A 72,089-nucleotide genomic window follows, 5' to 3' on the forward strand; every position below is an offset into this window, starting at 1 on the left:
CTGTGCAGTGAGAATGGGGCTGAAAGGACACTTTCCACTCCTGTACCCACCAAATGTTCAATTTTTTGTTTGTGGTCATGAATTCTCACCCAGGCATTAAGCAGCCCTTGCAAATACCAGGCAAAGTTAGGCATCTTCAGACTGCTATCATTACGATTATAAAAAGACCAAACCAAAATGCAGCAGGGCTTCTTGTTTTCACTTGGACGGTTACATCTGGGTGTTTACTAAGCCAAAATAACTACCTTTGAAAATGTAGCATTGATATGAATCTTGAGTTCAGACTGTGTGCCTGCACGGGTTGAAGGGAAGGCCATATAAGAGGTATTCATCCAAGTAGACAACCAAGGAAAGGGAAAGAGTTGAACATCTACACAAAATTGATCCAGATCTATGATTTTTTACTGGGAACTACCAGGATGACCTTGACAGAGAGAAGAGAAAACAAACTTCAACAACAAAGAGATTTCTACTGTTTGCAAAGGCAAGAGTAAAAACACTATTTTGTGACAGAAGATTGTTCTTTATATCCAATGATACCACAACATATACCTATATGTGATTGTGTATTATTTGTATGCACACTTGCAGTGGCAAATGCATGAACAGGGAAAATATGCCCTTGAACCTTAGCCATATGGCAAGTTTGAAGCAACTATAACTCAGAAATATTACAGAAATTATCAAGGAAAGAGAAGTACGACATTACTAAATTTCTTAAAGGATGAATATTTTAGTTTAATTCCCATACTGAATAACAGATTTACTTGTAAATGCTCAGACTTTCATTCTGTGCTCAGGGTAAGCACTGTAGATTTAGGGGAAAACACTGTATTTTCTTTTATACACAACGGTAGGTTTGAGACAACCCTTCAACTGTAAATCTCAATTCCCTTCATTTATTAGGTCATCACTGATGCCTCCATAACAGCAGAAGGCAGAGATTTGAGAATCTTATAAAGGGTTTAGATACATGAGTCCCATTAGATGGGAACTGTTCATGTAAATCTTTTAGGCAGTTCTAAAAAATAAATTCTTAGTCCAAATTCCTTCCCCCTCCCTTTGCATATTAAAAAAAAAGGAAAAGATCAGCCTTGGAGAGCACAATCGGACATCAGGCAACTATATTATTATAAAAGGTAAAACACGAGGAGGCTTTCTTGGAAATGCCATCACATTTATCCTGCACACATGGCTGTCACCCATGATATCAAGCAAGTGACGTTACAACGTCATGTGTTATAAGGAAAAGTTAGCTACATGTAGAGATTGGCCAGAGATGAAAATCCTTCTGAAAGATTGCAAGTTACTGAATATACCAGGACAGATAACTTCAAAAAACTGAAGAAAGGAAAGAAACTCACCCCATTCAATTAACTGGGAAAGCTGAATGGAAATATTTACTCCAAAATAGCACTATCGGCTTCAACTCTGATTCTCCTTTAGGGGACAGAAAGTTTGATAAAAATGCAACACCCCAGTGCTGATTATGATAAATGCTCATTGAAAACGTATTTTGGTGGCGATAAGGAGCTGCGTGACCTTGTGGAGACCCAGTGCTCCAAGGCACACACTTACTCCATGCAGGAGCAGCCCTTCTGCAGGGAAAGCAAAGACAGAAATGAGCTCAGTGCTGACACAAAACATCTTTTAACTCAATTACTGTTTTCACACAAAGCCGTGCTCCTGTCTGAGGAAGCAGAGCCCAGATACTGTCAAACTATGTAATGAAATGGGAAAGGAAAAGAAATGGAAAGAAAAAAGAAGAAAAAAAACAACAACAAAAAAAAATACCCTTTGCCCTAGTACCCCTCCTATTCCTAGCCCAGGTCATTGAGAGAAATAAATTCACTTGCACCCAAAGATGCAGGCAGGATTGGCCTCCCACGAGGAGCAGGCAACATAAAAGTCTGGAATGCACCCAGTTCTGCACCCACCACGGCAAAGCATTTGAATATTGGATTTAGTGTTGTGCTTCCATAGATATAAAATTAGGCCGACAGAAGTCTGGATGCAGGCCCTTGCTCCATACTGCTAACTTGTAGAGTGCTGGTAGCCAAAAGCATTTGGAACGGTTGTCTCTCTCCAGATGCTGCCATTCATTTCTGTGGGAACAAGACCACTTACATCTAATTACAGTTTCTGCTCAAATTAACAGGACAGAAATGACAGCAAAAAAAAAAAAACTTCTCTGGACTAACTGGGAGACCTTTTGCCGACACGGCTTATGAAGGAATTGATTTTCAAACACACCGACTTTAAAGTGATTTAAAGTTCACATATTTCAGCTGCTCAGTTTGTGTCATCAGCATTTTAAAACATTAGCAAAAGTAGCAAAAAGACAATTTTAGTTAGAAAATCTCTTGCTTATGGAAGATTTGTTAGATGACTGTACAGTCAGCTAGGAACTTGGGACCATCATGGCATAAACCACTGTTTTCATTATCAAAACGAATGCCAATCACACATTATGTTGTATAGCTTGTCGTCTGCATCATAAAAAGAGACATGCTTTCAGCAACTATTACATAGGCACCAAAATGTACCTATGGAGTCTTAAAAACACATATTTGTAGAAATCAGGTCTAACAGCACTGAAGAGCAAGAAAGTTACTACCTGGCCTGCAGGTTTCAGACAAGAATCAAGCCACTCACATACACCTTCCTTCTCGCATTGCACTTACCATCAGGACGAACTAGCAGTTCTTCAGATTTAGATTATTTCTGTCCACTTAAGCCCATGGGAAGAGGAAAGGGTAAGGATATAAAATTCCCTCTGTCTTAAGCAAAAACCTATGGCTTCTATCAGTGCTCTCTACATTCTGCTGGTGAACCGACATCTTATCTGGTGAACCACTATCTTATTCAGGTCTCTTTCCAGCGAAACACGTGATCTGCTCAGTATCTCTACACGTGAAAATCGTTCTGTGCTATTAATCACTATTGACTTATTCTTCTGGCTCAACCTTGAATATTAGCTGTATCTCTGAATCTTAATCGATGCAGCTAAAATCATTCATAGTATTCCAAAAAAGGGGTTACATCAACAAAGTTTAGAGCTTAATACACTCAATGGAAATTTTTGTCCCTTTTTTTGACACAAATTTATTGGCAAATAGGTTTTTTCACAGTTCCTTACCAGCAGTGCTACTGCATTTGTACATTATATGGAGGAGCAGGTAGTCTAAGTAGGAAAGAGGGACACTAAGCAGTGGACAACAGTCAGACAGTGTAGGAACATACATTGACCCACTTATTAGTCTTTCTTTAAACTATAAGAGTGCATTTACATCTGATACATGCAGAAATATGCAAACGAACAATTGCATATAAATAAAATAAAATGTAACACATCAACTCGTGTATTTTGAAAAGCTATTTCTCCTCCAGACTTCACAACTGGTCAAAATTTTACAGGATTTCATAGCCAAGTCTAGCTCCTGACTCATTCCAGGGAGAGAAGTGAAATCTTAGCAGCAGATATACATTTTATACGTGCAGTTGTGAAGATAGTTGATTATATAACAAGACTGTAGAGATGATTACAATACACGGAATTTGACTTTTATTTCTGCTTTAGCAACACAGCTCTTAGGACACAGCAATCCAAGCAAGAATCCTTAACTAGAAATAGGGACTTAAAAAAAAATCTGCTCAGTAAAAGGTAAAGACATATTTAAAATATAAGATGAAAAAAAAAATCAAACAAACAAACAGTATTATACCATGTGGGTCTAGACCAAATTCACAGGAAACATATGAATTAGCTTTAACTGTTAATTCAACTTTTCTTCCCTGTCCCACATTTCCTTTAGACAACCAAAAACTCTCCATTTGCTTCCACTTAATTATTCTAAACACATAGACATGGCGTTTCGGCACATTATGCCTGTTTAAAAGTAATTTTCAAATGAACACTGTAAAATCTATTGGACATGCATACAATTTCTTGCTAAGAGTCCAGTCCAGCTTCCACTGAAGTCAGTGCTTTGAGTTCAATGGCAGATGTATTGGACATTTAAGGTGAGATTTCACCTTAATTTTCAAAAGCTTCCCAGTGACTCACAGTGTGTCTACACAGTTAAGCTTGGGTCTGAACTGGTCCTTAACTCATTAATAATTTGTGTAGTTGACATAATTTGTGTAGTTGACCCTCAACGCACCTGGTCTGATGCTTGAAGGTCTTCAGGAAGCATAGGGTAGAGGAACTAGCCCTTCTGGAGAGTTGGGAGAGAACAGAACTTGAACTCCTCTCATGGATGGCACAGTCCGAACTAGTCCTGTAGTCCTCTGAGGAACCCAGAGTGAAGCAGCAGTTCCTCAAGATGCTTCTCAGCTACTTCACTGGTCACACAAACCATGCTGCCGTTGCACTGAGAGGGACCATGGGTTTTCACATAGTCGGTAACTACATAGTAGAAACTTTGAATTTTTTGAGGAGCTTTGCAATGGAAACACTATTGACCAAGAGCACATGAATATTGTCACTAGTGCTAACAGGCAATCCACGTATTTAAAGTTTAGATTCTGTAGAGCAGTTGAATAATTTCTATAATCTTTCCAAAACATGGCTACTTTCAGCAAACTATATAATCAACTCTTCAAGGAGACTCCATGGATTAGGAGAACTTTAACAGCACATTTCCACATTTTTTTCATTTTTTCCCTCTTCTAACAAGGTAATAAAGTTTTGATTTTCAGAAATTAAAATCCCACTCATGGTTACCAAAACAAAGAAGTATGAACCACATAAAACGAAACCTTTTATCATCAGTCTCCCAATTACTCCATTCAAGCTTATTTGCAAGAGACTAACTAAATGTTGATTTTTTTTCTCTTGTAGAAAAATCATAGAGCACTGAATTGTATAATAAAGAAAAAGGCAACTATCAGTTTGTGACCAGCTTGCACCATCCTAGTCTTAACTCAGAAGAGATTTCTTTCTAGCCAAATATTAGGGATATTGTCAGTTGGTTCCAAGCATTCATTCTTGGAATAACAGCCATGAAGCTGACAGCATGCTTTATCTAGAGGGAAGAAGATATGGAATGTGTTATAGAGCAGATTTTTCATTTGAGATGCATTCCAAGAGCTGCAAAACTACAAGATACCAAAATGTAGGGCAGACTTCCTCAGGTTATTGCCTTACACACAACATGTCTGCACAGCCAATGATTAAAAATTCACAAGAACATCTTTTCACCCTGCTCAACATCCAACTCGCTTTCCAGTCATTGAATCTAATCTTACCTTGAGCATTCCTTGTCTCGAGAGGAAGCGAGTCTTGCAGTTATGACAAGACCAGGCAGTAAAGGTGCAAGAGCTCCAATCCCACCGCTGCTTCTGAATTTGGAAGAACTTGCTTAATCTCTCCAAGACGCAGCTTTCCATCTGTAACAGGAGGACAGTACCACTTGCTTTTGGTTGTTTCTTCAATTTCTCTGGAGCCTAAGTTATTTGGGAAATAGCCTCTTACCATATTTTGCTTTGTGCAGTGGGACACAAAGTACAGTTGGGGTCCTTGAATAATGTAGTAATATTAGAAAAGGTACCTAAGTAAAGAAATAAATTGCCTGGAGTTGGAACAGAGCATATAGCTTTTAAAGCCAGATTAGACTAATATCTCTGTGGTTTAAACAGAATTGGACTCGTGTAGAAGCAGGCAGCTCAGCTGCATTGGTACTTCTCAATATTGATAGCCTCAGCAATGGCATCCAGGTCAAAACTAGGAGGGAGGCTTGAGCTATCAACCAAGACCTGCCCAGATAACCGAGCAGGATGCAGAATGCAGCACTTGGTTTTCTCTTTGCATCCGTTTTAACCATACGGGCACCGAACAACAGGAGATGTTACTGAAGAAGGAAGTCAGTTTTGTGGCACCAACCCCAACAAAAGCTAATCTGTCGTCCAAACTAAAGCTGATGGGTCTGCTGCAGCAACTGCAGGGGGAAATTCTGGCTCATGCAGGCTAGAGCTCAGGGCAGGTGATTATAACAGACCCTACTAGTCTTACAAAAAAATTGGTTAATCTGCTGTGACCAACATTTAGCCAGGGCTCACGAGCAAAAATTTCTTACTGCACCAGCACGCAAGCCACACAAGGAGCAGTTATAGGGAAACTTTAGCACAGTTCTGAAGAGCAAATATCTTTCCAAATATTGCAGGTCATTCAGTGACTTTTTGCATATCAGAAGGAGGGATATAGTTTGAAGAATAAAGTCTGCAAATTGTTCACCCCGTTCCACTAAGCCTACTAAATCATCTGGAGGTGTCCCAGTTAAGCAGAACTGCAATCCCTATTAAGTGGCACTCATTGCCACTAAGCATCGTTGGACTTACATGATTTCCCTTGTAGATGTCCGGATTAAGTGGTTTTGCCAACTAAGCACCTCCTTTTTCTGATTCAGCGGAGCGTACTGAATTGTACGTATTTTACTGCTTTATATATTTCAAATGGCATGAAAACTGGCTGGTTTTGTGGAAATTAAAATACAGTTTATCTGTTGCACAAATTCTCAATACACGTGAGCTTCCAATGCATGTGGAATACATTTCATCCCATCTATACATACAGGCCTGCATTATGTATATAGCAGTTTTCACAGAGCAGCGAACAGCCTTCCCACGCACTAACCCTGGTCTGATAACATTCTTATGAAACAGAAATCGGATGCTGAGTGTTGGAATAATGTCAGCCAATAAAGAAAAGGGAACTAAATAAATAAATAAACCCCAAAGCCAGGCACCTTGATGCAAAGCTCTGAGAAACCGTCCGTCTCAATGGAAAATCCTAAAGGCTGGGGAATTTGGCCGCTTTCAGAGCATAGTTCAGCAAGTAACGTGTCTTTCATTGGACACTCAAAGCTCTGGAGTCACATCTGTTTGTGCTGGCATGAGATTGGCACGCTGCTCCCGCGGATGAAAGCTGAAGGGATGGTGCCAACCTGCAGGGAAAAGCGTGGCTTTCGGGATTTTCCTTTCTTTCCTTTTGCTGCAAGTATTCTAATGCAGTGCCAAGGCAGCAAAAGAGGCAAGTGGGCACCAGTTTTCTTTGGAGGACAAGGGGAATGGAAAGAGGAGGGAGTGAAGAGGGGGAAAAAGCATCTCGCCTGAAAGCTGAACCTCGTAGATTTCCTTCTTTTGGGGGATAACAGAACGGGTCAACAATGATCTAGACCAGGGCAGGAAACAGAGGGGTTCCCGTTGCTTTCTGTAGAAGCAGCCCCTGTGTCTCTGTGTTGCAAACACACCTATCCCTGGTCGGGCCTAGCCTGCATTGTGCAAGTGCCTGGTTCTCAGAAAATAGCTGCTTTTTCAGTAAGTTCTCAGACTTGCACATTAGAGTCACCGAAGCATTGAGGCACTGCTGAGTGAGCGGCCGCAAAGGCAGCTCATCCCCAGAGACCCTGAAGCTAGGTTCTGTGGCAGTGCTAGATGCCTCTGAATTTGGCCGACAAATCTTTTGCAGCTCAGTAACTTTGCCACCTTTATCCAGCACCGTTCAAATAACTCACATTTCCATTTATTCTCCGTCCTTTCCCCAGGGTACCCAAGGAACAACATCCGTCTAGGCTAGTGCAGAGCCTCAGAGATGCAGATACGGTTCCAGCTGCTGCCTCCACCCAGCACAGCAAGGATGGGTCGAGGAACACGCTTTTTCTTCTGGAGTAGGCTTGGGTGTACAGGGAATAGTGCTATAGCCCACAAGCAGAACCCCAAAACAGGTAACATCCAGGAAGAAGAGGGTAGAACAGAGACTACAGACTGTTTCCAATCCAGGTCTCTGATATGGTTGCCTCAACATCAAGTAGAAAGTAAGCCAGGAAAACATCCCTCTGGAAACAGTCACCAAAAGGAAAACAGAACGTGATTCATGAAGCCAGATCTCAGAGGGTCTCTCAGCTCCTTTGTAGGAAAAGACAGGAGCAAATAAAGAATTTGGACTTACAGCAGGACTGAGATTTCAGCTAGCCTCATTCTCATGCCTTGTAAAACATCTGAGAATAATTAAATCTATTCCTTTTCTTTAATTAGCCTTGTGTCTCATTAGAGCAGTTCACTGCCATGTCTTTATTTACTTGATAATATCTCCCCCCACACCTTTGCTTCCCTTGTTCACCTAATCTTAACATCTCTTTTCCTTCCCTTAAAGCTCTTTATTTTAATGCTTTGATGTTATATTGGCTTTTCCCCCCTGTCTTTATTTAAAAGAAAAACAAAGAAAGAAAATCTATACACAAAACAGTGGAGTCAACTACATCTTGACAAATCAAGCTTTTAAAAAGTCAGGAAAAGCAGATTTAAAGATGAAAGCTCATCCTTAACCCATCTTCATTCTTCAGAGACCTTAATATGATCTCTTTATGTAACTGTTTGCCAATTAATTCAAACTATAATGCAAGCTGAAATTTCTCATAGAGACATGCATTCATTAGGTTTGCGGAGAATATATAGCTTTCAGACTTTGACTGATTTTTAAATCTTGTTGAGATTTACAGAACCAGACATCTTTTAAAGACATCAGTTATCCAAATAACCCCCATTTAAAGCTACAAATTTACAAGAAGTATGTGTTTCTCACATGGGTGGAAAAAGCGAGTTTACCTAGAAGACTGCGAATATTAACATTTAATCTTTGAGTAGTGACAAGCCCTGTTCAAGTCATGACCTACATATAGAGAAAATAACAGCTCTTAATCATCACAGATTTCACTTTTCTCAACACATTACCAAGGCTTATACAAGTACCATGTCCCAGGCTAAGAGAGATCAAATTCCTGAACATGTAGGTTTATAATTTGTAGACAGTTGCTCTGGGCATTTCTGGAGGTTACTTATCGTTCCTTGAAGACGGCTTGCATTACACTCCTGGTATAAAGACACTTAGTTTTTAGGCAGGCACACACCTCAAAGCAGCCTTAATAAACATGAGAATATGAATATTACTTCTTAAACAGAATTTGAGAGAAATGTGCAGCTTAAACTAAAGACACAATAATTGCAAGGACAAGGGTCCCATGGGCACCATTTGAAAGGCCTTTCACATTTCACTCTTAAATAGTGGTGCGATCTCAAAGTTGCTCAGCTCATCCTTCACACCATACCTCACTGGCACGCTGAAGCACAAGGAAAGAGAAATAATAAGCCATAAGCTGTGGAATATGGTATTAAGGTCTACTGGCATGTGTTTGGGGTGCCCGGAGTATTCATTAAAAAGAAAGGGTTTAATTGAGCTCAAATTCAATTTTCAAGGATTCCTGAGTGGAATCAGTAGTCCAAACCCCGCTGCCTTTCAGATCTTTTCAATCCTGCCTCATTTGAGTGCTTCCAGAAGCCCTTGCCCGGCTTCGCCTCCAGCTGCAATGCTGCTATTAAACAGTGATACTGCAGCAACATGTTGCAGATTCAGGCTGATCAAGATCATAGAGTCATAGAATGCTCAAGGTTGGAAGGGACCTCTCGAGGTCACCTAGTCCAACCCCTGCACACGCAGGGTCACCTAGAGCACGTGGCACAGGGCTGCGTCCAAGCGGGTTTGGAAGATCTCCAGAGAAGGAGACTCCACAACCTCTCTGGGCAGCCTGTTCCAGCCTGATCCCATATAAAATGGAGGCACTGCCTGAAAAATATGCCAGACATCCCAGTCTCGATATAAACCGAACGATACCCTGCTTTTTTCATGGGTACATGGCCTGAAGCATCACACAGTGTCATAGTATCCTCTCCAGCAGGACTGGGCAGGACCTTTCAGATACATACATTGCAGTATACATCAATCAGCTTCCAGTGACCTCTCTGCAAGCTTCAAGTTCATCTCCCCAGTTTGGTATTCTAGGAATTCCTACCCCAATATGTTTGGTTACATCTTTTAAATGCCCAAGTGCTAACTAGCAGGCATGCACGCAGAGAAGAGCGAAGCCAAAATAAACTGCGAGCGGAGCATTATCACTGCTAGGACGTGGCTGAGATGTCACCAGCTGTGCAAGCACAGAGGCAGCCCACACACCCGACTCTGCCTTTCCGATACAGCGAAAACCCCCTTAACCTTCCTGATACTTTGGGATCTGATACTTGCAGGATCCCATGTCCAAGATAAGTATTGTTTTCTGTTCCAGCAGATGAGGACAATAAATAAATAAATAAATAAATAAATAAATAAATAAATAAATAAATGAAAATAGAACAAAGCCAGGGCTGATTAACCTTTTGGAGTAAACAAGTTGGAAACACAACATTTAGGTGAATGTAGCGTAGGCACTGTGCACACACAAACACCAGGATATGGAATGGCTACATTATATGGTGGCATTTCTAACTGGTGACAGCTTACTGATAGTTTTAGGACAACAGAGGTTTTGGAGGGCAGAGTCCAGAGGAGAATAGGAAATGTAGAATAAGATTAGAAAAGGCACAATAATATATCTGCAAGTGGTGAGCAAACAGCTCTGACTATAGCAGGACTCGAGCTTCCCATGCCATTAGTCCTTAGGTGATACACAAGCCAGGTGGAAAATGAAAAATAAGCTGACAAGCAGCTTGTTGACAGTGATAGAGGGGAGCACCATACAAATAAAGAGCAGAAAAATGAAAACATGCTGCTGTTGAGTGAAATGGTCAACTGGGCTAGACCAGTAGGAGAGGAGCAGAAGAGAAAAGCTGTTACTAGAGTCATGGGAGCAAGGTGCAAGACAAAAACACTTGGATTTTGGCCCAAACCCTCTCTCTGGAGCCCAGAAATGTCCAGAAGGACTCACACATCCTCGCTGTCCTCCCCTGCATGAGGGGATGGAGCTGTAATAGCAAGCGTAGCAAAGCCACAGCTGGGTATGCTCTGATGAAGCCCCCTGGCTCCTGCGACCACCAGGTTCTTATCCCAGGACCTCAGCTCTTCCAGGCATTCACCCCCGGGTCGTTCTTCCTAGGGACTTTTTTTCCTGGTATGTGACACGTCATGACATGAGGCAGAGGACCAGGAAAGTGCAAATGTTCAGCTGACAGGACGGAGCAGTGATAAAAAGGTGCTTTTTGCAGACTGCAAATAACGAGGTGGATTTTGCAGGGTAACGGATGGAGGCCAGAATACAGCTTTCAAACTGGGTCAAAGAGGGCCCAACAGTGGCTGAAAACCTGATGCAAGTAGAGGTTGTGGTCAAAACACCAAAACCCTACAGCAAGATTGCAATATGGATGGGTCCCTCGATAAACAGCATCCTGGCCCTGTGCTCTTTGCTCGAAGAAAACTCCTGAAGAGAGGAAATTCCTCTGCGAGAGCGCGTGCTGGAAGAATGCCCAGGCCCACCATGGCTCCATCGCAGTCGTTCAGCATGGAGCCCCCGGTACTATTCACCATCAAGAGCCTGAATTCTATAGCCCCCTGCTTTCCCTGCCCCGCTGGCTGCCAGATTCCTATACGGGCCTTATGCAAATCCACGCCAGCCTCCCTGCCCTCCCGAGCTCCCCGCAACGATTTCTTGAGCTGTTGCTCTCGAGAACAGCACTGCCAGCATCACGCGTCGTCCCCTGCTGACCGTCCCGAGCCACGAAAGAAAACAGCCCTCAGCGGCTGCGTTCTGCAAGCGCAAAACCCGTGCGCGCGCCGTGCTCGCAAGCACACGTTGCGGGAAGCGAGCAGGACGCACGTGCCCATCACCGTGCCATCGGCGGACACCCCCTGCCAACCCAACCAGCTTGTGCCATGTCCAAGGTGCCAAACGATGCAGACAACCTCCTCTGCTCGTGGGCCCGCAGCAGCCCGGGCACGGTGGCATTGCTCCCACGTGGGGCTATGGGGCCTACAAACGTTCATCCTAGCGCGGCGGGCTCCGCTGGGCTCCTCGGTCGCGTCCCGGCCACTCGCCGGTGGAGCCTTTTATTCCTCCCACCTGACAAAATAAAAAGCGGGAGAGAATTATTTGTCAGCTCAGCCCCTGCGTTAATCTAGTCGCAAGCATAATGTGATTTCTCTCCTGCCCCACTAGTAGGTATTGCAACACCTTACATATGGATCATTTTAATCTAATATAATCTGGCTGGCTGGAAAGAAGGTTTCCCTCCACTGCAGCTGCTTGTGATTAATGCTAAATATACATGCCAAGCTTCAATCAGCAAGAGTGTGCATCTTAGCCAGCCTGTATTTGGTAAATCAACAGTAAAACCTATAAAATGCAGAAGATACTGCAAAGCTTTGCATGTATAAGTCATAGCAGCTTTTCTCAAATGCTCCCTCTCTTTGCCATTTCCAGTGTATCATGATCTATTACTTCTTTTTTCCTGTAAAGAAAATTGATTTAATGGCTGCTGATCACAGAAGATAAGAAGTGTCACCTCACCTTTATAAATAACAAATGTCAGCCAATACTCATTAACTGTTTTGTCCTTTCAGTTTGCATCCATTCACTGCAAACTTAAGCAAGAAGAAAGGAAGCATTTCAGTGGAAGCTAGGATCAAGCACATATGTTATAATAATAAAAAACCCAAAGCCAATAAATGATAGCTTTTTAATCATTATTAAATGCAAAGATACATTCTTATTTTACTATAATTATCAAACTAGGATTATAATAATCTTGTATATTGCTTTCCTTCATGGTGATTTAAATTATATAAAAAGTCTCCTACTAGTATTCTTACCCAGCAAGAAACATTTTAATTGTAAATTTGCCTTTAGAGTCTTTAAATTACACGCACACACACATTTAAAAAGGCGAGTACTATGGATACCGTGTATCCACTAATCTGTAAATAGACTCCCAGTGCAGGACTCGTCTCTGAAATGTGGCATCAATTGCACAGGCTCCCATTTAGTTTTAGTTGAATAAAGCCATACTAGATTACGCAAATAACATCAAACTTGCCGGATTAGAACGGGCACCTCATACTCTAAATCATGATTGTCAATCATCACCCAGGATTAAGGGATATAGTTTAAAAACCTAAAAGCAAGCACTTCCTTTTAACTTCTGCCTACTGTGCATTTTGGATTATCGCCCAGAAATAGTATTACTTGAAACAAGACTGCCTCCCTTCTACCATCTAAGGGAAGTGCATTGCTGCCATCTGCTAAACTCTGCTTGGAAAAAGCCTCAGCAGAGCATACAATTTAGATTTGAGATCTACTGCTGGCCGTGATTATATTTATAACTCGCTTTTCACAGAAAAATGGGGGGTTATTTTTGGCTTAATAAGTGCTTGCTGCACACAGTCACCATTCTGATGGCAGAGATGTAAGGCAGTTAAAAACCAAAGCAGCTACCCTATTCTTACACAAAACTGGCAACCTTCCTGGACCGCCGCATTGCCCAAGAAGGGTTTGGAGAGAATTGCTTGGAATGTGTTTCCTTGCACTCCTAAAATCCGCGGAGCAGCCCCTGGGCAGCTCCACCTGCTCTGCTGCACACGCGACACGAAGCCCACAGCCTTCTCGGGGTCCTCCTTGCTACACACCGACGTTCCCTACCCTGGCCTGGATGAGCTACCAGGTGCTTTTACAAACCTAGAGCCTCCACTTGGATCAAAGTCTCTTCTCCTCTATCAAAAATGCCACCAAAGAGGGAGGTCGGTCAGCAAATGTTAATGGTACATGTGTATGACAGCCCACTGGGTCGTTAACTGGAAACAGGGACTTGCTACTCTTTTAAGTCATCACTTAACACCTGATTTTCCAGGCAAACACATGTATGGTTAACCGTATTTGGGCGAAAAGTGGGATCATTCCTGGGCATTGCACCGGGAAGGTGCCCGGATCCTAGGGCAGGGCAGGCAGGTAGCTGCAGAAACCATGACCCATCTGCTCTGTTTGAGGGTGTTTCCTGCTACGGCTGCGAGTCACCTGCAGCACTTGGAGAAATGGAAGCAGCCACACGCACCGAATCCTTGGCAGCCTTTCTGGAAGGCCTCCCTAGTCCTTGCACAGCTCTAAGATGTGCCACACTAGGGCAGGGACCCACCGAGTTAATCAAGTGAGTTAACCCCCTTCTGCTGTGGACTTTCGACACTTCAGAAGGGAATAAACACCCACATCCATGGCTCTGTGGATCTGATTTTCTAATCTGGATGCAGCTCTGTTGAGTCTACTCCATTTTCCATCGCAGGTACTCAGGTCTCCTAGGCCGTGATCCTCCAGAAGTGCAAAAGATGCCTTTACATCTGTGCATACATGTGTGTATTTATTTACAGTATATACACACATACATTTATGACTAAGTACATGGGGTGTAATAGCATCAAGCTAAGGAAGAAGAGACAAACTGAAAGAGACCAAACATCACCCCTGCAAACCTATTCTACAAAAACAGGATCAAGTCAATTTCTCTAGCTAATCAAAAAATTGCATTTTTGGAATCTCTTTATATTAAGATCCTCACCAGAAACTGGGGACAAGAGTCATATCCTCAGCTGGCGTAAACTGTCACAGCTCCAACATCTCCATTTGCACTTCCACAATCTAAATGGGTCAGTGATCTTGCCCCTAAGGTACAGTTTATGAGTGCATACAGATTAAAGAAAATATACACTGGTTCTTTAAGCAAGAAGGGGAAAAAACTTAGCTAAGGCTAATCTTATCAACATATAACCTTTTAATCAGATTATTGAAACAACATGTTAATTTATGAAAAGTTCAGCATTCTATTAAATTGCAAACTACGTACTGAATTGCAACCCAACAGGCTGCTTCATTGAATTCATGCAGCCACTCCTGGCAAAGGCATTCCAAATTTGAACTTAATTAATATTCCTACTCCTGGTTTCCATAGTTTCTTTTTAGACATGAGTACCAGCAGAAACTGGCAGTAACTTTACCCATATTCTCAATAATAACCCCCCTCTGACTGTCAATAAGTATGAAAGGGAAAATTTTTTGCATACCCCAAACAGCCTGTCATTTTCTTGTCTTTTGTCAAAAATATCTTGGCAACTTTTTTCTTTTTTTTTTTTTATTTTTATTTTGCTTACACAGCTTAAGATGCTTAACTATTTCTCTGCTCAGGTTACAAAGCAAGGCACTATCCCCACTTTGTGCATTGGAAAGGAAGATCACCAGCCGTGTTCCTCAGCCTCAGATGACAGCCACGTTGCATTAGTTTAATCTTGTAATAAATTCCATGCAAGTAAAATAATAATCAAAACAATAATAAAAAATAAAAACAACATTTCTCACTAGAGAATCAGGAAGTTAAATAGCTAAAATGCTTGGGGAGGTAGTTAATATTTTTGACCCTCGCTTAAAAACTTCCAAAATGCCTGGCCTCCCTTTTAGACCAAGGGAGCACTTACTCTAAACATGCTTTAAAGCTACTGTTCTATTACTATGTCCCTCATATGAGCAATCCCTGAGCTAGCCTGAATACCTGTAATAAAGACGAGCTGATGCTATCACTCATGTAGCATTTGGACAGAAAGCAGGAAAAAAGCATGGCACAGGGAAGGAGACAGGGAAAGGAGACCTGCCATCAAGGTCTCAGTCTTGTGATAGCCTTGCTACTACACATCTGCTCTTCAGGAGGCCACGCAGACAGCAGTGGGCTCCAAGAAGAATCTCCTGTAAAGGTCTGCATGACAAATCCACGCTGAGCTCTGTGCTGCTGCAGAACACCCTCGATTGAGCCCTCGACATCAAGAACCACTTAGTTCAGATGTATCTTAAGTCTTTGGACTACTTGTAGGAATAACTATCACTATCCATGGGGATTTTGTGCCTCTGTTTCACTTAGTCCAGCAAAAAACAAACAAACAAAACAAAAAAAATACCCAGCTATTTCAGCTTGTGTCTGGTTGACTGCAGCTTGCAAGTGGAGCTGATGGGCTAAGCATTAAACCAGGTGATACTGAGGTCGTGCTGGTTGGCAGCTGGAGAACCATGATGAGAACTGGAGCTGGGTTCTTGCCTGAGGACTTGGGGTTTGCTCCAGCTCACAGTTCTATAGATCTATACATGATGCTTCTTCTATAAGATCCAGTACCTGCAACACTTAAGTCACTTTTCAGAAATTATCAAATACAGGCCTAGTTGTTACTTTAATATACAGATCTTGTGATGCCTTGTGTGTTGTTTCCATTATACACCCTGCAATTTCTCCCTGGGACTATACTCAAAACTCTTCCAAACACTGAAACCAGCACATAAGCTCAAGGCCTCTACATGAATATAACCAGATTGATTTTTCTCTCTGAGTTGTTAATTGTTTTTTAACCCATTAGGCCATCATAACCAGGTAAGACAGAGGGACAAAAGCCAATGATATTTTATGTCCCCATAGATTTTGCACAGAACTTCCAACAGAAACACATTAGTGCCTCACTGGAGCAAATGCTGCAGGGTGAGCTCAGCAGTAGCTTGCTGCCAGCCTGCCCACCAGCTGCTCAGCACAAATGAACTGCTGGTTGAGTTTGCACACATGCATCTCCCAAGCAACCACAACGCTGACTGCCACTCATCCAACCACAAGCTGGGAGAACAAGAGGGTACAGAGTGAAGCGACCTAAATGTCATGGAAATAAAGTTGGGTGCATTGCAACCCAGGGATGCTTGGAGTCATCAGGGAAAGGAGGCTGTTGGACATGATTCCCTGGGAAATCAGGCTTCAATGACTCCACGGTTCAAAGAGCAACTTTACAAAAATGATAACCAGAAAAAGGACTTCGTTACACAGTCAGCAAAACAGCCCGCACCTTCTTGCCAGTGCAGTTGGACTCATTTCCCCTTTATGGTTTGAACTCAATATTGACCCTGCTTTAAAAGGAGAAGGTTGGAACAGATGAATTTCTGAGGGCCCCGAATTATTCTGTATCTGTGATGTATCTACACCTACAAGCCATGAGATCTCATCTTGCAGCTGAGTACAGACATAGTTGAACTGACCAGTTAGAGGTTAGACCACAGAATATTCCAAGCTGATAAAGCTTAAGCTCTCACCTATGAAAAACAAGCACAGCGAGTCTCTGGCATCCCCTCAGCAAGCACAGGAAACAGACAGTGATCCCATGAACCAATTATCAAGCATTAAGTACAACAAGGCAACCTTGGTTTGAATGGGAGCCCAATTTCATTCCATCAAGGCTCATATCGCCCACAGTTTCCAAGATTTTGCAGAATAAGAAAGCTTCAAAGTACTATAGTGTAAAATGGTCTTTCACCCTGTCGCTCACAATCCTTCTGTTTTATTGAGCAGAATCAAAATCAACTAGGCTCTGTTAGCAGTTGTCTCTTGCACTGCCAGACGGGGAAAGCTCAAAGCCACCTGTGTATCAGGAGGGGACAAGATGACAAGCAACTGTTTGAATGGTGAAGATCCTATTCTTGGAATAGTTCCTGTCTATCCTGCCAAATATGCCTTGGATGAAGAGTGTATAGTGTCTTGGGAGGAGGGCAAAGAGAGTGCTCAGGATCAAAACTATCTCCAGGTAAGGTAGGTCCAAGGCAGTGTCAAAAGAGGATAAAGAGTCAGATGGAAGCACCCTAGGAAAGACCATGCTTTGAACCATTGAAGTCTGGGCACCTGAGAGGATACTCAACCAAACCCAGAATTTTCTTCAGAGAAAACTTGGAAAGTTCTGCTTGATGGGGGTTGGTATCCTTCAGATTTCAGGACTCTGAGCCACCAAATCTTAACCCGAGGGCAGCTAGGAGTGGGGGAGAAACAGCTCAACTACAACTACATCATCTGATGGGGCAAAGAGATGTTTGAAGGTCGGCTATTCACAATATGGACAGAGAGGAACAAATACAATGGCTAAAAATCAAATTCCTTATTGCATAGGAAAAGATTTCTCTAATTACTCATATGCCTTGGGAAGCACAGTAGATATAATTATTATAACCTGAACATTGGCTGGAAGGTGAATCCAGGAAAACACGACAGTAAAGGCAAGAGAGGACACATGAGGGCAACTCATAGCCAGAGCTCTGGAGAAAGCAGGTGCACCCTGATGGACTGCCAGAGTAATTCTCAGAGATCAAAAAGTTGAACAAGTCACTCAGGTTAACACTGCAGAGCTCTAACTGTGAAGAAGTGTTCACTATCCTCTGTGCAGAAGAAAAGATCCATAAAAGAAACTTTCAGTGGCAACAGAAGTCGTTTTCTGAGGGATGACAGTGATGGAATAGATGGCTGGCATCTGTATATTGTCTAACATGTACAGTACCTCGTTGTGCAGTTAGAGAAATGCTCAATCATCAGTCGACCAAATGGTCAGACAGCAGCTGTCACTCATGCAGGCAGAGCTGGAATCCAAGAGGGAGCAAAACGAGAGGGCCTGTTCTTCTGTGCCAAGGAGCAGCAGGGGTGGGAGCAGAGAGACGCCAAGCAGAAGGCGACCGAGCTAGAAGAAAACTCATTTTGTTTGAAGTTAGCCAATGTCAGATTAAACAAATCAAAGACTCGTTCAGAGTAAAGCAAAACCAAATAAAGGAAACATATTTCAGATTTTGGTCCAAGCCTTTAGTCCACTTTTACCCTTCCTCTTGTTCCTATGTTTGCTTGTTTCCTTCATCAGTCGCAACAGAAGGGCCACTCCAGAAAAGTCTCATCCCTTGGCCTTCAAATCACCATGGAGAACAAGACCAGAGCAACCTGGAAAGGGTTTCAACGCCTGCATCGCTGTGTACACTAACACGCCTCTTCACACAGCAGTGCTTTTAGAGATAAATCCTTAAGCAGCATCGTTCCATAGCGGCCAGAGGTACTGAGCAGCCTTCATGAAGATAACTGCTGTTATCTAACTAACAAGCAGTCTTTGCCTCCTACCAAATCCGCTCTAAAGCCTTCCATTTGCAGGGGAACACTGACTTCCAATGGGCCAAGCAGGCCAACTGAAAGGTTGACTCCATCACAGAGAGACTCCAGGAGTCAAAATAACAAAATATCAGTAGGCTTTCTCGGCCTTCCCTACTACTGTGGCCTAAGAACTCATTTTCCTCTCTTAGGAACTCCAGTTCTGTTGCACACACTAGTTTCTACACTTGTTTCATCACAGAAATGGTTCTGTCCCATTTTCCTCTTGGAATTCTCATAGTTCTATGTCCAAAATCAACATTACACTAAACTGAAAAAAAAAAGCTGTTATGTCACTCACCTCTGATTTCCTCTGCAAATACACTTCTATGTCTATTTTATAAACAGTAAGTTTTGTGCAAGCATGAGAGCCCTTTCTTGTGTTTTATGGCATGAAGCAACTTGTTGGCACTTAAAAATAAAAAAGAAAGAAAAGAAAATACACTTTGAATTGAAAGTTCACCTCAAGCCTAAGACTGAATCTTAAACCACTCTGTGTAACTAACATTTAAGACAAGCTGACACTTCTACAAATACAACAGACAACAGTTGAACAATAAGCATTGATAGTGAATTATTTTTTGCCTTCTTTTTAAGGTAGGCCCCCTAACATTTCTAAAAGTACTTTTTTATATATTTACATACACATACACAAAAAAAAAAAAACACAGAAGTGCCCACTTCCCTGTTTACCTCAATGGTGAATCTGAATTGGAAACTCCAACATGGATTGAATTAAGAGCTGCTCAAAGAATAGCTTGGGGTTTCATGTGGCATCTTAAGTGGGAAAGAAACTGTGTTTTGGATCATATCACCACTGTCAAGGCAATCTCCCCCTGCAGTCTGATCGGAGGATACCTTAGGAAATAATTTCCTAGTGGACCAGAACTCTTTGACACCTCTCTCCAGTCACACATATGCTGCAACATCACACTTACAGGATTGTTATTCAATTTATCAAGACCAAATACAGTAATTTCTTTTAGAGCGAGTGTCTCCACAGTGTAAGAACTTCAAAGGGATCTTTGCCCTTCTTTGCAGCGACACCATAGACTGTCCCTGAGCTTTATTACTCCTTCTATTCCCCACGAAAGGCACTTTAACCAGCACTTCAGTTTGCAGAAAGGTAAATCTGTTGCTAAAAAAACGCCACCTAACTCGCCAGCAAATTAAGGACCGTCAGCTAAACACATTCCACTGTTTGTGTTGAGTTACACCTTACTCATAGTATGTTTTAATTTGATCAATGATTGTAATAAAAACAGCTGAATAAAACTTAGAATGCCCAAGAGCCACTTAGGCTTCTTCAGACACCTTAAATAACAAATCCCTTTGGCAATAAAACATTATCTTATAGATTGCTACTTTTAAACTCAGTTTTGTCTAATTGATTGAAAGTGCTTTGGAAGTGCTGTGTTTAGGCACTGGATTGTGTAGTACAGAAAGCCTCATGCTATGCAAGCAACAAAACTACTTGTAAAGAGACAAAGGTATGTGTCTAACATGCTTATGGATTTTTAAAAAATCGTACTTTCATTGAAGCTGGCTAAGTTAGAGCTGCTCATGCCAGCTTTGAATTTGGCAGTGTTTTATATTCTTGAGTGAACACTTGCCAGCCATTTCTGGTCTCTTTGAGAAGATCCAGACTTCAAGTTGTGCCTTAAAATTGCTATTTAAGGCTCACTGCTGCAGGTAAAAAATAAGAAATTAGGAAAAAAAAAAGAAAGGAAGAAGTTAGGAAGAGCCAGGTGACTCTCAACAGCTAGGCAAGACTTTCTTTTCTTTACTCTTAACTAGGTGCTCCGATTGTGCAGGCAACTATAGCAGGTGCTCACACACTTCATAAGGACCCCATCATACTTTTAAGCTTTGCAAGAGTAACACTATTTCAGAATAAACAAGTTACAGAGACAAAAGGAAGGAGTGATCCATGCCTTCAGCCAAATTAGAGATTAACACATAAATCAGCGTATACTAAAAAAAAAAGATACGAAGAGGGAGAGTTTGACTAGTCTGGTTGAACATCAACTTGTGTCTGACTCCACGGCAAAGTCATTTTGAAATTCTTCAGGCGGATGCACGAAGATGCCATGAACTCTGCTGTCCTGCATGTGAAGGAGCAAGAAGCCTATTTTTTCCTGAAGGTCATCCCTACTGCAGGCCTATGTGCCACAAGAATGTGTTTCTAAACACAGTAAATGGCAGAAGATGCTCACAGATATGACAATATGAGGTGTCCCTGCAAAGCTTAGTGGTTCACTCCATGGTTTGTTTTCTACTTTACTTGAAATTTTCCAGTGACACCAAAGACCAGTTACAATTTCTCCTGCTCCTCCGTCCTACAAGGAGGGATGTTCCCAGTCTGTCATGTTACCTTTACCCTCTGAGGCTTCTGGAAAAATGCATTAAGAGGGAAAAACTACAGCCAGCATAGAGCAAGACAGAATAAGACTTATAACAGGTAATTCAGAAAAATGCCATTTTTTAAATTGCCATTTAATTAGAAAATAATATTGAGGGAGAGAGAGGTTAACTTGTTCACAAAACAAAACAAAAACCACAAAAAGTTAAATCTAGCCCAGCTTTGCACATTTTAACAATTCACTCTCCTCTGCAGAACACAGCAATATAAATATTACCATCTCTGCTAGAACGAATTATTGACGATTTTAATACATGTTGCACAGTACATATTAATATAGAAAAATACATGTTATCAGCAGTGTAATGTTGACCATGTACTAATCCATTCCACCTGCTCAAATATTAGTGCAAATAATTATATATTTGTAATGCATCATTGCTGTCTAGTTTGAATCTATGCTTCCAGAATAAATGTCTCTTCTCTGAAGTTGTTTGCTATTACGAGTAAAATGTTATATATTCATACTCAAATTGACTTTGGGTGGATAAGTAAAATGAGCAACCTTCAAAAATTCACTTGTCTGAGACTTAGCAAGTTATTTTAATGAATTGTTTACAGTAAAATGAATGTTATAAAAATGTTTCAAACAAAAGCTCATGTTAGTTGGCTTCTCTACAGCAGCCAAATACCACATGCCAATGCAGTTGGGGTGAACTGCATCCTTCTCTTCCAAAGGGAGTTACCTACCTTGATTTTGCCTAATATTGTGCAGTTTGCTTACTTGTGAACTGGTTCTGGGAAGACCTGGTCTCCGTAGTCTGGCCTCGCTTTTCAGGTGTCATTCACCTTCTCCAGAAGCTGAAACAACTCGCACCGCCAAAGGACTGTTTTTTCCAGACCTCAGGAAAAACATACTGTTTTTTGACAATATTAGTTCTTTTTTCAACTGCACAATTGGTCAGGGAGATGACTGGGAACACGTGTGAAATTGCAGGGATAAGGAAATGCTGTCTAAGAATATAGGGATCATGAATGAGCTCACCCACTGATAGCCAGCGAAGATGTCACCTTAACGAGACTGGACATTTGGTAGGACAACAATTTCTGTCCCCAAAGGACTGATGATCAAAATGGGCAGAGTAGACATGCAACCAAGCCAGGACAAAATAGACTTCAAGTATTTGTTAATACCAGGATTTTCCTTGGCTAGAAATGAAGTTGGGATAGGGTTGGGAAGAACAAGGGCAGACCTGTGACTTAGCCAGTTTTGCAGAATCAGTTCCACGGTCCCCTCCCTTCACAGAAGAGAAATAACAGTAAAGAGGAGCAGGATTTGGGATAGTTATCAGGAAGTCTATAGCTTATTTGCATCCTAAATGTACTGATACAGAACAAGAGATCTCCAGTAGTGCCTCACACAACTGAAAAAAAGACAAGCAAACACAGCTCTTCCTCCACTCAAAGATAAGCAGAAGACATAGTATTAAAAATGCTGCTTTTCCTTCCTACAAAAATAAAAGGGAAGGAAAAGATAAGCAAAGCTGTGAAAACAAGGGAGGAGATAGAGCTCCCTCCTATCGTTAAAACAAATGTAGAAACAACCAACAAAACAAAAGGAAAACAGAATATGCCAACCTGCCAACTTCCCTCCTGTGATGTCTATAGAACAACACAGATAGCAAAGCACAAGTCTGTCCCTACTTACAGAGAGGTGAGGCTGCGTATCAGAGCTTGGGGATGGGGGGGAAGTTGCCTTGAGGCCAATATCCAGCAGGAAAAGAGGACAGCAGAAACCTCTACCTTCCTACTGCTCCTGAGATAGGCAGTGCAAGAGCAATTATTCAATATCAGTAACCTTCCTATAGGAAGACTCTCACCTCAGCCTTGACTGCTCTCCTTGTTCTTGACTGTTCAACTTCAAACCCAATCCAAGTAAAGATACTTATTGCCATGAAAAAAAGCAAAGAACTCCTCTCTTTCAAAACATCTAAAACATCTAAAACAGTGTCCCTTCGGTTTGGCTTGAGAGATCTAGAAGTAGATTTATGAAGAACAGGCCAATGGTTATTACACAGGGTTCCAAGTGAACTGAAAAACCTCTCCACCCTCAGGGCACTTTGAAAGAAGCATCTATTTGACACGTTTCCTACAGAATTGGAGGGATCCGTCCACACAAAACTCGCACAGCGCCCCAGCACCAACTACGAGTACAGGATTGCTCCTTCAGGCAGCTGAAATTCCAGTTAAACACTGCAGCAAACAGTGATTTAAACAATTCAGCGGAAGCTGAGAGAAAGGGAAGACAACCCAATTTCTCTTACAGATCACAAGATAAACTGACAAATCTCAAGTTAAGCAATCACTTACCATCAGCCAGATCTTTGTAGTCTTGAGAATAAAATAAGCTCAGCTCTGGCAAATTCTTATTGCTTCTGATGAGACTACATATTGCTGCTGCATTTTCACTCCTCCCAGTAGGAATAAGCAGAGCTCACGTTCCCGGCGGGGCTACCTGTACTTCAGAGCAGACTCACACATCACTATGGAAAGCCTCTTCCTGATGAATCCAGGGGTTTAAAGATGAACAGACAGCTCCAAGACAGGTTATTTAAGCCAGTCTCCCTTCTCCAAAGCTCACTTCGTTGAAGGATGGAAATATAGCTGCAAAGAGATATTAATTCAGACCTTGCTTATTTGCCTATGCCACGTGTATTGCAGGTTTCTGCTAATCATATTTTAAACTTCTCCTACTGTGTGCTAAGCTACTTCGTTTAAACCACTTGTTCTTTGGATGATTTTAAGCTCAAGTCTTCCTCACTTTTTACCTGCTAATTCTAAATATCTAGATGTGCTCTTTTTCCAAGCACTTCAATTTCCAAAATTTTATTTGTGCTGAGAAATGATCTTACAGAACACCAGCTCCTTCCTGCTCTCTCTGCCAACACAAACAAAATACAACACAAAATCACATAAATAAGACTTGTGAAAATATAGCTTTTTTTCCAGCCTCCAACATTTTCTGGCAAAGCCATTTTCACCAATTGTAGACAGCATAATTACACACACGGGCACACACCTCCCCTAAAGCACTCCTTTGGCTGCCAACCTGTTAAATGCCAATGTTCAAGAAGTGAATATTAGAAAGGTTATACTTTAAATCATTACATGAACATTAAAAACCATATTTGTATTTTGGATAGCACTTTATTGTATTCAGAAGCTACTGGAAATATTTTCCTAAATTATATGCTATAATAGCTGTATGCTTAATGTGTAACGATTACAGTCCCATCCCAATCCAAACTGTAAAGTGAATTTACCAACCTGTTTTTTTTCTGGAAATAGAAACCCTTGCAGTGAATGCATAGGCGCATTTTTCAATGTGAAAGCAGAAGGGAAAGCTCACACCAATGATAAATTTGGTCAGTAAAATTCCTTTTATTGTTTGTTTTTTAATAGAGGGTTTATACATTTGAATATAAAGGTATTTGAAGACTGAGGAAATGAAAAGAAAAAAGTATCTGGAGGGATTTTTGTTTAACTGAGGAAGAGTTTACGTTTCTAAGAATTCACCTACTTTTTGCTGTCTCTTTTTTAAATAGGCATAATGAAAAATATTGCACTGAGCATATGCATGGGAAACACAGCTAATAAAGCAAAAATTATTGTAAGTACATTTCATACAACCTTAAAATAATTCAAAACAACAACAAATTCTGAAGCACTTCTGTGATCTGCAGTCTTAAGATGATGTTCACTGTTCTAAAGTGTTTACAAATTGACACTTTTTTGTATAAAGAATTTATATTAGTAAACTACAGCCTCAAAATTGTTGGCTTTCAGTTACAGAGGTAACAAAGAGGTATCATCTGAATTCACATCAGAGCTTTTGGAGAAAAAATTAATGGCAGCAGTACAAGCATGTGCCTCCTCCAGTGTCCAAAACTCTTTGTGGCTTTGCCATGGCCGAGGAATAGAGCTACGCAGCTGAACAAAGCACCCCGTCTCCCAGAAATACTTTGAGAAAATCTGGCATCCATTCTCCTGTTTACCAAAATAATGCTCCACTAAATACAAAAAAAAGAAGTGGAAAAACTTCAACCAAACAAGAGAAATTCCCAAGTCTGTCGATATTGACTACACCTGGTAAATCGTTAATGCAAGGAAAATAATTTTATTTTATCCATAAAGTAAATTCATAGAAATGCTGCTCGACAGTGGGAGGGAAAATAAAATTCATAAAGTAACCTGGGCCCACAGTAGAAATAAAATGAAGTGTTATGGATGATCTGCTTAGGGATGGCAGGTCCAACCTGTTTTCCACAAAAGCACACTTCCAAACAGAGGCCCATTTGCTGTAAAATCTTCAATTGCTTGTGGAAAAGCTAAATGTTTCAAGCATCACTGTTGCTTTGTTTTTTTTATATGCACACTTAGAAGCACCCAGAATAAATGCTGAAGCCCAGTGAACACAAAAGCTGCCCGTCTCCAATGGTAAAATAGAAGCAATGGAAGAGAAGCTCCTGCACATGACATTTTATAGTGCTCAGGCACTGAGAATTCAGTCTTCAGCATAGGAAGCTTCAACTCCCCAGTTTTCCCAGAGCCACTCTCCATTCCTCCCCCATACAAATGTACACTCGGGCCACATTTTATCCTTTCTCTTGGTTATTATCTGAATTTATTTACATATAAAACAAGAGACAGGAGAAGAAGTTCTCTTATGTTAACCCAACGATGGGCACCTCCACCTTGCGATGTGAATAACACGAGGCGGCTGCAATCAGTGCAGGAGCATATCTAAGGTTCAGTGTATGCCAGGATCAAACAGAATAAACAGGAATCAACCACAGAGTCAGATCATACAACACTAGTTTTTCCAGTGGGCCATCACTATTAGGTTAAAAAAAAAAAAAAAACCTAAAGAACCAAAAAAATATATTTGTTTTTACCACTTTAGTTCTGTTTAGAATGCTTCACAATGAATAAATTACATCCTTCTGGGATAGCGTTTCTGTTACTCCTACATCTCAAAGAAATTCCAAGCTAATTAATTAGAGCAAGAAATTACATTGAGCGGGATAAGGTTTTAAAAGAAAGAAATGACTTAGAAACACCAATCAAAGATAATTTGATTATGATTAGCTGTGCTGAAGTCTAAGTCATTAAAATTGATGAAGAATGTTTCTACACTGGTCTATGCTATGTAATCCATTACCTACGCTATGCTCTGTACTTCAAGTCTAACAAATGGTATCTGATAATTCAATATCGAAGACTAAAATATTTCCAGTGCACCACTTGCTTTCCTACACCAAGATGTCTCCAACACAAAATTAGCAGCAAGTAGTTTTGCAGAAATCCATCACCGGGAGAACTTTAGCTTGCACGAAACATCATTCCAATTTCCATCTGCTCATGTTCTAGAGAGAGTCGTGTTTAAGTATGGCTGCTGTTTTATTCTCAACCGTCAATATCCCACCAAAGTTACGACCACGGCTGGGTAAGAAACCCTTCCCTGTGCTTTCTGACAACTGTGGCCTCCCCAGGGTGTCGCGATCCCTTCCGTGCTCTCAGCTGAAGTGGCGAGCAAGGCGAGCAGACCTATAGTCAGCGCGCAGCTGCACGAAGGAGTGAAGGATGTTCTTGTCCAGATTAGCAAGCTGCTCTCCAGAGCAAACTTGCTTTAAGTTATCCGGGGCCACAACCAGAAGATTGCAAAGTGCGTGCAAGGTATCAAAGAGCTGCAACACCAGTGGAATCTGTGGGTAGAGAAGAGAGACAGGTATGAAGAGTGAAAACTTGTCTTAGGACACAAGCTCCACAAATTCCATCTAGATTCTCCAACTCCTTTTTCCCCTAGAGGATCCTCTTTAGTCATTCTCTCTCTTCATATGTGTTCCTACACACACACACACACACATATATATATATACATATATATATATACATATACATATATATATACATATACATACACATATATATATATGTGTGTGTGTGTGTGTGTGTTTGTGTGTTTGTGTATACATATACATATATATGTGTGTATACATATACATATATATAAACACACAACAGACTTTTTCATTATTTCCACGTCAGACTAGTGGTATTTACTATGAATGTCATGCTTCTTTAGCCCCGAATTGCAATATATTTCCTTTATTTTTTTAAATAAAAAAATAAAATGTTTTTGGAACATTTGCAGTCTCTAACCACACAAAGCTATGTTACAGGCAACAATCTTGAGATAATTTTTATGCTCCAGAATGCAGCAAACTCATTGTAAACCTATAGTCTTATTAAGGGCAATTATCTGTAACACTTGAAGAAGGTTTTTGTGAAAGCAAAATATGGTTTCCAGTAAGTACACCTTGGATAACCAGCAATTTCACTATACTTAATATGAGATATGTATGCAACTCTATATTAAAATGTGAATAGACCTGCTTTGAAATATGCAAAATAAAGGCTAGAAATAAGTTCCTGATTTCTTAATGGAAGGAAAACACTTTCACAAAGCCACAAGACAGCATTGATAAAACTCAAAAAAGGACTAAAAGAGTCAAAACAAACAAACAAAAACCTACTTTAAATTTCAAGAGATCTCACCTCTAATTAAAAATGATTAGAAAAGACTTAGAGAGATTAGGTTATATCACATATCCCAAATTTGGGGTTCTTGAAGCTTTTGGCAATAGTAGGAAAAAAGCACTAATAGCACAGGCACCATAAATCTTGTTCATAATGACAATCCCTAGATTTTGTTTCAATTCAGAAATCATGGAAATACTCGAAACTCTCTTACAGCCCATAAACGACAAAGTGGTATAAGGAGACAAGTCTTTAGTACACGATTAAAAACTGCTGATATGACAACAGAGTATATAACATCAGCGTATGAAGTGATGATGTTCAAATAGAAACAGAAGACTTTATGAGAAGATAACTTTTGAATAAAAAAACTCCCTTCTACTACACAATTTCCACAGGAATGTACATCAGTGACTCACACATGCTTACCTTGAAGTCTTTGGCACACTTCCTATACTCAGCCACATCACAAATAGCTAACATTCCTCCCATGCAACTGTAGGAATATTGCTGTAGATGTTCATAGATCAGTCGATGAAAACGAACTCCAAGCTCCATCAGAACTGTGTCCACGTTCTTACCATCCATAGAATGCCTAATCTTTTCCACCTGCTTTCTAACATAGCCACAGACTTTAACACAGGCCTAAAAAAAAAAAAAAGTTTTATGAAAGGGTAAAAAAATAGATATTAGTTCTTTTCATAAAGTGGTTTCTACAGCATAAGCTTAGCATTAGAAGCTATGTCATTCAACTCTCAGAAGCACCACATCATTGAAATTAATAATTTACAATTAGTTTTCCAACAGTACTTTTCCATTGACACATAAAGACATTAATACTCAAGTAGACAGATGCAAGACAATGTTCTATTAAACTACAGCTCGTATCAGTTCAGAATAGGGCAATTTAATTTGGGCCGCTTGGAAAGGGAAAGAATTTGACAGGTTGTTAGTAAAACAGAATATAGGCAAAAAAATGAAGCCAAGCATTAATCAAATGTACATGCTGTTAAATGCATATGTTTAATCAAAGCACCTTCTATCGGATACTACTATAGTGATGAGTCTGGGCTTAGTTTACTTACGTTAGTATATTGAATCAAAACATTGTTTTCATCTTCTGGTTTAAAATCTGTCTTCTTTTGCTCTGCAGCCAAGATGTGTTTCATCTGTCCAATCATACAGTTCAGTGTCCTTTAAAGTCACAAAAGAAAAGACCATGTTTTGAGGGGAGTACTTTCATTTCCTTGATTTTTATATTACAGCTATTAAAGCAATTCTCTACAAAAGTAGATAACATGAAGCATCAAGGAAAAAAAACTTACCACCCAGCATTTGTGTAACCTACAGAGCATACACTAAGCTTGAATGGCTACCAAAAGAAATTGGGGCTGCTACGACATGTCAAAGGAAATACCTCATTTTATAGATATGCACACAAAAATACACACTATTCCAAAAATTACTATGCAGTTCCCTAGAAAAGAGAAGTTTGATTTTCTGTAAGTAGCTAGGAAAGGGAGAATTAGCAAAACAAAACAAAGCAAACAAACAAAAATCTCCTAAAAACTCTCTGCCCCAAGGTCACTGCCTTGGAGCACAGCACAAGCATGCTGGCCAGAGGCTTTTAAGGGGGACACATTAATTGGAAAGTAATCCATTTAAATGCAACTCTTCACAGAAACTGGATAGCATTCTTCATTGCTGAGGGCATCTGACAGCAGAAGGAAGCATTCCAGAGACTTGGGTTAGGAGAATTAGATTGCTTTGTGTATTAGTCAGAAGAAAGCATCAGAAAACACTTGCAAAATTAAGGTCCTTTGCCAGGGCTTGGTATTTGTCTTTTTTTTTTTTTTTCTTCCAGAAATCTAATAGAGTTTTACAGTGTTGTTTCTTTCTCCTCCACAGGATTTCTCTTTTCAGAGCATTATCTAAGGTCAAGGCACTGATTTACTTTAAGTTCGACCCAAAGGTCAAACAACAAAGCGATTGTAACAGGGACAACTCATTTTTCCCCCATCCTTTGCTGGGAGCTCCCCCATTCTTCCCTTCTTCAAATAAAGCACTTTATGAAAACCTCCTCTAAGGATGGAAATTATTAATAATGATGTTATGAGTTTTGAAGAATTCAAGCTCTGCAGGACAGGGAGTTCTGTTAAGCTAAACAGGTCCAGCTTAAAGCAGGAGCAGCTAGAATCTCAAATGTTACTTGTACATCTTGCATCTTTTTGCAGAAAATTCTTTTAAGAACCAAATCCTTGAGGCCTCCACAAATCAACTGCATTGATTCCACATCTCTGCAGAAATTATGCAGCAGGACACAAATGCAGAGACTCCTTTCCCTATACAGGGCTGTTCCCATCCCTCTCCGGGTTAGGCTGATCTGTATAAGAAATGTGTCTATAATTTCCAAAGTAATCCTCAGGTCTCAGAGGAAGGTTTATTTCTCCTACCATGGCAAGAAAAGAGAGCCACAGAGTTTGAATTAACTTGTTCTAGATGGAGTAACATCATTTGGAAATTCAGGAGCGCTATATCCTTCTCGGGGCAAAGCAGGGCAGTTGCAGTACAGTTCTGTTTACTGATATTAAACTGGTTTGTTATTTGGGCTAACGGACACAGACTAAATGAATCACTCACAACTTCATCAATCAAGTCAATGTCAGAATGAAAATTATTCAATGTGAATTACAACATGCTCTCAACAGAATCAAAAATCTTTAATAAAGTCCTTCCAAAACTACCTGTATCAGGTCAGAAATCCGCCATGAAAAAATGAGCCTCCAAACAAACAAAAATCTGTGTTTCCTTGACAGGATATGTGTGCTTATGGTTTTATAAGAAAAAGAAAATAAATAAATGTTGTGTTCAGAAAAACTTTGCCCTTAAATGGCAAGTTAATATACATCACAAAGAGGTTCTATGAGAATCAGTGATTAACAGAAAGTTCAAATCTTTACTTGCCTATCAATGCCCATATCCAGCTTCACTTCCATTTGTTCTATGATATCCTTTTTCTTCTGAAGACATTCAGATAACTTAGGAGACGAACTACAACAGCATAAAGGGTTGGGAGGTAAGAGGGTTAAATATGAGCACAAATTTATCTGCTGGAGCTCTTCCAACATGCATTTGCGAAGATTTCCCACCCAGCTGTTCTCAGAAAGGCCTAGTCTGGAGGAAGCTGCGTGGCTTTACAATGACAAATCAACAGCCTCAACAGGCAGCCGCGCCGACAGGGACTTGCCGCTGCAGCAGCGCTGTCCCCGCGGAGCAGGATGCCCCTCTCCTGTGCTCTGCCTCCTGCTGCTCCTGAACAACACGCGGATTTCCCGGAGTGTGGACGGCACCCGCGGCGCAGCTGGATGGTTCAGCCATCCCGGCAGCCCCCGTGCCCCTTGCTGACCCCAACAGTCCTCACGAGTCCAGTCGTGCAAAGCAGTAGGGAGATGTCTGGGGAGGAACCGTTTCTCCCCTCTATCAACACCCTTGAGGCTCCTTCTCACTCTGCAGTGCTACAATGTACAGATCCCTGCAACTTTCCTTCCTCCTTCCCATGCATTACAGCATTTTATCTTCCCACAAAGGCAACCTGAACCACTCCAAGAATAAACTCCTCTTGAGAGTGACAAGAAAAAAAGAAAAGGCTGCTTTGTTCACCAAAAGTGACCGTTCACTAAAGGAATGCAATCAGAATTAAGGTACCTGATCAATGGCATCAGATGATCATTGAATTGCTTGTCAAATAAATGGAAAATAGTATTGGCTTGGTGGACAACATCCAGAAAGTAGAGATTTGCACTCCTTGAATCAGAAGAAGGAATGCCTAAAGCAAAGGAGGTTTCGTTAGTATCACAGTGATATGCAGTTCTTCCAACTGGCATGATGACTCTTAAAATACACATTTTTTTCCCATGAATGCCTAAATCACAGGCTTAGTTTGAAAAAGTTTACCACAATGTTCAATATATAGAACACTTCTCAGCGATACACCAAGTAACATCAACATGCCTCCCTGGAGTTAATAGGAATGCTGTAATCAGTACAAAAGGCAACAAGCTGCAATAAAACTACCAGATATACAATCATGAGCATAAGTACCTTGCTGTTAAAAATTTCTAAAAGCAAAACAGAACAACCAACTTCAGCGTTTCTTCAGAGCATGAGTTTCACACTTCGATTCAGGGAAGGCTCTCATTGTCAAGATATATATACATGGATATATGTAGATATTTTAATAATTTAACAATTATAGATTAATTAAATAATCTAATTGCAGATAACTTAATCAGAACATTAAGCAATGTTCTTTTTTGCTGCCATGAGCCTTTAAAATGCATAGCTAAACAAACATACATGAAATCCTTATAAAACATAAAACAATAAGTCTTAATATTTTTTTTTCCCCTGCTATGGCAAAGGCAAGAATTAAAAGAGTTAGGGAGTGCTGATATCCTGTTTTCTGTGATATTAGTCTTTCTGAAGCCAGCGTTGTCTTCCTACCTAGGCACCAATTTCTCAAATGGAAGTTACACTTGGGAGAACACTAAATGGCCCAAATGCACAAAACTAGTTTTTAGTCAATAGGTATTGAACAAGGTCAATCAGTTAAGCGCAACAAGGATCTTTACAGATGCTGAAAGGCCAGTGAGATGAAGTGCTCAGAAAACATTTTGATTAAGTACGACACATTCAAAGCCCACCAAAAGCAAAAGTACACTCACCAGCAAGGCCTGTTTCTAATGCATAATCAATGTGTTCAGTACATAAGAACTCTACAAGCATAGAAAAAATTCTGAAAGCGTTCTTCGGTAAGTCAGATGGATCGGAGAGCTTTAAAGAAAAAGAAAAGTTTTGATCTTAAAGGTCAGTTTTACATACATTGGAAAGTTTATCTGATATTAGACACGGGATCAGCTTAAACTGTAACGAGTATTCCAGAATAATTGGAGTGTTATTCCAAATGAGAGATGTCCATATACAGAACTATTCAGGAACAGCCTTTCATATCAACAAATTCTTCAGCATCAAAAAAATAAAACTGAAACTCTTTCTTTCTTAGTGATACCCAAACAGTACTGTGCCACAGGATGCTATGGAAGATAAAAGCATAAGGAAGTTTCAAACAAGAAAAAAACATAAGCAATTGGATAGATTAAGGAAGGGTCATTAAAATGCATTGATTCAGGTATAAACTCTGGCCCAGTAAGTATCAAAACTGCATCCTGCTGGATGCTGAGAAGAGGCTCATGGAAAAGATTATGCTATAAGTGCTCAGTGTTTTTGTCTTTTCCTAAGCTTCTGCCACTGGCCACAGAGACAGGATACTGGGGTAGACAGACTTCCAGTGTCACCCAATGTAGCTGATCTTCTACTGGTGTCACACTACTACATAAAAAATAAAATGTCCTCAACCTCACTTACCACTTGCACTAAAATAGCAGACAAAAAAAGCAAATAAACGTCAGTAAAACCAGCAGCTTAATCAGCAGGAAAATATACTTTTGTTAGACTTAAACATTTAAAGAACAGTAGAGGGTTACCAAAGTAATCAATGCAAGAGTAAAGATACACCTCTCGCCTTCTTACTGATGACATTCTCCACTACAAGAGGATATGATACACTTGACCCAGGAGAACATCCGCTGGGAAATTCTTCTTTATATTTTTAAAGTAAGGTTTTTATTTTTACATTAATCTTTCCAGTACTTGTGTTAAGCAAAAAAAACAACAGATACACAAGTTCAACTCTCCCCACTTCCTCCAAATAATTTTAAAAAGTACACAGTATTAAAAACCACAAAGTAAAATTAGATCCATGTTTCAAAAGCAAATCCCTAGCCTTCACCATGACCCTTGTTCACTGAAAAAATATGAGACAATTCATTTGTCCAATAGGCTCAAGTTCTTTTTCTCCCCGCTACCTTCAGCTGAAAAATGACATGTTCAAGCTCAGGTTTAATTTGAGGCACAACGTTACACTACTAACACAGATCCCAGGAACCACACTTACCCTGTGACATCTTTCAAAGGCTTGCTTAGTTTCTTGCAAAAGATTAACCACCACCTCCTGCGAGAGAAAAGTTTCTCCGTGGGTGTCAATACTTGGACCCAACGGTAAGTTAGTGCGCTGCCTTATCCTCTCTTTGAGGTCTTGAATACTAGAAAACAGATACACAAAAGGATAATTTCACTGGATGGAAATATTGATGTTCCAGTTCAAAAACACGTTTAAGACATTTTAGTTGTTAACTTACAATAAAACAGGACCCAAGACACAGTTTAGGATAGGCAAGCATTAAGGCAGTCTTACAAAGCTTAAAAAACATTGCTAGTAAATGCTAAACTATCACCTCTGACCACAGATTCAGACATGTTCTGCCACAGCACATTCATATCATGGGAACATCTATATCCCCCACTGTGGAATAAAAGTCATTTCACTTGAATCCCATGGGACTTTTGCTCCATACCTTCTGCCACATTCTACTTACTAGGTGTTCTTGCAAGTTTTCCACCTCAACCATACCCAGAAATCCTCTCATTCACATCCACTGTCTAGGCAGTCCTTTTTCAGTCAAGCATGCTCAAACACGTTTGCATGCATAAAGCAACCCATAAAGTCAGTCACTACAACCAATTTAATCTTCCCCGAGAAAATTAACTTTCACATCTTTGTTTTTAATTCTTTTAATTACTTCGGTGTTGCTGTCTTTCTATTCAAATCACTTTTCATTCTTGACATATTAAACCTAGCAGCTCTTTGAGAGATGCAGTAATCTTGTCACCTCTGCTTCATACAAGTTTTAATTCTTCCTTTCCCACCTTTCACCACTCCTTTATTAGAGTTTCTCTACACTGAGAATAACGAAGTCGTGTTTTACCCTTCTCTCTAAGACCATTGCATTTTTGGGCTTAATAAGAGCTTTTTCACTGATATTGCTATGGTCTTTTCCCCTTCCTAGGTCTTAGGCAGGGGCCACAAGGCCTGGGCAGGTGTAAAAAACTGTATGCTTTTAGATACAAACATATACATGCTTTAGGTACCTTAATTTTGCTTCAGTCCTTTTGTGGATCTGGATCCTAAGTTAAAACATAGGTTTAACTGGCATTTTTCATTTCCCGTGAGTGTATAAATACCATGCATCACCTTTCACATGTACTGAGAGCAACACATTTTTACCAGAATGTAATATAAATAATAAAGTGAGAACAAAACATAAAAGGCTTTAGGTCATTTTACAAGACTGCTTTTTTGCAATTGAGCACTACACAACTGACAAAGCAGTCATGTTATTTATACCCTTACCACCTCCCTTCCCCTCTAAAAAGAAAAAAATCACAGAAGAAACTCACCCTCCAGTGCCAATGGACCTTTTCTGGTGGTTTTTGGAATCATAATAGCGTTGCAGAATCATAGCGCTCCTGGTTTTCAAATAACCAATCTCCACCTCAATGTAATTCTCCAAGTAGGAAATGAAAATGGATTTGATAAGCTTAGACAAGAAAGTCTGCTTATCGGTACCCAAGTTAAATTCCATCAATTTGCTTGAAAGATTAGTTGTTCTTTATGCAAAGGAAACAAGAGGGAGAGAAGGAAAAGGTTGAATTTGTATGAATTGCAGCATTATATGTTTGTAAAGCACACAGCACAACAGAAGACTGATCACAGTTAGGACTCCTGGCAACTCTACATTTAAGTAAAGAACTTTGCATAATTCACATTTCATTACGTACAATACAATTACAATCACATATGTCACTAGGTGACATGTAGAGGAGTGGCTTTAGTACAGTTTTTGAAGAATAAAAGACAAATTACTTTTTCCTTCCATGATCACCAACCTAGATATTCTCAGTTGAAAATAACAATAGCTATTTTAAAATTTCTTTAGGAATGAAATCATTGTAAAGGCTTTTTTTTTTTTTTTAAATGAGTAGTTTACATTTTTGGCCTTTCCTCCTCTACCGTGATAATAAATCAACCTATTACAGGAGCCTATCTACAAAAATAATTTCATCATGAGTGTGCAAATACCTTGTATATAGATCATAGAGGTTCTTAAGGTATTGTTCTGCATCTGACTTCCTGTGTTCTTCCAGCTGATCCTTTACGTAACTCTGAAAAATTCGGGTATAATATTTATCTGTTTGAAGAATAACTGTCAACTAGAGTTCATTTCCCCTACATGTTAGATTACACAGAATTTATCACAAACTATGCAGCTTTGTAATGCCATACATACACTCTTAGTTTTTCAAACTCTAATTTACAGATCTAGCTTTACCTATACAGATTTAACACATATTTTATAAGGAATAATTTGAAAATGAAAAGGAGTAGCATGCGAGTTAAACGACACTATGTTTTGAAAATATGATTTACCTACAAACACAAAAACTAAATCAAAAGCATCGAAGGACTAAAGGCTTTTCTACAGTTCACACTATGCAAAGGAGATGTTACTTTTGCTTACTCAAGTGCTAACCTCAAACACAAAAAAACAATTCCAAGAATGAACAGATTAAAGATATTTATTGAATGTAAAATTATTTTTCTGGCATGTTTTCGATAGGAAAGCTACAGAAGAAATCAAGTATGTCTATAGCATCTTAGGAATTAGTTAATAAAAAAACAGTGATTTCCTTATAAGTTTACATAACCAAATTTTAGTTTTTATCTGCACCACAACATTCAGAGTACAAATATCTTCATTTGAAATAACCCTGATTATCTGTCTGAACTGTTATAAATCAAACAGGTAGGGTTTTAAGACTTTATGTAAGATTACAAATATTATACATTCTCAGAAACTGCTACTAGTAAAAATAACACTTATGAAAGAAAGTTTCCTCAACTAACTTTAGCATGCTAAAATTTACAATACCTGAAGTTTAACTTCAAAGATATTTTGAATGAGTTTGGCTAACACAGTCTCTGGATTGCTGAAGACTTCTCCAACTTGCTTGTTCACCCGCTGGCAGAGGATGGCTGCATCTTCAAAAACATCATTCCCCAAAAATGCACCCTAGAATTTTAGAGACACATTGCAAAATATATTTACAAAACACTAGGACTAAATAAGCACCCAAAGAAATACATGTAAAATAAAATGCATTACCTCTTGACACTGTTTTATGTACACATCAACGCAATGGGAGTAGCCCTATGGAAGGAGCAAAACAATTCAAAATTAAAATCCATTTTCTATGCTTCCATTACACAATGAAATAAAGGAAATAACTCCTATGATTTTTTTTTTCAAAAACAAATAGATTCATCAGATACGTGAGCTCTTTCAAACTCATTTTGTCACAAATCTAACATACTCTTAGGACTCTCTGTGGATATGCACTCCCTCCTCAGGCCCCAGATTCAGCGCACACACACGAGACAAGATTATCTCAGAACTAGGTCTCTAATAACGCCGCCTCTGATCTCTCATAATCTGCCTCCTTTATCCCCCTAAATTTGATTTCAGATGGAACAACATAGTAATTTTAAAGGCATACAAGTTATCTGATATAGGAGTTGTGCCTCTGGAAATATTTCACTTAGAATGAGAATGTACTGTAGCTTTTGAAAATGCATTAAAACCTTTGGTTTTACCTTAAAATGAAGTAAAACTGCTGCTACTTCTCTCATTCTGGAGATTTCACCTCTCCGCTGAGCATTGGTAAACTCTTGAATTAGCTGACATTCCAAATCATGGTACTTACCTGCAGAGGAATGGGGAGAAGAACAAAAATCCATTAGGCTGTGCAATACAAGCACTGACAAAGATTGTAATACTGACAGTATTGCAGATTTCTCTAATCAGCTTTAAAAATTCAAATATAGTAATATGGATTGAACTGCATAGATAACTTACTTGCGATCTTTGATTTTACTTCAGAAAACCTGTTAACATCAAAAATATACCATGTTTAAATTCAAATCCACATCACAAGAAATGACAGAAACTCTAGCACATTAATAACAAGGACCCAATTATTTAAAAACAGAAATGCATAACACAAAGATGATAGAAAAGTTGTGTGTCTTATATCCATAGCAAACCTACAGGCATCTAATTTACATGTAGCATTAAGTCAGCATAGTGATATTATCCCATTAGAAGTCTGTTAAGCAGTTTAAGATGTGCATGTAAAGATGATCCTAAAACACGAGTATGTGAACACAAATTCAACAACAGAAGACAGAAATAAGCACGCAATCCATCTCAAAAGATACTACATGAATCACTTAATAACACATCAAAAATAGACAGGAGAAGCATCAGAAAAAGTTACAGCTATGTAAAGGTTTTTGTTTGTTTTTTAAACAAATAAACAAAAAGATGCTCAGATAGGATTTTAGGATTTTACCTGTCAAAAGGCAGTTCCTGTGCAATCAAATGCAGTTTCTGAATAATATCAGCTGCCTCTTTAATCTGTTAGGAGGGAAAAACATGACAGAATTACTAAAGATGGTCTGATGATGCCCTATTCCTTTCTTCCCTCTCCACTTCCATTTTCATACACGAGCTTCCTATGTCTACAGCTGGTTGACATACTCAGGGAAGGGATCTGCACCTTCAGGTTCCTGATGGTGAATTCTTTAAAATCTGAAGAAAGTAGAGAACAACCGTATGCAGAAAAGCTGGGCAATGTGGGACAAGGTGAGGCAAGGAGGGGGTGGACAAATCAATGCAGAGCAAACTGGGGTACTAAAACCCTCCCAAGGAGGCAGTAATGGAAGTTTTATATATATAAATCATAACCTCTGAGGGTCAAAGCAAAGATTAAGACAAAAGCTAGTTTATCTTGCATCTACAAAATAAAAGTAGTTTCATGGACACAGAAAACTATCAGAGGTAAATCAGCCTGCAAATTTCTGCTCCATCCTGGAGAGCAAAAGCTTTTAGTGTTTCTCTTTCCACAATGAGTCAGCATGAGAAGTGCATCCAAGCAGCTTTTAGTAGCTGCTTTGCTAGGTTAATAAAACTACAGAAACACCACTGCCACTTTTGAAAATGCTGTGAATAGGGCTGGTTGGGACTGAAGTGGATTTGCCCATTGGATGCTGCCTGGTCCAAACTGGGCATGGTCTGTGATAGGGACTGCAGGACACTGAGGCAGCAGTGGAAACTACTCCGGTCTAGCTGCTGCAAAAGCCAAGTCTTTACCTCATGACTATGCATGAAGAAAATTGAAATTAATCTTATTTTCCTGTTAATCATGTTCCAAAGAACTGGAGTGGCAGGGAAGGGAGCAAGGAAACCCTATTCTGCCACCATTTATATGGCGCTTAGTTTAAAACTGTTCAAGACTAGCTTGAGGAACACACGTAACAGTACGTGGCACAATCAGCCCAGTTTGGCTCTTCAGCAAAAACAGGAGCTCGAATACGAGAAGCTCATGGTTAGAACAGTCATTTTACAAGAGCCTCTGAGGCCAAAAGCAGCTCTGCCCCTCTAATTCAACAAAACAGCAATTATTTCTATTAGCTTGCAGCAACCTTAATATCTAAGGATCCTAATCAATACCGATGGCATTAGGACGGCCGATGTACTAGCAGTTATTCGACAGGGTTACAAAAGACCATTTTCTATCATTTTTTCACACAATAGATGTTAACTAACTTCTGAGATTTTACTGAATTCAGGGCCTTTCTTATGCACGACAGAAGCCACGACAAATCAGTTTTCCATGGTTTCTGCTTAAATCCGAACATATTTCATTTTTAATTGAATCAGGCTCCTGTAAACTATTAAATCTAAATAAATATGGATTCTGTAAAATATAATTTAAAGGCTATACCATATTTGGAAAAAAAAATCAGAAAAAGACATAGAGCAACGAAAGAAAAACTTCAACAGATAATATTATGAACAAGAAGTTAAAAGGCATAACAGAACAACACCGAGCATTCAACAGACACGGAGAAAAGGATTCAAGAATAATAGCAAACATGTTAAACATGAGCACAAGACAATATCATCGCATGAAGTACAAGCAAACTGTTAGATCATTTTGAAAAGTGAATTATTTTAACTGGTGTAATTTGTTCGCTCTTACACTCTTCCTACAGAGCAGTAGTTAAAGAGGACAAGGACTGTGATACATAACACAGGACACAACAGAAAACAAATCATCAGATTATAGACGTTAGAAATTGCTCAGCAGAACAATCGCTCAGAACGTAATGAGGAAGCAACAATACAAATGCAGAAAAAAAAGCTTTTCTGAGGGATTGCACAGTTTAGAAGTCATAACAATGTCTAAAGCCACATCGGTTTGGAGGTCAGAAAATACTGATGTTTTGACACTTCAGGATATTTGTTACTAGCTCATAATAAAAAGTATCTTTAGTACAGAGATGCATTAAAATCTCATAGCACATGTCTGGGCAGGTTCTTTTATAAATATTTCTCTTTAAGATGAGAAGCAAAAAGTTACTTAATGGAACTAATCTACCTTGATTGAGAGAGATCTGTACAGGACAACTCATATCCAGACAATCTTGTTTGTGTTCCCGCACATCTTCTCCACAGACTAACAGAAGATGCCTGGACTTTGCTATGCTTCTCATCCTCCAGATTTGTCAAATGTCTTATTATTTTTCAGGATATATAAGGATTAATTTGTTTGTTGCTTTCCAGGCTTAACCTATTAATCTACGAGAGTCTTTTGACATCCTCCACTAGAAATCATGAATCTTTAAGTTACTGGTACAGCAGAATTTTGAATAAGAGACCCTTCAACAGACTGCATATAATTCTCTTTAACTTATGCTATTCCATTTAGTAGTATGATGTAATAAAATACTTTTCACAGGAATAAAAAGCATTTTATTCTCTTAAGCATATGTTTCATTTTTACTAATTAAATAAATTAATAAAAGTCTTACACAGATCTGGAAAAAGACTGCCCATACAACATTTTTTTTCTGTTGAAACCTGTCCATATTCCTTGGGAGTCAGAAATGCTTTTCTGCGCTCTCTCTTTCACTAGGGCAAACTGTCAACCAGCAATTACCATATACCCACACACGATCATTCAAAAGTCACTGTGGAAATGACTGCTTGGGAGTACGAGTACATGAAGTGATTAGCTTTTCATTTCCCGGAGAGGCACCTTCAGCTAAGTAGCGAAGCAATGGCTATTAACCTATTCTTAGGTCCTTTTTGAGATATATTTCAAGTACAGACATATCTTTTGCTGAATTCGCAAGCTAAATTTTTGCTGCTCCCACATACTACAACTTTTTCCGACCGTGATCGAGTACACCACTGCACAGGATTTAAGCAGAGCAGGAAGAGTCTTTGGGACACACCTCAAAAACTTTACTTATTCATCTTATACACTGCATGGGGGAATCTTACATGCGCCCTCCTGCCTGCAGCTGGAGACTCTTTCTTCAGTTCCCCTCTGCACCATTCAGACTCTATGTGGTTTACGAATATACTCTTGAAGCTCAAGAAAAACAAAATGCTTAAAGGTTTCTTTGAAGTTTTCCGGCCTGGTTCCTCTAAATCAGAGGGTGGAGACGTAACCACAGGACTATACAAAGCCCACAGGCCTGCTGTGACAAAAAGGTATCCAAGGCCAGTGGACTGACCCAACACAGTGAAGTTTCACAAAGAAGTTGCATTCAGAAACGTTCTGCATTACAGGGCGGATCTGAGGCAAGGGGTTCAAAGGGAAAAGACAGATATTGTATGCACTTTAAAGTTGCCCTCCCAGCATTGCTCAAATCTCTGATAATTTCATAAAATGAAGAAATGCCATGTTGCCACGTTAGGCACCGCTGAATACAAACGCTTTATCAGCAACGGGCAGCCCAGTGCTGTTCATTTACATTTCAGAACAATGCAACTTTAACAAGTCAGTCACTCGCTGGGTTTGAAGTCTGACCATGGCAAGTCATGGTAGCAGCTTGTAATTAGGGCAGTACAGCTTCTCGCTTTGAACTGCTTTCATCCCGCTGACAGCTCTCACCTTTTCAGAGTTTGTAAAAACATCAGACTTCAGCTCTCCATCCAGAAACTCATTAAAGTATTTCATCAGCTTCTGAGCCTCCACGGCCCGTTGCCGTGGCGTGTTTACCCCCTCCAGTTGGTCACCAAGGTGACAGACCTTCGTTGCTACATAGCTGATGTGCTCATCTAGTTCTTGAAAATGTTGGAAGGCAACCTGTGCGAACAGACACAAAACTGGTGATTTCCACTTACTCTAAGAAATGCCACGTCACTTCAATAAGCAGCACAGTGAACTCGGGCAGCAGCACCTTAAGTGCTGCATCTCGGACTACTCAGAAGGGCTAAATTAAGCACACACAAGTGCTTAAAGTTCAGTGTGTTCCTTTAATCTTGGGGAGACTCTCAGAAACACTGACAGTCATTAACGGAATCTGCAGATAAGCCCTGTTGTCAGGGGAAATTGTTTTTCATCAAACCTTCCTTATTTTATCTCAAACACTGTCTCACTGTACCAAGAAATGTTAACAGAGCACTCGAGGCTTTTGAAACTTTTACAGCTTAGCACTGACTATATGCTCTGGATTTTACCTGATTGCTTTTCTGCAGCTCTTGTACTTTCTTGGCAAATTCCTTTGCTTCCTTCTGGCATTGCTGTTCTAGCTTCTCCACCTTTCTCTGAATCCTTTCATCCATTACCTGTAATTCTTGGATATGATTCACAAATTCTTCCAGTAATCTGATTTAAAATAAAAGATAGTTAAGTAGGCTTTAGTTTAAAAGACATTGTCTTGTGCCCAAAGCTTAAAAAAAAAAAATTACTCACCTACAAACGGCCAATATCATCACCCCTAACCTACCAATGGCATTTTCTTTTCAACTACTCTGTTCTAGCTGTGCAGGAGGCTCTCCAGGTCTACACAGGAGAAATGTGACCACATAAATGGCAGGTGGTAGAGAAAAAAATGCTAAACACCAGTTGGTCAAGAACCTGGCTCTACTGCTGGTTAAAACCAAAAAACAAACAGAAATCAAATACACAGCACCACAATCTTCCTATGAGAAATACTTATTTATTTCCCTCTCACTTTGCTTTGCTTCTGTTTTTCCTTCAGACTCACATTTTCCTCATTCCAAACACAGTATTTTCAAATGCATTCTTAAGTTCTGTCTATTCTTCCTCTTTGCATACTCAGAACATCTTTCCTTCTTTCTCTCATTCCTCTTTTTGTCTCTTTTATCCCATTCCAGTCATCTTTCAGCTCACACGTTCCTAAAAAAGTCCCAGTCTCTGATGCATAGGATATGCAATTATTCCCAGATCCTCCACAACCACAGATCTAATGCTAACAGCTGAAAATATATTGGAGAACTCCGTCATCAAGGCTAAATGTCAAAGCAGAAGAGGGAAGGAAAAACCAGTCCACGCCAGGAGGGTATTTCAAGACCACTCAGGATGCCACATTTTCACCTTACACTGAATTCAGAAGACATGCAAGGACCCTGAAGTGCCCCCAACCTGCAGAAATGCTGAAAGGCAGGAGGTGCATCCCATTCCCTACCAGCTCCCCACACTCAGGTTAGAGACTTTGAGCAACCACAAGGGAAGAGGAGAAGGTTTTTAATTTATCCTCACATGACTCCTTCCCAGGACAACTACAAAGAGAGTTCCTCTCTTTGCAAACACTTTGAGCTCTCTCCAAATCCAAATAAGACTAATAGTACATGTGAATCACTTCAGTTGCACGAGAAGGTCACTGAATTTTCAGTATTTACTGCTACTAAAAATGACTAGCTTTTACTCTGCTGGAGTAAATAAGCATATGAACCATGGCAGCATATGAACTATATTTCTGTTCACTATTTTAGTTTAAAAATCTTAGTGTTTCAAATGATATCTTTAAAGAGCTTCTATTCATTTCAATGAACTGTTCAGTTCAGTTTGCTTTTTTCAGGTGGCTACTTGTCTGTTTTCTGAGAATAGAAGGTAAGAATTCAATAACCTTTCTACAAAATAATAACAAAAGCACTATTTTCCAAAAACATAGTAGGAAAAAACATGTCCTTCACACTACATTTTTTTTTGTATTAATCTTGCACCCTCACACTAGGAAATTCCCCAGCGAAAAATATTTACGGCTGCAGGAGCTCCCACTTGTCCTGATAAACTTGAAAGTACACTGCAGAAGTTAACACAAGCATGCCAACAGAAACACAGCAGATAGTTTAAAACTAGCAGGTATCAGTACAGATCCCCGAGTGCACTAAATTATTCTCCAGGGACAATTATGGAGAAAGAGCTAGAGGAAGTAATTCTGCCTAATTCCAGGCTTCTTCCTCCTTAGCTCCCATGCAACTCACAAGCTGTAAATACTTTTCTCTTGGGAATTTCTAGTATGGGGAGGGGAAGGGCAAGATTAATAGGAAGCTCTTTTAAGATGCAGACCCCATGATGAACAGTGAGGATTCAGCATCCTGTTACGAAGTCCATGGTGGTTGCTGTGCTTGCATGTCTCCAAGGGCTGGTCCTCCAACCACACTAGTGAGGCTTTTCATAACTGTCCTTGAATGAAAACAGCTTTTCTACAAAGTATTTTAAACTTCTTGAGTGTTGTAGGTCAGGTTACTGCAAACAATCTCATTCTAGGGGTGAGGCGACACTAAGAAACAGCTATCTCACTTTGAATTCACCCAATACCATAAACTAAATTAATGTTCAGGTAGCTAAAACTTTTGTTGATCTATCTGGCTTATAGGCATCCCAGGGCCTATAAAAGTAGCAAAGTCAAGCTCATCTTCCAAGATACTCTCATTTGAGATGCCAAAACACCGATGTCCAACACATCTCTACACAGAATACAAACACTGAAACATCAAGCTTAAAAGTTGCACTATTTGAAAAATAGTAGCTCTTTTGAAAGCAAAACAGGATCCACGAGGTGGGAATACAGAGTGTAGATATTTAATTCTGCCATATAAAACCATGCATCCGAGCTGGCCGTGCACCACCCAGGGCTGCCCAGAACAGAGACAGCTGGTTTCTAGATTTAGGGTGAGGTTTCACAAAGGCCAGGCCAAATCAACAGCTCACCACAAACAAGAGGGGCAGGTTCCCCTCTGCTTCCTCTGTGCTCACTTCCCTACCCTGCCCTTGCTCCTTCCTCACCCGCCTTCTCCCTCCCACCAGCTCACAGACACGCAGCCTCTTCTCTTTCCATCTGCTCTTAGGCCTCTCCAGTCACAAAAAAAATGCTAACCTTTATTTTTATCAAAGTTGTGTTTTGTCAGGTTAGTTTTCTGACATTTTAGTGAGTTAAATCAGCCTACCATGAGGTCAAAGGAGGGCCTAGACCTGGCTGGAGAAGAGCCACTGCAGCCAGGAGCAGGGAAAGGGGCCCAAGACAATCTCCATTCAGGAGCAGCAAACTACTAGTTCACTGCTATAGTACCCTATAGCACACAGGGTATGTGCTAGCCTGTAGCACACAAGTACATAAAACAATCTGAGCCAGCCCTGCCGTGTTACTGCCTTTCTTCCCCTCCCACCTGCTTCTCCATATCCTTTGATATGTGCCAACATGGGAAATAGGTCCTGCAGAAGTTCAGTTCAGGGAGCTGAACTAGCAAAAAATCTGATTAAATTCACCTAAACTTTCCTAGCAGCACAACCTCCCGTTAAGTTTTAACTTAAGAAGTTTAGGGATTTGGAAACCTCCATGTCTGATCACAACAAACAGTATTAATGCTCTTATTCAAAAGGTCTAAATCAGAGAGTGACTTTCCCTATTCTTGCTGCTGAATAACTGTCTCTGAACAATTGGCTCATGGTCACAAATTCTAGCAATTCTCTCAGTTGAAAACCTGCTTGGACATGCACCGAAACTGCACACAGGCTTTTTGTTGCACATATAATAAAACAGTACAATTAGAGATACATTCACTCGGACCATTATGCAATTTTATTTTACCTTTTTGGATCAAAAGCTTCTCCACCTCTGGAACCTCCTCCAGGTGTTCTCCATGCCAGGCGCTCAATGTATTCATCTGCCACAAAGGGCTCCTAGCCACAGAATAAAAACTCTTTACAATATGCCACAGCAGGTAGTTTCTTAAGCAGCTGCTTACACACCATTCGGAAAGCATTTAGAAGCTTTACTGCAATCAAGAACAAGTACAGTGCTGACAATTACCCCATCACCTCTTACGTTTATGTATTTAATGCAGAGAACCCTGTTCTTACTATAGTGGGTTTGGACATCTAGCACAGGGGTTGCCAAAGTGCCACCAAAAAGTTTTTGTGGGTCTGTCAGGAGTCAGCTCTAAGCTACCTGTCCTCATTTTCAGGTGAGTTTATCGCCAGTCATTGCAAAGGGGCCAAGAGATCTGGCGAAAAAATCACGTGCCAAAAGCAGCTTCTCAGCAGTTGCTCCGCTCTCGGATTCAGCCCGGCAAGCTGCACTGACCAGGGCACTGCCCCGCGGCAAGAGCTACGCCAGGATTGCCCCCGGGCACCATCTAACATCAAGATGCAACTGCAGGAACGGAGCTGACTAAAAAAGGGGGAAAAAATAAAGGAAAGCAAACCAAACAATCCATTGCACTTTCCCAAGAAGGAAAAGCAGCACATTAACAATGCTAAAAAACAGGAGGTTACACAAATTTATTCTATAATATCTGCTGAATCTTCCAGAAGAACACTCCACTTGACAATGTTATCTGAGGGCAGAGACCTTACTATAAAATCCAAGAGCTCTTACTTCAGTTGACCTAATACTTAAATCAGCTCAAAACACTTTTTTTTTCACATAATCAATATAAAACTCAAAATTGAAATAAAGTCCAATAACACCCATCTTTAAAGAATGCATCCATCACTTCTACTTACCTGATAATCTAACAGCATTGCTACATGCTAACAACCCTGCCATACCCATGGTTGCTAAACTAAACATTCCCACAATTCGGAAAGTTTTCAAATTATAAGCAGCAAGAGCTCTAAAACATTGATACACAAACTGCAAGATGCAGCCCCACACAGGGCCAGGACCAGCTACGGTTAATAGAGGTTCTTGCCACCATTCTCATTTCTCATAACGAAACCAGCCACCACTGCGATCCATAATGCTTGGGTTAAAAAAAATAAATAAATAAATCACCACCACAACAAGGAAGAAAATTCACAGGCATCAAACTGGCTCTAGTACTGGTAGGCGTAAAATCTCAACAGAAGTAATAGGAAGGGAAATAAAAATTTATTCTTAAAATCCTTTCTTCTCCAAGTCGCTCATGCCTTCATACCAGTTCTTCCCGAACCACAACCTGAATTTCCTGCAAGTGAATCCTTTTCCTTCTAAGTTATAATGCAGTATTTTCATACTACACATAAATTCTCTCCTTTTGTCATCTTCACATGTAAAAGTTGGAAAACATTTTTGCAAATTAAAATTAAACAAACCACTCAGTGCAGTAACATTCCCTTCAGAAGAACCCTCCAACTTCCTAATTACTTCCTCTTTTCTGCACTTTTCTTTTATATGAAAATCATTACCACAGTCTTTTCTGAAGACCCTGTAATCCAGATGGAGAACCAGTCTGGGAGCAAGGATACCATGCCAAATACAACCCTACAGAAGAACCATATGCAAAGTGTGAGTGTTCACTGATGCTATATTTCATTTCCTAGGTTTCTCCCTTCCTTCAGATGCACACATGAAAGATAATTCCTCACACACGTATATGACCTTGGGGTATTTTTGGTGGTGTTTTTTTTTTTTCCCCCCTTCAGCAAATGCAACATTTACAGAGTCATTCTGCAAGCCAGAGGATCAAAGCATGATCTATGGAAATCTGATAAACATGCTTTAACCCCTCGGAGAGAAACTACGCCAACCTCCCTCTATACGGAGCATATATGGAGCATATACAGAGTGTATTGGGAGCATAAACAGAGTGTGTGGAGCTCCTAGCCCTACACCCTGTTAACTGGGGCAAACGGCAACAACCATCGCGACAGTTTCCAAACTACCCCGTGCTCCTGGGCCACCGCGGGCGAAGCGGACGGTCCCTCTGCAGAGCTTCCCGCGGCGTCCCCTCCTGCAACCACGTAAAGCAGAAACCTGCATTTCATTTTAACCATTCTGACACAGCAGCAAAAAGCATTGATTAGTTCAGTTGACATACAGTAGGGATTCTGACATAACTTAATACAGCTACAGCAATATTGTGAAGAGGGGCAAAATCTGGAAAACGTGTTTCAAGCTTACTTATATAGAGCACCAGTCCATCAGCTTCTGTTAGTATTTATGATATAAGCCACATCCTGCATTATTTAAGAAATGTTAACACATAGGGGATATTATTACATACAGAATACCAACCAATGCAGAAATAAAATCTGCTTTTCCTTCCAAATTTTCAAAGCCAGAGGTTACATTAAAACAATCCTTGATTTATAAAGAATAAATGAATTTTGACAACATCATGTTAAAGACACTGCACGTTCTACTGCAGACCCTAACTTTGCATAGTTTTGTTTGTGTTGTCTTTTTAAAAGATAATCTTGCTAATACGGATGCCTCTAGCCATCTGACGGCCTATTTCCTATTTCAAATTCCCCTCAAGTTTGGCAGACGCTGCTGAAAAGCGTCGGTTACAAGTGCCATTTGTGAGGCCTCGGCCTGTCCTCAGATGGGGCCCAACAGGCCATTTCTTCACAGCTTCCAACCTCCCGCTCTACCAAGGTGGCCCCACGTACCCAGCCAGCCCCAACGGGTCACGACAAGATATGTCTGGCACGGATGATAACATAGTTTGGGCTGGTCTCTGTAAGTGAAACTAAGGCAGGCCTCACCACATTAAAATCCAGTTTAGCAGCAGTAGTTTCTAAATTACGTTTTGACTCTCTTGCCTTTGCGATGAAACGAGAGCAGGAGAGAAACGCACGCTGGTCACCATACTGGAAAACAACTTTTCCAACCCTACCCCTAGGCCGAGGCCTCCTCAGTTTTTACCTTCAACAGCATTGGAAACACGGAACCAATGTTGACCCAACAGGGCCAAAACGCGCGGCCAACACCTAGCTGCTTCCGACAGGGCCTCTTAACGCGGCTCTCTTTTGAACCAGACCATTGAAGCGCTCCGAGCGCCGGCGCGAGGCCCCACACGGGGACACGGGCCCCGTTCGCTCCCCTAGGCCACAGGAACCTGCCCGGCCCGGGCGAATTTCGCGCTCGGCCTTAGGGCGCCCGGGCCGCGACGTTTCCTCCTCCGGGGCCAAGGCCGCTGCGGAGCCGCCGCCGCCGCCTCGGGCGCGGGCGGCCCAGGCCCGGCGGCGCCCCCCGGCTGTCAGGAAGCCGCGGAAAGCGCTGCCCCCAGCCCAAACTTCCCCTTTTCCCACATTTTTTTTCCCCCACCTCCCCTCACAAATCCCCTCCCCCAGCCCCGCCGCCCAGGCCCCCCTTCCCCCCCAGCGCCCACCTCGAAGAGCTCGGCCATGGTGGCCATGGCCGCGGGGAGGCGGCGGGCTCCTCAGCGGCCCCGCGCCGCCGCCACCGCCACCCGGCCACCACCGCTGCCGCCGCCACAGCCGCCGCCGCCGCCCATTGTGTCCCGGCACCGGCAGCAGCAGCCGCGGCGGCGCCGCCTCCGCCCGCCCGCACTGGGCCTGCGCCGGGCGGCCCCGCGCGGCGCCGGCTCCTCCCCGGCGCGGCCGCCGGCTCCGCCATGGCGCTGCGCGCGCTCTGGCTGCTCCGCTACCGGCCCGCGGCCGGCGGCGCCGTCCTCTTCTCCCGGTAAGGCCGCGGCCGCGTCCCCACCGCCCCCCGGGGCTTCCCCCCAAGCCGGTGCAGCCGCGGGCACCCGGTAGCGGTTCCGCCGTGCAAGCCGCCCTGGCAAGCTGGGTTCTGATTGTTGCGCGTGGGGAGGTTGTTTTGGGGTGTTTTTAGTTTAATGCACCCCCCAAAAATGGGTTGTTGGAAGCCCTGCTTTGGTGGTTGGTCCGTGTGTCTGGCTCCATGTGCCCAGCGAGCCCGGGGACAAATGTTGGGGAGTTTGGGAAGTGCTGGAGGATGGGACCTAGAGACAAACTCAGTGAAGGTGGAGGCAGAAAGGAGGAGGAGGAGAGGACGCGGGAGCTGGGGGTGTTCCTTAGGCACAGGCAGGTCCCCACGTCAGATATTCCCTTCGGGATTGGCACTGGAGAGCTCCTGTCACCCACGGGACCAGCCATGAGGCCTCCCTGCTGCCCACGAAGCCCCTGCTTGAGGAGCAGACGGTGCAAAGAGAGGGCTGGAGAGGGGGACATCTGAAGCAACTTGTCCTGTAGGCCATGGCCACGATGGCGACGAGAAACGGAGCCCCTTTGAGCGGGCAAAGCCTTGATATTTGGTGTGATTTCCAGGCTTAAGTCTTTCACATTCCCAGAGGACATAACAGAGCTGTGGAAATGCCAGGTTTATCCCTCTAACAGACCTAGGCCTGACAAGGGACGTGGACAATATAAATAATGCTGGATCACATGGAAACTGGTGGTTTCAGGACTTAGGCGCCCAACTGGAGATACGTGAACCCTGGTCTTTAACCTTAGAGAAGACATTCGGGACATCAAAGCATTCCGCTCTTTTTTTGAGCTGATCATAACTTAATTCAGGCGAAGAGTGTGTGCTCTCTCTTGAGCTGCCAAGGTGCACCGATCCCAGGAAACTTCCACCTTTTTAATGCATCATCCCTTTCTAGAAGGGTAACCAACGGAGGGTAGAAGGGCCAATAAGCACCCAATGGGCCAGCTGAACCTGAGAAGATTCAGCAGCAACATGAGAAAATTCTCATGGCGTGGGGGAACTTCAGTGAATAGAGCAGGTGGATTGGGATGTTAGCAAAAGTTCAGGCTGAAGTATCTTCCCTCCCTTGTTTTTAGAAACATCTGCGGCAAATAAAATGCTGGCCAAGCTGACAAGAGGCCTCTTAACAACAGCCTTGCTCAGGAAAGTCCTTGTAAACTTGCAAGCTGCAAAACTCCCCTGTTTCCCTGCTGCTCGGGATGAAGCGGGGACCACGGGATGCATCTCGCTGTCTTCTGCATCCTGTTTACGGATCTCGGAGCCCTGGCTTCTCTCTGCTTAGATTTGCCCTTTCCTTACCGAAACGCTCAAGACGCCTGAGTAAGACTCAAACAAAAACAGCACAGAGACTAAAAAGAAGCAGGAGGGAAGTAGAGCTGCCTGCAGTAAGAGGCTCTGCTACTCAGCTAAGAAAAGGAGATGTGGGGAGGACTGTTAACCAGCAGGATAAAACCATGTGAGTGCTGAGGAACAGGGGAGGAATGTCATGTACAGAGGCCATGGATGTACTGCGCTGCTGTGATCACAAGTTCCCAAGCAATTTGAGGAACAGACTATCAGTATGTCTTCAAAAAGGTGGTGTAAAAAAGAGAACTAATGGAAGGCATTTGCAAACGTGTGCATTTTTCTCCCGTGTTTATAAATGTGGGCCTAAGCACAAACCAACCTGCGGTCTGAGATCTGTTGCAAGATGGTTGAGAAAGTGATTTAGCAGGTTATAGGGTATAGCCTGTGATGGGGATTTTGAGATAACTACTAAGGAAAGCCCCAAGAAAGAATACAGAAAAAAAGTAGCCTGGGTCAAGCTTAATTTAAGAGAGACTCGAAGTAGTTCGTAGTTCCCCAAAAGATGAAAAAGATACATTAGTAGAAATAATCATTTTTATTTTCTCAGCTATTTATTGAAAGACAACTTTTTGATAATTTAGGATACCTTCAGAAGAAATGCATTCTTATTTTCTTGAAAAAAAATTAGTAATACAGAGAAAAAATCTCAGATATTTGATTTTTCTCAAACATTACCTGTAGAAAATTTAAAGCGAAATGCACATATTGATGTAACATAGCAGTTTTAAAATATCCCAAAATTTCTGTCTCTATGACAATACGATTGCATCTCAAATACTCAGAAGGTGAAAAATTAAATGATGAACCAATCATAGCAGAGTTAAGTTAAACATGTTACATGTAGCCTGTAAAATTCATTTCACCCCCACAAAAAGATGGAACAGTTACTGGAAAAAATCGAGTTATGTATAGTAAAATCTTCTTGGATTTATAATTCTGTGAAGATTTTTTAGTTAATATTAACCCAGTTAAAGCCACCACTGTAGAGCAATTGAGCAAGCTCAGAGCAAGTTCAGAAAGCCTGTATGCAAGTAGCTTAAGTTTCATTAGTGCTATTTAATCATCCTACATCTTTGTGCAACAGGAAGGTGGACAGATGGACAAATGGACATTTCATTAAAAAAGTGAATGAATGTGTTTGCTCAAAGTGCCCAGTAAAAATCTGCCAGATATTTTGAATGCAAATTACACATGCAAAAGTTTTATTGACAATGATGTTCTGATCCTAAGAGAAACTCATCCTTGATTACGTCAGTATTCCAAAGATGTTTAAAAGGTTCCTTGCGTCTGTGACAACCAGCAAAGGGACTGTGTGACTCTGCTCTTAGGAATTATGTTTGCATGATGTTCCGGGTGGGAGTAGCATTAAGACACTCTTATTTCTGTGTCACAGACATTATCCCACTGTCGAAGTGCGAGCAAAGACCTTCAATGGATCCACGCACGTGCCTGTGCCGGAGGATGATGCTTTCCTTAAAGCCCTGCTTTTTGAACTCAGGCTCACGGACCAGAACTTCGTGGAATATCGGGATACCTGCACTCGCCTCGATACCTCGCCCGTGTATTCGGTGCGCACCGAAGCGGGGGATCTGTGGCCCGTGGTGGCTTTCCAGAAGGGTGATCTGATCTACGCGTGTCTTCCACTGGTCGAAGAGGCCTTGAAGCCCCGGCCACCCATCCTCAGCATTAGTGGGATCTCACAAGGGCTTGATCTCTTGACAGGCATTCTGGACTACATCTCTCCCAGTCGGAAAAACGAAGCCGAGTTGAGCGCCCGAGTAGCCCAGCTTTGGAATTTGCTTCTCCAGGCCTGTCCCCTTGGCACCCCCTTGCAGACAAACTTACGCAGCTTAAACAGCTCATTTGATGACATTCAGGATTTTTCCACACACACTGATCCGAAGCAGCCAGCTTGGAGAACCAACACGTATAAAGGCAAACCACATGTTAATGTTTCCATCTCAGAAAAAGTCAAGTGCATGCAATACGACCAAAGAGATGTCATGGATGTGTGGCAAGTGCATGGAACTGTCACGTGCAAGGTGAGAGTATTTCTTGTGCAAGTCTGCCCAAACTACTTACCATTCAGGCGAGCTGGAAAGTAAATCTTCAGCTCATTTTACTTTGTTGCTAGATCTTTTACTACTGTAATATTGGAAAGTGTCACAGACTGTAACATACTAGCAGGGATTTTTATTTTGATCTTTATAGTTACTTTCCTGCATACTTCATGCTTTTTTCACCATTTGTGGGAGTTAAATTTCCAGCAGTAGCTACATCCTATGTATTTCTCCAAGTTTTTCTTTTTTTTTAATGGAATAGGAAGAAATTCAGTGCAGTGTTTGCATATAAAGACTAAGAAATGGGATGATAATGCCAAGTTTATTTCCAGCAAGCTAATAAATGGTGTGTTTAATAATGATCAGAAACTGAATTCCTGAATAAGTCAAGATGTCTTCACATGAATGTTTTTTTATTATTATTAATTTTCTTACCAAACAAAAGTTTATGTTCTGTCCTGCTTCATTGTAGTATAACAAAATTTTGAATCGACAAATCGCAGTTTTTATGACTGACGTAAAAAGAGTTGATACAGAGTTTGGTGAACAAAAACATTTTTATAGTTTCTTGAGTATTATTTTACTCAAGTTATAAAGTTATGGCAAAGTTGTTCATTGTTCAGGACTAGAAATCAGGGAGTTGATTGAAGACTTCAGTAATAATTACAAAATGCCAATATTTTATGAAATATGGTAATATTTGTATCTTCTCTAATTATTGTGGAGCTTTTATCACAACATTTAACACTCTGTCTCAAAGTGTGCTTGGGAAGCACCGTGCCTTATGACAGTACATTGCGTTTGTAACTGCTGCTGTTTTAACAAGAGGAAGACCTTCTAATAAAGGAGATCATGCTCAGTTAATTACTAACAAGAGGTGGTGGGATCCTCATCAGCCAATGAAGCCAACCTGAGGACTGCACTTCTGAAGACTAGGTTATTTCCCACCAGACATCGTGGTAGGGATTATGGGGTTGAACAGCTTCCTGCTCTCCGAGGGACAAGTTTCTAGGTCATCTTGCAGAGTGGATGGCCTCACATAAAAAGAAAGCCCTGGTGTAACCATGTGCTGCTGAGCTGGCACGCAAAGGGCTGAGACAAGGGATGCTCTGCATGTGGTGACTGAGAAAAAGCTGATGTGGAACCACAGTGGCCATTAAAAGCATGTTTGAATGTATTAAGCAGATGTGAAACTAGCTGAATTAGATTGTCACTGAGTGTGTTTATATAACATTTATAATGATTTAGCTTTAACAGTGAGTTCTTGACTTTCTTGTATGCTGTTTTCTAGATAAAGAATATTTCTAAAATAAAGCCATGTTGCCAAGGCTCTGGGCCAGTAGCCATGCTGTATGAGAGGGAAGAAGGAAGGGGTCTTTGTTTTGAAAGTGTTTTTCAGTACTAATGTTTGAAACCTGTTGAATTTTTTCCGTGTGCTAATGTTTGCATTTGGTTTTTAAACACGCAATTCTGATTTGAGGGAAATACTTTAGAATAACTTCTTGACTTCATTTTTTTTTTCAAGTGTGACATAGAGGGAGCTGCACCAAATGTAACGCTCAGTTTGAATCTCCCTACTAATGGCTCTCCCCTCCAAGATTTCGTGGTCCATCATTGTGTGACCTCCCTTGACTCTGCCATGCTCATGTCAAGCAGCGTCGATACGTCGGATGATTCTGCATTTAGTGGACCATATAAATTTCCTTTCATTCCTCCATCAGATTCATTTGACTTGTGTTCTTACACTTCCCAGGTAAGAATATCCCTGATCCTCGTTGTTTTCTGGTCTTCAAAGAGATGTTCTTCACAAGGGAATAAAAATATCTGTTCTTCTTCAGGTACCTGTTCCACCAATTTTGGGACGTTACCAGCTGAACGAAGAGGGATCACAGTTAAAATTTTCAATTAATTTAAAACTTCATGAAAGTATAAAGAATGCTTTTGATTACTGTGAAGCTCGTTTACCGTTTTTTAACAGGTAAGAATAGGAACTCTTGAGTACATTTTTTGCTTTTCTCTGTAATCTTCCTAAAATGAACATATCAGAAGTCAATATTACAGGTTTTACTATGTCAAAACAATAGCAGAGGAGACTGACCTAGTCAGATGTCAAGAAATCCCCTTGGAAGTCTTGTAATTTCCACTTAGAATATTTCTTAATATTCTGAATACTTTTCTTTTTTTTTTTTTTTTTTACATATCCTTTTTTCCTGGGTATTTTTTTCCATTTTGTGTAGTCGCAATACTCCAAGTGGATTAAGTCTTGAGATCACTTCCAACCCAGCGTTACCTGTTCCTTAAGTCTGCTAATCCTAGCTATAGATCGGCTTATCAAAAATATAGTTATTTAAAATTAAAACGATCATTTTCATTTAAGCCTTTATGACAACTGCCGTGAGTATATTGCCACATAATTATCACAAAAATTTACAGATGAAATGATACAAAGTTGCTAGTGCTGATAATAATGTTCGTAAAATACTCCCAGTGAACTGAAGACAGTGGAATATCAACAACTCTCTTATGATTACTAGGTTGAAACCACAGTGATTTCCTCCTGCTCTATAATTTCTTTCCATAAATTAGTGGTGTGTTTAGATTGGTATGATTTGTCTGTGTGCACATAAATAATGGCTTTCAGTATTTGTTGCTTTCTTTAACAAAGCAACTGTTAACAAATACTGAATAATTTTGATAGCTTTAATGCTCCTCTCCCATGGTACAGGGGCCCAATCACTCATTTGGAATACAAAGTTAGTTATGGCCAGCTGGATCTGTCACGAGAGAAGAGCTTACTGCTTTGGGTGATAGGTAAGCCGTGCACCCCTGCACCCTCCTGCCTCTTCCCCCGGTCAGTTTTCCGTGTTGGTAACACAGATGGGTAATAAATGCTGTTTCTGCCTTTAGGACAAAAGTTCCCTAAGTCTTTGGAAATTTCTCTTACTGGAACTGTGACTTTTGGCCCTAAAACTGAAGAGACTCCAACTGATATCATTTGCATTGGGAACACTGCTTATGTAAAAGTAAGTTGCAGTCTCAGAAAAAATGCCTTAGCAATTTTTTTTCTTAAATTGGTTATGAAGATAACGCTGATTTATTCTCAGTATGGACTTTTTTCTTTTTGCTTTCTTTTTGCTTTCTTTTCTTGCTTTCAGCATATGGTATCCTTATCGTTTTGGGATACACTTGCACACCAAGAGCATGTAACATAGGTGCAGTAAGCGTAACCCCATGTGTCTAATCATGTTTTTCTTCTCTTTCTGCAGCTGTATTTTAGGATTCCAGACTTCACGCTTACTGGATGTTACGTAGACCAGCATTCTGTTCAGCTCTTTTCACCAGGAAAACCAAAAATCAACTCATGTGAGTTACCAAGCATGTTGATTTTACTCAATTTATGAATTGGATGTCAGTGACTAAAATTAAGTAGCTAAAGCAGTAGTGTCTGTTGAAAGCATTTTTGTGTGTTGCTTTGCATGCTTTGTAACTTCGCTAGTCGTGTTAGCAGAAGCCTAGAAATGCATTTAAAAACTGACTATTAATTTTGCGGCAGGTCACATTCAGTCCTCAGTTATAACACCACTGTATATTTTATATCAAATATGTAATTTATATTCATTGAACAAAATCCAAGCCATCCACCTGCTTTTGACTTAACCTCTGTTTGAATTTTAAGCTTATGGCTGATATATTAGTAAAAGTAATTGAAGCTGAGACTTTATATGTCTCATTATCAGAAACAATTTTCAAATAATAATAAGAGTCTTAGGGTTTGAAGAGGCCATTAAACCTTTTCTGTAAACTAGTAAGATTGGATTAGTAGTCTCTTAACTTGGATGAAGGAATGTCTGATTGTAAGGCACCTCTTAATGCTTATTTTTCTTTCCTGTTTTTTAGCCCGGGAACTGATTTCCTGTGATTACTACATCTGGAATTCCAAAGCATCAGCACCTATCATGTACAAAACCTTATTTACTAATGAATGATTTTTATATTTAAACAACAATAAAAAAACAGCTAATTAAATTAATGTTAGTGGTACAGTACAAAATAAATTTGCTGCAGCATTTTTAATGTGTACGTCTCCTAAAAAATCTGTTGTGAGAAAGACTGAAAGAATTTGGTTTTCTTAACCATTTAAAAACAACTTATGCTCTTTTAATCCTGGGTAGCAGCTTAGAGAAGGCAATTGGAAGAGTACTTGCCCTGCCCATTTTTATGTCCTTTCTAAGATTAACTGGTGCAAAATAAGTACCCAGGGATGTGGGTGGTGTTGACTGATGTGCTTGAGCACGTCCTCCCAAGAAGACTCGCAGTTACCTCACCGCCTTTGTAAAGCAAAGGCTTCACCAGGACTTGAAAGCTTTCAATGCCTTACTCCTGTCCTGAAGTTACAAGAATCTTATTAAACCCAGATTAACCGGAGAGTTAAAAGCAAGAGAGTTCCCTTCTTTCCACAAGATGATTTTGTGCAGAATTGAGTACCAGATATAGAGGAGCCAATAATGTAAAAGAATTTTAAGAGAGGCAGAATGATACGAGATGTCGTTCTACAAGTGGAGATGATAGAGGAGTCTTTATTGCTCCTGTCTGCAGAAGTGATGAGTTTGTTTTCATATCCGCCTGCAAACTGCATTGTTCTGAGAGCTGGAATTACTGAGTGCCAGAAGTGTGAACGTGGTTTTTAAAGGCACAAGACTAACTCAGAGCAGACAAAAACAGCTACGTCTGCTGGAGGTTCCACGAAGCATCAATGAGCCATTTTCCCCAGGAAAAAAAAATAGGCTTAAAGGAAAAGGACTCAGCTTACAGAGGAAACCTTTAATTTTGAGAAGAAAATTGGTATCTGCAGGAACACAGGAAATGGAGTTATCAGGAAATGAGCAAATTCTGAAAGGCTGGTGAAAAACTGAGGGAGCCTGGAGAGCAGCACAAAAGAAGAGAAGAATGCCATCTAATAACTGAGCATGCCGGCTGCTCCTGCCCTACCTCTTGTTTAACTGTACGCTGTGTGATAAATAAGATTAGTGATTATGTAAGGAGAAAAGTTTTAAGCTATAATTTAAAAAATGCTTAGATTGAGATAGTAATCTAATTGGTTGGTTAAATGTTCTAAAGAGTGGATTAATTCATGTGAAACATGCCGTTCGCCTGCAACTGCTATGCAAACTTAGCAAGGAGAGCTCTGCTATGACCCATTTCGCAAAGATGCTGTGAGTCTATTGTGATTAGCAGGCAAAAGGTGAATTAATGAATTTGCTGTGGATCCAGCCCTCATTTTAGGCAGCTGTTTGCCTTGACACCACAGTGTGTATTGGGACAGGAGATGTCTCTACTGCAGCAGCTGAGATGATGCACTGTGTGCTAGGCACATCTCAGTATGCAGTGTTTGCTTCCAGCCTGCCCATGGGAAACACCAACACTGTCTATATGGGTGGTACAGCTTCCCATTGGAGAAATGGCTTTTCTGCTTTGTAGGTATCTAAAGAACCCTCTTCAAGAAACGCTGTGCAGTGATGGGACTGCAGAATCTTGGGGCATTAGAACAAGAGAGTGCCCTTGTACTTCAAAGTATGGAGGTCGTCCCAAATCGTGTTCCTTTTGGAGTTTCCTTTTGCCCATATTTCCAGCTTCTCTTGAGATGAGGACGTCTGCAGTACTCAGAAATGCAGGTGATTTAGGTTTGGGCACAGCTATCAATGTGGGTTTGGATGGAGGAAGAGGGTGGTTGGTGCTTCCCTTCTCTCCATGAGCAGCTTTATGCACATGCAACAACTGTGAGACATCAGCACTGGTATAGAGAGGTTCTGATTAAGCCCGGCTCCAGACCTGATGGCTACACTTCTGTTTTGGGAAGGGGAAAGGCTGAATCCCAGGGATGTTTAGGAAGCCTGAACTCTAAGAAGTTCAGATGTGTGTGTCTTCTGTGTTTGGAGGAGATAGGTTTGCATCCACATGGAAAAGAAGGGAAGTGAGCATGCATTCTCCATCTCCTGTGAGAAGGAAGGAACAAGCTGTTTTTTTCTCTGGCAATAGCTGCCTTTTCCATAACAACTAATCTGTGAGAGCTGCTTGAACTGCTGCCATGTTATGTAGAGGAGATAAGCAGAGGAACACTTGATCTCATTCAAACTAGACAACAAGCTTAACTCGGCTGTGTCGTGACTGAGGTACCTTTAGTCATGCCCTGCAGAACACAGGACATGGGAGAGAAATAAGTGATGTGGGTGGAGGTTTCATAGAATTATAAGATCATTAACGTTGGAAGGGACCTTTGGAGATCATCTAGTCCAACCCCCTGCACACGCAGCATCACCTAGAGCATGTGGCACAGGACAGCCTCCAAGCTGAAGATTTCCAGAGATGGAGATTCCACAACCTCTCTGGGCAACCTGTTCCAGTGCTCTGTCACCCTCACTGGTAAGAAATTTTTCCTTAACTTCCTGTGGAACTTTTGGTGCTTCCGTTTGTGGCCATTTCCTCTTGTCCTATTGCTCTCCACCAGTGAAAAGAGGCCGGCCCCATCCTCCTCACTGCCTCCCTTGAGGTACTTCTAGACACTGCTCAGGTCCCCTCTCAGCCTTCTCTTCTCCAGGCTGAACAGGCCCAGCTCCCTCAGCCTCTCCTCATAGGGCAGATGTTCCAGGCCCTTGATCATCCTTGTGGCCCTGCGCTGGACTCTCTCCAGCAGCTCCACATCCCTATTGTACTGTGGAGCCCAGAACTGGACACAATACTCCAGATGTGGCTTCACCAGGGCTGAGTAGAGGGGCAGGATCAACCTGCTGGAGACGCTCTTCTTAATGCACCCGAGGATCCCATTGGCCTTCTTGGTCACGAGGGCAACTGCTGCCTCATGGTCAACTTGTCGTCCACCATGACACCCAGGTCCTTCTCTGCAGAGCTGCTCTCCACAAGGTCAGTCCCCAGCCTGTACTGATGCGCAGGGTTATTCCTCCACAGGAGATTTCAGGTACCTCCAGAACCAGGTAGAAGATAAAAGACATCAGGAAGACTACAGTTCTAGCCTTCCTGGAAGCCAAGATTCAAGCAGTGCCAAATGACTAAGCCCTTCTGTAGATCTTTGTGCATTCCCTGGTAGTTTCTCCAACAGCTTCACTGTTTCTCTGTTTGCTCTGGCCATTTTTCTTATGTTCATAAAAGGGAGAAAAGAGCATTAAAAATAAATAAGGAAGATGCAACTATAAGCTCACCAGAGTCTGAGGACTCCATGGCAGAGGTGGCATCTAGCAGTAGTTCTGGTGGGCAGGTGGTTGAGCGCTGTATCTGATGTTTAACTATTTAAAGTACCAGCAGCTCCTTTGAAGATGGTACAATTGCTTAAAAGCACTCAATTTTAAAGAGAAAAAATAAGAATTCTCTTTTAGTACAGAGCACTGCTTCTTCGACATGAACTCTTGCTGCTTCAAGTGCCTGGGATTGATAATTTCCTCACCGGCACAGACTGCATCCAAATACATGAAGATAGTTTTGCACAAAGAGTTGTAAAAGAGCTCTCTCAAGTTCTTCCAACTTAGTATTGCATTTCAAACAACTAGAAGAAAATGAATATGCACATTTTTAACAAGAATAAATAGAAAGACTTAAAAGTGTTGCCTTATCGATCTGACATGATCCCAAATAAAATAGTGGGTATAAATAAGCATGAAGTTAATATTGAACTCACTTCATTAATAAAAATGGTCTCGATTTCATGAAATTCTGGAGTAATGTAAGTAATGCCCATTAACATGAATTTATAGCAGAATTTCTTGGATGAGAGTGCAAGTTCAATTGGAAAGGATAGTAGATTCGATGTAGCAGACCCCTAGGAAATTAAAGGACAGCCAAGTCCATGCATAACCCATTAAACACATTAAAAATTAGCCTACATTTCAGAGTGCAATAGCAATAAGGAACAGTCATCAAAATGTTTTAGATCCTAATTGTTGTGAGTTAACAGTTTGTGGAAGAAAACAGAATTTCCACTGATGAAATTTGTGGATGGAGCAATGACTGAGAAATAGTGATTAATGAAGATATTGAAAAGCCACATCCAGAATGATGTGGCAAAATCAAAAGTAGATGTTCCAGTGCAAGCAGCCACAACGGTATCTGCCTGGAACAGATACCATCTATACTGGGTGAGAGGAAGAGGGAGCTGAGGAGGATACAGGAGCCAAAAATACTTAGTACAAGGCTGAGGGGTGCATTGCTGTGGCCAGAAGGACCAATCTGAGTGTTTATGGAAGAAAAACACAGCAGGAGAAGTAGTTGGCAAGAGTAAGAGCACCCGGCAACTCTCTTGAACTTACAGTGCCACCTTTTCTAGAAAAATGTACAGACTGGGGGGCTCCTGAGACAAGCCATGAGGAGGTGAAGGATTAAAAGACATATTTTAGGGTGAAGCATTCCAGGAATATGTATGTATGTGTATATACGTATATATACACACAATATGTATCACTCCCAAATGACAAATGCGTTGGGGTGCAAGGTTGGAAGAGAGTACATACCCTTACTCTAAAGGGACCATTTATCCCTAAACCTTCCAAAGGATGTTCCCTAACCTCCCCATCACTTGTCCCTAGCTGATTTTCATGTTCTTGTCATGGAATACATTTCTCCTAAATTGGCCTGGTTCTTCCACACCTGCCTCCCCCTCAGTCACCACGCTTCCCTCGGTACGGCCTACCTCTCTTTCCCAGTGTTGTATCCCAAAGATGTACACTGTCCTGAGGTGTCAAGGTGAGGAGCAGGATCACCTTCAGTGTCCTGCGTGCTCTCCTCCTCCTCCAAAGCCTGACAGCCTTGATGGCCATTAGCTTTACCACACTCAATGTCCTCAGCACGTTCACAGGGCCTGTTCCTCCCAGTGCAGAAAGGAATTACTGCACATGACAGCACTGCCTGTTGGCAAATCCATATTGGCTGTTACTTATCCCTGTTCTATTTACTCTGTTTAGAGGTATTTTATACTTTTCTGATATTCTGGAAGTCCACTCCTCCCACAGGGTCCTAAAGTATGTGGCAACAGCTCCAAGATGCTCTCTGCCAGTTCCTCCAGTAGTTTGGGGTAAATCCTGTTACCTGAGATATTTTATAATCGCTTTCTTTTTCTGAGTTGTCTCTTAATTTATTTCTTCCCTCCTCTTCCCTTTTCTACATTTTTATTCTGTTTTTGTTGTTGTTGTTTTCTGGTGTTAAGTTCTTTGGCAATTTGATCGCAATTAAGCATTTTATCATGTATTGAAACAAATAGAAGGACATTAAACATTAGTCTTTGCAGCAGCTTTCCTCTACTTATGTATGCTATTTTTTATGCATATCCTTAGAAATTTGTGACACTTTGTCCTATTTGTACAAGTTCTTCTGGTCATAGCTGAGCTTGTGTAGATGCCCATTTTGTCCTTTCCTGTATTTTCTGCCTTTCCTTCACCACCACCCACTTTACACCTGTTCTTTCTTTCTTTCTTACTGCTGATTTGAAAAACAGTTATTCCCCTGGGCTGTTTTATCTCTTTGACTTATTTCCCACAGACTCCCATTTACCAGATTTCTGAACATACTGAAATTTGCTTCTTTTGCACTTCTTTCTGCGATGGGGTTCTCAGTGCCTTGTTGTACTGTCACTGTCCCTCATGTTGCCTTCCACACATGAATGTGTCCCACACAGGCATGAGCAGGATCCTGTGTAGGCCCAGTGTAGATCTCTCTGATAGATGCGTCTCTCAGATTATTTAGAATTCCCCTTTCTTATTTCCAATATTTTCAGAAACAAAATGGTGACTTGGGCAGGAGAGCAACATCTGAGAGAATACAGGCTGAGTATCCCATCACTTGTCTGCACTCCACCAGTGCAGACAAGCCGGCATGACAGGAGAGGAGCTTGGAGCATCCATCAGAGGTCCCAGGGGAATCAAGTCCTTGACTGTGAAGAACCATCTCCTGATCTAGACCCAGGTGCTGCCCCTGCCATCATGCATCCAAGCAGCCTGGCAGGAAGCTCTCCATCCAAGCCATTCCCACCAGCTCATCCTTGGCCAAATGAGCCACACGCGAGCCCTCCTGCAGGCTGCGTTTCAGGGTTCACCTCCACAGGTGGGAATCAGATGTTTTGAACCCCGTCCTCCCACCTTCCCGAGGTTTCTAGAAACCTGGCTGAGCTCTAGATAATTTTTTCAAAGCCCGATGCCATCTGCAGCAACATGCAAAAACAGCAACCTAAACCCAGCCCATTTCCTTCCCGCCGAGATCAGGTGCTCTCACTGCGACGCTTTAGATTTTTTGATTTTCTCTAGAAACCTGTCTCTTCGGGAACTTTTCTTTTTTTTTGAAGTCAAAGACTGTTTCCCGTTTGGTAGGTGACCTGTTTAATGTTTTCCCTGTGTCTGGGAACTCCTTAGTGTAATTAGCGACCTTTGAACTCCACAACTAATCCTGAGCTATTTTGTATTCCTTACTCATCTTTAAGGCTGGACCTTTCTTTTCTTTTGAGTCCGCTGCCACAATTAAAGAAGAAACAGCTGCATTTCAAAGGGATTCCAATTCCAGAAGCTTAATCGTGATTGACATGTTCTTATTCTAAGCTATAAGAAACTCTAAGAGTCCTTTCTTGGGTTAAAACTTCAATCATTTTCTAAAAAATTATCTCAATATGGATTTTATTCATTTTCTTTGATAACCATTCTTTGCAATTTTTTTAAGTTGAAAGATGCTTTGAGTTTGCAATGAATATGAACTGCTCCCCCTGAAAGAATGAATGGTGTCAGGCGCATTCTAGATGCCAAAGTAGCTAAATTCCATTTATTGTCAAAATCTGATTATGAAATCTGACGTCCGCCATGTAGCTTGACATTCTCCCATATGCCCAAAAGGTAGGAGAGGTGGAAGCGCTTGCAAATGAACCACAGGGAGGCTTGAGAGGGAGATGGCAAGAAGGCATTCTCCCAATATCTACATTTTTTCAATGTGTTTTTCCCAGTTCTTATAGTGCAGATTCAAAAGCCGCTGCCTGACAGCTGCAGATGACCCCTTATTTTCTCTTCCCTGCAAACAAATTCTCTGCAAAAAGTCCTGGTGAAAAGCAGCGACAGTAAAACAGAGATAATTCGCTCGGGTTAAAAACGTTGGCACAAATCACCCGACCAAACCTGAACGAGCCCATTGGGGCTGGAGCTCTTAGAAGGGCTGATCCTTGAAAATGCTGGAACCCTGTTGGGTCCCATTATTTAATTATATCCCTCTGGCTTATGTGTGAATTCACGGTGACCTCTGAAAACCAGGCGCAAAAGACAAAGCCCCCAAATCTGCCTGCACCCGCATGCGTCCCTGACCCACGCATGCCCAGCATCGCTTGCAGTCCTGCCTCCAACCCCAGCAGCAGGCAGGACGAGTTGTTCCTAAGACAAAGGTCAAAAAAAAAAAAAAAAAAAAAAAGGATGTTAATAAACAGCCCTCGGGTTTAAGGGACTTTTTTTTGGAAGGATTACATCTTAAATTCCGACAAATCAGATTTAGCAGTTCCTGAAAGTGAAATTGATCCATCCCTCATGCAAACTTTGCAATACTTTCCTGTTCGGACATCATTTAGATAGTTAGCTGCATTATCAGATTAAAAACCATTGTACAGGGCCGCTGAAAGGAAAAGGAGCCAAAAAGCTAAACACTGGATGAATTCCGAACCTTTTAACCTGGCTGAAGCACGTCGGGTCCCTGTTATGCAAATACCTCCAATCCGCTGCTAAGTTCAGTGGAAATAATTTTCTTGAATGACAGGTTTATTCAGCAAGGATTCAGTTGGCGATTAATCCCCCTTTGATCTAAGGTATTTCACTTAACTACCAGTTACCTCGTTCTGACAAAGTGCAACTGAGATTAGGGAGCTCACTAGAACACTACCAGGGTGTGCGTTTATTCTCCATAACCTTTTAAAGCGCGGGCCAAGAATGCAATCTATTCTCCGTGTTTGAAGAGGTAAAGTCCCGTCTCCCGAGTTAGAAAGTCAACTGAATGGCAAACGGAGTCGCTTTCTTATGTAACGGGACAAATATCGCCGCGGCGGCAGGGATGGCTTGGGCGCGATGGCACCTATTTGCCTTCCAAAATGAAATATTGTGGTGATGTTGCAAGGACGGTGCTGTGTGTCCCGTTGCCTTTTCCCTCGCTCCGGCAATGCTGCTCTTCTCCTGCAGCGCGGTGCATGGTGCACGATTTTGAAAAACCTGCTAGAGCACAACATTTTCCTGTTGGATCTCTCGAAATGTCGCTCCTTGGGATTCCCTTTGCCTTTTGCTAAAAATCCCTTTTCTACCTCTCCAGCTCTGCTCCTATTAATACTGACATAGTTCAATATTTTCTGCCACAACCCCCTCACAGGAGAAAATACATCACAACCGATTACAGAAGCCTTGCCCTAAAATCAAATTTTTCCAAACCCAGGCAAGGGATCTATGGCTGTCCGACAGCTGAGTAATCTAGTTTTCCCTTGCCTTCTTACTGAATCCTGCATCATTTTGTAGACGCGCTGCCTGCCAGATGCTGCGGAGACCCAGGAGCGCGCCAGGATCGCGGTCCGGATCCTGCGTTCGGCTGGGTTAGCCAGGGAGAATGTGATTACAGGATTGGGTGAGAAGCTGTATTTTCTTGTTGCAGGGAGAAAGGCAGAACAATATCCTTTGCATTTCTTTCTTTTGGTCAAAGCGGCTGCGAGGATTTTCACTCTAACTCGTTCATTTTAGGGGGGATTGTTTATTTATTATATGCTGCAGAGAGGAAAATTTATTTTACTCTCATTTTATTCCCATTTTAGGTCTCATTTTAGGACTTCCGGAGATTTAAAGCACTGACTTAAATGGATTCTCTGCCAGTAGAATTGAAATCAGCCTCAGAAAGTTAAAGAGTGAGCTCATATCTTTCAGAATCGGGATAGTCTATGGGCATTTTTATATTCCACAAGCAACCTTTAATCCCTCCTTTAATACATCATTTGTGTTCTTGCTCCTTCATGTTAAATAACCTGAGTTTCCAAAAAGCTGCTCTGCAGGGTGAGTAGTCACACGTGAGCGGCTTGTAGCCCAGCCAGCCTCCCTACAACCTGACTTTCCATTTACTTCTATTGCCAGTGAAAATTTCCAAGGAAATTTCCTAAGCATTTGCAATTGTATCCTCTGGCCTGCCACCCCTCCACTACAGCTCATCAGAGACCCCCATCACACTTTATCAGGTCAATAAAACACAAACTAAGAAGGATTTACACTCTAGACAGTAACAGCTTCTTAAGGGCCATTCCACTGTAGTGGGTTTAAGAAAGAAATCCCCTTTTAAGAAATGCCAAAATCTGGAGTAACACGATAGTCTGTGAGGCTGCTGAGAGTCTCTCTGACAACTATAACGTTACATGTACTCAGGATTCAGTAAAAATACAAAGGGAGAATTTTAAAACATTTTACATATTTACCAGCATGATTATACGAACTCTGCAGTATGCCAGTGAGAGAGAAATTACGCTTTGAAAAGAAGCCAAAATGTTGTCTGCCCAACATTATAGCATAACAGTGACCAAAATAAATCAAACGGATGCCCACAAGCCCCATGCTGATCACTGTTCTGCCTAGCTGTTGATAGATAACTGATGACTCGATTTAACTAATGACTAGATTAAATTATTTAGGAAGATTAGGTTGTATTATATGAAATGCAGAAAATGCCTTGGACCACATTGCTGTGATTTAAGGAGAAAGAAAAATGTGGGGTGGAGGGAAAGCAAGAGGTGAGTCCTTTTTTTGAACTGTTTGTGCAGGCCTGTTCATGTGTATTTATCACATACATATAGTTATGTATATATCATAAATAAGAAAAAAATATATATAGGAATAAATAGCTGAATGGAGTCTGTTGGTTTTGCTTGCTATTTTTCCCCAAGTCAAACAATACTAATTTTCACTAAACACATGACATAGGGTGATATTCTATCCTTAGTGCACTAAAAGTTATTTCCAAATTGATCACGTTAATACGTTATTTAATTTCTTAAGAAATAGGTGTCTGTTCCCAAAGCAGGAGGTATTTCCAACATGCAGATATTTTCCCTTTCCATCCACTAGCAGCATTTCTACAACAAGGACGACTTAAAACAGACAACGACCAGTAAACAAGCCTCTGTTTTAGTAGGTCAACACGGTGATTTTCGTAATAAACAGGAATAAATTAAAAAGGGAAGAACTTCGTTGACTTGAGAAACACGGCAGTTTCCAAGAAAGAGGCTCATGTTCTTCGAAGGCCTTTTCTGCCCCCCGGTGGTGGTGCTCAACCATTGCTTCAGCTGCAAACAGCAGGATTACCTCCTAAATGTTCCTTATTTATGCTGCTTCACTATATTCTGCGCGCTATGCGGCAGGTTGCTACATTTTGTTTCCATCATTTTATAGCTTGCAAGCGCTGGATTCTGAATTACGTTCTCAAATCGCTAAGAAATCACTTTGCCATTCAAAGGGCTTTTCCAAAGCAAAGGACAAACAAATTCCAAAGCTCCCCAGACACCTAACTGAGTTTCTTCCAGCTCCTGAAGAGCTTTCAGGCTTGGGAGCATAATTTTAGGTGCCTTTTGCTGCAAAACCTCACTAAAAATCCATGAATTTTGATTTTGTTTTCACCAATAGAAAAAGGGTGTCTACATTGAAGAGTAACTGAAAGTTAGTAGCCTTTCTATGTGTAAGAAAAAGGTCAGAATCCAGTTGGTATCATTTTATTTATCCATAGTCGTGGAGGAGATGAGACTACAGATTAAGCAATTAGAAAAATAACTCTCAAAATTGCTAAGAGACGCATTTAAGCTTAGGTCAGAGGGAGACAAACAGCATGGAGCTACATCAGTCCGTTCCTACAAAATCCCTTCTCAAATCACTGCAATTGCATTCTTTTTTTTTTCTAATTCAGCAATTATATTTCTCCGTCTAACTCGTGTTTGTCCAAAGAACGTGTGGGTGTGTAAGTGATAGACCCCAGTGTGCCGGCTTCTATGGTCAAACCAACCTTAGAGGAGAAGCAGGGGCTATCGTCAGGGGGAATAAGTCATCACCAGGCATTTCTGCACCTTCTCAACAGGTGCCCATATCTGTTTCTGCAGCCGAAGGGAGCTGGGTTTAGACATGAAACCGTAGATGTGCCTGCAAGCTCCTGGTAGCACTTCTAATTCAATTAACTTACTCAGTGGAACTCCCGAAGAAACTAAATATGACTAGAACAAGAGGAGAGGCTGGGCCGAATTAATAGGACGAGATCCTTTTACAGGCTCTCTGGCAATCCCGATCAGCAACCCTGAAAAGCAAATTGGAACAAGCAAATTGCTGTTGAAAAATTCTTTCAGCACTCGGCTGTTGCTGCTCAGCTCGTCATTGCTGGGAGTCAGAGGTTGAAAAATCCCCATTTGGGGCTAACAATGGGGCATTATTATGACAAACATTTACATTTTATTGAAGTGTTGGAGATAGATTAGTCCCTTCAACTGCTCTGGTCAGACTGCACCATTCTGAGGAAAGGCTAGTGGAAACAAGCATTTTCTTGGGGAAAAATGTAAATCATGTTTCCCGACCTAATGAAAGGAAACTCAAGTTTTGAAGATTGTACTCAAGAGAAAGCTTTCTTCCCACAGGAGTGATTTTCTTTAGGAAATGCACAGTGCGAGGGTTTTTTCCTGATTCCAATTCAAGTTCGCTTGAAAATAATGTCATTTTAGGCATATGGCTGACTTGACATGTGCTTTATGCAACAGCCCTGCTGATTTTCTACATGCAGGCCAGAGCACACAGCAAACAACCGGTTCAAAGTGTCCAATCAAAGCATTATACAGATGCAAACTAGTGTGTGGGTATTGTTTAAGTGGATGTGTAATTGAATATAGTGATCAAATATGCATGGGATATTCGTTAGCTTGTAAAAAGAATAATTGCATGTTCATAGCTACAATTTCCACTGAACCTTTTGACTTTAAATCAGCAGTGGAGAAGGAGAAGGAGTGGAAGCTGAACTGGGGAACAGGAGACAAATCGTATGGACATGATGAAACAACCTTCTCCTGACTTAGGTCAGAAGTATAATAAGGATAATAAAGCATTAATGCATATGTAGAATAAAATGTTAGGGGGAAAAAGCAGATATATATGCCCAGTTAGAGACCGATTGAATGGTTTCAACCGGAAGAATAATTATAGCGATTAAGCACAGTAGTTTTCTCTCTTTTTCATGGCAGTGCTGGCTCCAGTACAGTGGTTCCTGAGCCAGGGCTCGTGTTTCTGAGCAGGGCTCTGACCTCAGCTTCCAAATGGGGGGCACCGTCCCTGGGAGTCTGAACTAAAAGCCTTGGGGACTATTGCTGTTGATAGAAAGCATCCATTCCTACCTTCCTCCTTGGCACATGGCACACAGGAGAAAGCAGATCTAGTGCTGATGTATTTCTCAGTGATGTTCTCAGTTTCTCAGGTCAAGCTCTGTCTTTGCCATTTATTTGGCGAAACTAAGCCAAAAATCCTTTGTTCCCTCAAGGTTGTGCCTGCTGGCCCAACTTCTCATGGTTTCCTTCTCTTCTCTTTAACATCAGGGGCAGGATTTGGCTGTAGGGTGCTCTCTGGTGACCTACACATTTAGTCTCCAGTGCTCTTCCCACCCCAGGAGAAGCCACACGTCTCTGACCTGCCTCTGGTCCCCAAAGGAGGGCCACAACCTCTCTCCCACTCTACAGCAGGAACGCAGCTGCTCAGTGAGGCCCAAAGCAGTCCAACAAGATGCATCTAGTATCAAACAGACACATATGGGTATGAGACTGCACTGTGGATCTTCTCAAGGGCTAGAACAAGCCTTAATAAGTGCAATTTATGCTGTAGGCTTGGTCCAGCCCTACCAGCCCTAAGATCTGGGGTGGTGGCTGAGGTCTAACTTGATCTCCAAAGCTGCACCAGACTGAATTCCAGTGAGATCATTCAGGCCAGCCAAGTTCCTGCTGCATGACATGGGTGCTGCTTCCTTTCCCCACTAATGGTCACAAATTGGCAGACAACGTTCCTAGTCTCTCTCTTGTGTCTCAGTGATGGTGTAGCCCAGAACCGAGGACCTTCTTTGCTCTATCTTGCACAGCACTACCAGCAAGTTTCAGACAGGCACCACCTAAAACCTTGCTCAAGCTGAGAGTCCACAGGAGTGCCTGGGAGAGTCCAGCTAGTTTATATTCCGCAGTGAAACTTGGAGGATCATCAAACACTAAGAAGAATGGAGAGAAAACCTGCCCCAATTTTTAATTTTATTTATTTATTGTTATTTTTTGTGAAATCATGATCACATATGGAAGAGATTGTTCCATCCATTTTATCTGGGAATAGGAAATCTTTACTTGCCACTAGAGAATGGATACAGGATCCCTTTACTTGCCCTTGTAATCCTAAAGCACCCCTAGCAGTGTGGATAGTTGCACTATCAACATCTGGTTGCAAGATTACAGCATTAAAATCACATTTCAAAGGCTCAGAGAAATTCCTTGTCCCCTTTTAATTTCAGTGACTTTATTTAAAGCATTCAATATTTTCTATCAACTTATTTTTAGCCTTTTTTCGCCCTCAAATGTATTGAAGCTGACATAATTATCGCCTTGACTTCCCCAAAGGCATGTATTTACCTACTTGTTAAAAGGCTTTTTCCATGCTGCCATGCTGTTGCTGTGACAAGATGACTTTGAAGGCACAGTAGGTAAAATAATATTGTATATTGCACAGCAACCCCAACAACGAAATGTTAATTTAACCAATAAAGTAACTACAACATAATTATAATAATCATTATTCCTTATCTCTTAAAGGGGCTAGAAGGGGAACGCAGATTTGCCATTTAGTGCCTGTCAGCTCTGAAATTGCTACATAAATCACTCAGAGCAGTGAAGTCCCACAGCCCCTAACTCATGTAAAGTTTCCAGAGAAGACCAATGCAGTTTCATAGCTGCCATCTTCCTCCTCCAGTTCTCTCCAGCTCCAGCGTTCCATGCTGGTATGGTTTTCCTTCTCAATAAATAGGGTTTTCTTGGAGAGAAAGGGGGATAGTTGATCTTTTTCCATCTGGAGTGCATCTCCAGATATGTCATTAATACCTCTTTCTGCTTCATACTGTAGAGGTGGACCAAAGAGACACCTCTGAAGCCACAGAACTTGGAGCTATTAACCTAGACGAGCAGCTGAAGGACTCTGTGCTGCAGCAGTGAGGTGATGTGGACATCATCAACCCACTGTCAAAGGTGCTGTGCTGTGTTGGGGGCCTATCATCCTACCCACCAAGACTGGGTCTTGGGTCAGATTGGGGAGCACATAACTCCCATTGCTTTTATGTACCAGCACGTCCCTTCCATCAAAACTGAGGTTCAAAAGCCCCTGTGCTCGGCCAGGTCTCACTCTGACAGCAAGAAGACGTGTGCCTGGACGTACTCTCTGATCAGGTAGTTTGAAATCAGCCTTGGGATTGAGTGATGAGATCTAGCTGACATTCATTTGAGCTTCTAAACACTTCTGTTGGCTTTGAAAGTCCTATCCAGGAGCTCATCCCAGTGTCACAGTAATAAACGGATGACAAGTTCTCTTTCAGCCTCAGAAATGAGTTACTGAAAATGCAGTAAATCTGTAGCAGTGATGAGCATTTAAGAAGTCAGAGAGCCTACAGTGGAAAAGAAAGGGAAAGAGAGAGATGTTGGCTCTTTCTGTGTTTTTAGGCCTGGCCAGCAGATGTGATGAACTCCAAAGAAATGCATTCGGCCTCTTGCTGAGGCGCAAGTTGGAAAAACTGTGGTTCACAGTAGCTAGTTGGAAGATGATTTGAAGCTCTACAAGGAAGTTAGTCACACCATGTGCCCAGTGTCTCATACCCGGCACTGGAGGACTTGAGATGCCAGGGACTGAGCTCAGTTCGGAAATATTTCCAGTTCTGGTGAAACGCATTTGTTTTCCTGCCTATGTAAAGCAAATTTACATTACAGGCCCAATCCCTAGCTAGATGCCAATGTGGCTCCTCATTGTGATTCTCAAGATAGTATTAACTTGTCACAGAAGCAACAAGTGAGAAACAGAGACATATTCATCTTTGCTATGAAAGTGGGCATAGGTCTATATTAACATCGATT

General features: G+C 41.3%; 2 protein-coding genes across 3 annotated transcripts; one reads left to right on the plus strand and one right to left on the minus strand.

The window, feature by feature from the left end:
- Positions 1–26,296: 26,296 nt before the first annotated feature.
- EXOC5 (exocyst complex component 5) lies at positions 26,297–49,309 on the minus strand. Of its 2 annotated transcripts, XM_088539156.1 has the most exons (19): positions 49,171–49,309; positions 45,663–45,754; positions 42,286–42,433; positions 41,717–41,911; positions 38,102–38,166; positions 37,606–37,634; positions 37,344–37,453; positions 36,856–36,900; positions 36,622–36,762; positions 35,772–35,854; positions 35,090–35,299; positions 34,781–34,816; positions 33,747–33,894; positions 32,458–32,566; positions 31,439–31,559; positions 30,698–30,784; positions 28,819–28,927; positions 28,163–28,378; positions 26,297–26,898 (listed from the first exon to the last, which is right to left on the minus strand). In XM_088539156.1, exons 1-19 carry the CDS (start codon positions 49,195–49,197, stop codon positions 26,710–26,712), a joined length of 2,160 nt encoding a protein of 719 aa, XP_088395282.1. In that variant the 5' UTR covers positions 49,198–49,309; the 3' UTR covers positions 26,297–26,709. The 2 variants fall into 2 exon arrangements, with proteins under 2 accessions (XP_088395282.1, XP_088395289.1); XM_088539163.1 differs by lacking the exon at positions 34,781–34,816.
- Positions 49,310–49,407: 98 nt separating this feature from the next.
- On the plus strand, positions 49,408–57,006 carry AP5M1 (adaptor related protein complex 5 subunit mu 1). The gene is made up of 8 exons (XM_088539086.1): positions 49,408–49,484; positions 52,273–52,921; positions 54,465–54,692; positions 54,778–54,917; positions 55,665–55,750; positions 55,847–55,962; positions 56,206–56,302; positions 56,837–57,006. Exons 1-8 carry the CDS (start codon positions 49,417–49,419, stop codon positions 56,923–56,925), a joined length of 1,473 nt encoding a protein of 490 aa, XP_088395212.1. The 5' UTR covers positions 49,408–49,416; the 3' UTR covers positions 56,926–57,006.
- The last annotated feature ends 15,083 nt before the right edge of the window (positions 57,007–72,089 follow it).

This window comes from Tinamus guttatus, unplaced genomic scaffold, assembly GCF_059628265.1.
Source record: "Tinamus guttatus ecotype Peru unplaced genomic scaffold, ASM5962826v1 Tinamus_guttatus_pri_ptg000048l, whole genome shotgun sequence".
Classification (NCBI taxonomy): Eukaryota; Metazoa; Chordata; class Aves; order Tinamiformes; family Tinamidae; genus Tinamus; species Tinamus guttatus.

Coding starts and splice junctions, on each gene's coding strand:
- EXOC5 (XM_088539156.1), bottom strand. CDS start 49,197: ATGGCCACCATGGCCGAGCTCTTCGAG. Junction 41,912..42,285: donor AGCTGCAGAAAAGCAATCAG/GTAAAATCCAGA, acceptor CTGTTCGCACAG/GTTGCCTTCCAACATTTTCA. Junction 35,855..36,621: donor TCTTTGAAGTTAAACTTCAG/GTATTGTAAATT, acceptor CGAATTTTTCAG/AGTTACGTAAAGGATCAGCT.
- AP5M1 (XM_088539086.1), top strand. CDS start 49,417: ATGGCGCTGCGCGCGCTCTGGCTGCTCCGCTACCGGCCCGCGGCCGGC. Junction 49,485..52,272: donor GGCGCCGTCCTCTTCTCCCG/GTAAGGCCGCGG, acceptor TCTGTGTCACAG/ACATTATCCCACTGTCGAAG. Junction 54,693..54,777: donor TGTGTTCTTACACTTCCCAG/GTAAGAATATCC, acceptor GTTCTTCTTCAG/GTACCTGTTCCACCAATTTT.